Source organism: Eschscholzia californica, unplaced genomic scaffold (assembly GCF_041429995.1).
Source record: "Eschscholzia californica isolate CP2 unplaced genomic scaffold, dmEscCali1.0.p SCAF_5, whole genome shotgun sequence".
NCBI classification, from domain to species: Eukaryota; Viridiplantae; Streptophyta; class Magnoliopsida; order Ranunculales; family Papaveraceae; genus Eschscholzia; species Eschscholzia californica.
Window position 1 is genome coordinate 52,897,543 of NW_028238472.1, and position 64,329 is coordinate 52,961,871.

Sequence of the window (64,329 nt, forward strand, 5' to 3'; positions counted from 1 at the left end):
AACCAAAGGTTATATAATTAAGTTGGTGGTAAGTTCAGATCCCGACATACCGGATACTGAGGAGAGTCGCCCGTTTAGCTAGTTACAAGAGCCAATAATTTAATGGACACATTCCCAATCAAGACCAACCCACAAAGTTTAGTCCCTCAAACAACCTGATGGGACTGTATCCCACCTAGGCATGCTAAACTCATCTCAAAATCACATTGATCACAAGAATGGCTCCATCCTTAATCTCACAATCCAAAAACTCATCTCAAAATCATGAACTTCTGAGATGAGATTTATAATCAAACCCTAATTAAACAAAATCTGCAAACCTTGGTTGATCTGGGCGGTTAAGTCATAATCTTTACCCTAGATATTTTGATTCAACAATTAGATCTTTTAAATTGGAAGACATAAGAGATTATTTGTTTATCAAGAAACCTAAGGTTATGGTTTTTGATGAAGAAAGATATATTACCACAAATTACAAAGAGAAAGATAGAGGAAGTAACGGACGGGAGGAGAGAGCGTGTGTGTCAAGGAGAGAGACCGTGATTATGGTGTTTTTAAATGCAGGGGGTGGGTGGTGGTGGTGTTTATTGATGGTGATGGGTGGTGGTGGTGGAGCGATTGGTTTCTACGGCAATTTCGGGTGGTGCTTCATGAAGGTGGTGTGGTGGTAATGTGATTTCTATGGTGGTGTGATGGCGACGATTCTCCGGTGACGGAGGCGGTTTTCTGGCGGCAGCGGCAGTTTTCCGGTGTCGACAACGGTTTTCCGGTGACGGCGACGGTTTTCCGGCAAGAAGGCGGTGGTTCTTTTATAAGTTTTACTGTAATATTTTGTCGACCTTTAGGGTCTTTTCATTCACGATCTTTAGGATCTTTTGTCGGTCTTTAGGGTCTTTTGTTTGAGTCAGTGTCTAGTCCCATTTCTTTCTCTTCATGAGGCACTTTGCATTTAAAGGTATGTAACTCTCATGAAGTTTTCAGAGGAGAGAAATAAGAATGATGTATCATCCATGTAAACAATGTGATTTTATCACTTATTAATGGAAATGGTTCCCTTGGCTTCAAAAAAAAAAATGTTGTCTCTTCTTTAGGCACCCACGTTAAATCCCACAAAGTACGAGATATTGTTCTTAGTGAAAGCTTTGCAAACCTCCCAAAAGTCCTCCACAGTGACGAAAACGCATTGTTTGCCTACCCATAGAGCACTACACAACTACACCGTGGACCTCTCCACGAAATTAATAATATTTCAGTGCCTGAACTCGGTCGTCTTAAAACGACTTATCGTAACCAGTCAAGTTTTTCCCTTGGGTATGTTGGTAAAGGGGCTGCAATGAACCTTGTCGTCAACTTGCTAATCATTCCTTATTTTTCACACTAATAGGGATTTTGACCTCCCCATGCCTCAAGTTTTTCAGTATGTAGAATGTCAGAAATCAAGCAATTTAGATAATAAAAGTAAATCAATATTTGTTGCTCACTTAAACCCTACAACTCTCTCTCCACTACTAACCCCCGAGATCCAAAAATAAGATAGCGCCACATAAATCGAATAACCACCCACTCTTTACAGGAGTTTGGGCGAACATAAGTAAACATGCGGGCGAAAAATTCTGTAAACGGCTAAACTGTTTCTCGGACATTATGTTGGGCCATTTTCGAGGAACATGAGTGCTTACATTACATTAAAATTAACAAATAAGGAGTGAATAAAAAGAACACAAGGCCCAAATGACAATTAAAGAAAATCAGGGGCACAAATAACTGTACTCCACTAAAAATAAAGAAGAGTATATGGTGGCCGGTGGGACTCGGGAACTCTTGCACTCTTTCTTTCCTTTTTTTTTTTTTTTTTTTTTTTTTTTTGTTGAAAGAGAACCTTTGCACTCTAAAACAGTGTACAAACCATCATGGCCAGATGAGTTTTGATAAGCGTTACATATCTTTTATAACCGATAATGGCCTGTACTGCTGCCTGATAGACACAATTCCTAATTTCAGGGTGTGGTTCAACTGTCTATATAAAAGGGCTCATAATAGTTGAATCATAAAGTCTTGGGGTCTCTTAGCACCTCTTCTCTAGCTCTGTTGTCGGCCTATATATACATCTTAGACACTAACTCTGTATGGTGTTTAAATCTATAGTATTTTAAAACCGAATTTGTAAGTTTGACCCGACCAGAGCAAATAATTTAAATGGACACAAAAATTTGTTCCCCAAGAGCAACCCGCGAACTTTAGTGCCGCAAACAACCTGATGAGACCAATTCCAATCCCAAGCGGGCATGAAATTTAGTCCCGCAAACAACCTGATGGACCGATTCACATCCAACATAAGCATGAAAATTAGTCCCGCAAACAACCTAATGGGACGGATTCCCATCCCACATAAGCATGCTAAACACGAACTCCATTTTAAATGATGCTAACAAAGAAGTTTTGACCGAATTGTGGTGGTTAATTTAGTTTTATAATGCTTGTTAGTAGTTTGTAGTTATGTCTCAAACATAAAAATGGTTGACTCACGAAACTTTACTTTAGGGCTATAATGCGGAACATAAAAATGCAGAGAAACATGATATGTTCCACTGTGGGGTGCTATTTTTTTCAACACATTTTCATGTGATAAGAAAGCTTTAGACAATTCTCTCAAGGAGAGTTAGGCCTAGTGAGCTCTAACAACTTCCTAGAGGAAAGTTAGGCCCACCGGGCTTTAACATCTTCATGAGTGATGCAGGGGAAATAAAAATAGAACTATGAAATAACAACAAGGAGTTTTTGATGGACCTAAAATCTTGCCAGACCCTGTTGAGGTATGGAATCCAAATCTTAGATCCACAAAAAGCCCAATAATATGTTGAAGGCGCCCACTGGCAAAATATTCAATACTTTAAGAGGCCTGGGCCTAATCCAAATTTCCAAATGTGACACTAAAGGAACCTATCTATCTAGTGAAACTCTATCGAAGTTTATAACTACCAGTCTAATGGAATTATATTGGGTCAATGACGAAACTCGACAATATTTATTGTATATTAAAACGATAACTTTTAACATTAAAGTCCATTAACATTCAATCATCAACAAATTTGGCTATCTTAAGCCAATTATTCATGTTTGCCATTGAGGGGACTTTCATTCAAAACCTAATACTAATACTTCTCTTTTAAACAACCAGATTTATTTTTATTTTTCCTAAAATTAGAAGGGTCATTAAGATGAATTAACTTATATATATACTTTAAGTAATTAGTCATAATCAATATAACATCAAATTTGGAGGAGTTGACTGAAAATAACACAATCTTGGCCACTATTTGCTTAGACAAGTCAATGAAGGTCAATGAGTCAACCATAATCTATGGCCGAGATTTATGGTGGATATTACTAGTGGGTGAACAAAATATCAAACCTAAAAAGATGTGTTTGGCTTTTTGAGTGTTCTCTTGGGTTATTTCCTGATTGGGCCCTTAAGTGTGACTAGATTCCCGTTTGACCCCAAAGTATGAGAAATATCGAGATGAATTCCTTTTCTATCTTTCCGTCCACAAGTTGTTATGTCACATTTTCTCTTCCTAAATTACCTTTCCTTGTGCCAGGCGTCGTGTCAGGTCCCATTGTCAGGAAATTTGGGGGTAGTTCACTTATTATGAAAAACAACCGGCACTTGGGAAGGAATCACAATCTGTAGATGTAAAAAGTATCTAGGAATATTTGGTCGTCAAAATTGAGTGGAAATTGGTCGCCTTACAGTTAATGTTAAATAGAAATTTGGGTGATGGTTGTCTTCTTAACATGACAACTCAGTAATTTGTGTAGGTTTGACCCACATACTCTCTTAAATGTTTTTCCTTTCCAACACAACCCAATGCAAATATAATGAATATGATTCCTTTCCAAGCGCCGATTGATTTTTGATAAGAAAGTGAATTTAAGATTTATAGAGATTTTGTTCAAAAAAAACTTCTCTAATGGGACACTCTAATGCTCTATGATGATCTGGAGCATTTATTAATAAATAAACTGAAACTCTCGAAGAGTGTCTCTATATGGACACTTAAAGTGACAATTAGGAAAAAAAGATCTTCACTGACATTTGCCAACTAGAATTTTAGAGCGTTTGTTAGAGTGTCCCATTGGAGATGCTTTGAAACTGAGACTATCTCGACATTTATTATACTTAAGGGGGGCCAATCGGAAAATAACCCCTTTTCTCTTTGGTTGGCGAACTTACTTCTTCGCATTACCTCTTTTGCTCCGTTGTCAAAAGACTCGTGGAGATTCCCAAAATCCCTATAATTTCTGGGATTTTCTCTCTCTCTCTCTAACCCATTACAGTCGGAGAAAAAGAAGAAGAGATTGGTAAGAAGAATTATGACTTTCAAAAGAGATCCAAATCCTTAAGATTTTGTAATCCAAACAGGTATATTGATTATTGATTCTTTTTTCTCCTCTTCATTACTACTACTATATTAGAACTTCAAGGATTGAACTACCCATCTCTCATTTCACGGGTAATGTTCTTACCCTGACTTGTTTCAGCTTCAGATCTTCAGTTTAAAGTCTAGTGATTGATTTTTTTGGGTATTACTAGTTGAGTTGATTTTAATGGTATTTTGGATTATGGGTTTTGGTTGGTTTTGAATTTAATGATGATTATGTATAAGAATTTGAGTAGATCGTTGACATTGATTGAGTGAACAAAAAAGGTGAAATTTTGAATTTGGGTTTGAAGTAATTTTTGATTGTTGATGTTTTGATAAATAGAAAATCAATATAATAGAAGATTTGGGGTTGTGGGTAGGATGAAATTTTGTTTGATTTGTACAATGGAATTGAGTGGAGTAGTTTCTAGGGTTTAGATGGTAAAGATTCAGCTGAAAAATGAAGAATTTTGATCTGAGAAGAAGTGGTTTCTGTTGATTTATATTGGAAGTTAGTCGAAAAGGATAGGAGTATGGGTTTCTCTTTGTTCTAATCAAATGTTGATGTTTTTGACCTAATAGGCTAATTCGGATATCTTTGATAAGTAATTAGAGAACTAGGGTTTTTTTTGTTTGATCGTCTTCTTTTGGTATTGGATATCCTAAAATGGCTTCAATTAGGAGAACTTTGTCTCCAGTTCCTCGACCTGGGTCGATACCCCTGGGAGAGTCTCAGGCTGTTCCATCTCCATTGTCGAAGTCTTCTTATGGTCAGACCCAACCAGTACCGGGAGGGAAATTATCGACATTGTTCGGTTCGATTGATTCTCACCCACTTCTATATAAAGCTAAATCTTTTGTTCTAGATATTTTTTCACAAAGACCTTCTCGGCCTTTAGGCAGGTCAAAAGTGAAGTTACCTTCTTGGAGGAGGTTGTTCTTTCAGTTTCTCATTTGTTTTATGATTGGAACTATTGTGGGTTTCACAACACTTATCTGGATGAAGTTCTCCATGAATATCATGCCCGAGAACAAAAGATTTTCCTTCGAACTCTTTCCTCCGCGTGGAAATACAGAGCGTTATTCTCGTACTAAAATTGGGTACCCATTAATAGAGGATTCTTCATTGAATGTTAATGACAGTTCACAAGGGGAGGCGAAGAAGCGAGTTTTGAGAGATGGAATCTCTAACGAAACCCTAATAGTCCAGGGGCATGCTCAAGTTTCCGAGGTTGTGCATCGAAAGCTATTGATAATAGTCACTCCGACCTATGTTCGCCCATTTCAAGCGTATTATTTGAATCGTCTAGCTCACACATTAAAGCTAGTGGCACATCCCCTCCTTTGGGTAGTTGTGGAAATGTCTTCTCAGTCTACTGAAACAGCAGAAATATTGCGGAAAACTGGGATCATGTATAGACATCTTGTGTGTGATAAGAATGTAACAAACATAAGAGATAGAGGTATTCACCAAAGAAACGTGGCGTTATCTCATATTGAAATTCACCGTCTCGATGGAATTGTTTACTTTGCGGACGATGATAACATGTATTCGGGCGATCTTTTTGAGCAAATGAGGGAAATCAGGTACTTTTTATCAACATGAGATTTCTTGATATATGCAATTATTGTTTTATTTATTTCAACTGAATACGACAAATATCCTCGTTTGTTCGTAATTGGTCTTATTGACATGCCTTTACTTTGTTGACACATTTGTGGTTTGACGGTTGGCATAGTTTCGGTTCTGCTAGTTTGGTGGAGAATCAGGTTAACCAAATGATGTCCTGTTGAAACTGAAACCTGACATGGATTTGTATAAGAAAGCCATGATAGAAATAGAGTTTGATTATGTCATTTTGAAACAGAAATTCGACAGTCATGTGCAGAAAAGGGGATAGCCGAAAAAACAGGAACGACGGAGGCTGGTTTAGATAGGTTACTTTAATGGATAGACTGACCTAGGTTAATTACAGCTGCGCTAGGTTGCTACTGATTCTCCCCTTGCATGTAAATTCGAGAGAGTAGAATAACGCATAAGCAGATTTCAATTGACTCGCCTTTTTGATGCATGCTTACTACTCTAATGGCAAACCATTGGCTGGATTCATCAATAATTACTTACTTCCCATAAAAACCTTCTAGACTTTTCTTCGATACTAGTCTGTACCAATTGAAGACTATTCTGTACTTTAAGATTGTCAATGTGCTATTTCTAGCCAACTTATGCCCAGTACCTGAGGTAACTAGTTATGCTTTTTCTATGGAAAAGCAATCCCCTTTCCTGAAAATATTTCACAGGTGAATTACGGTTGATAGATGAGCTAATTGCAATAGGTATTAGGAACAGAAATGAATTTTAGACAACCTTACTTGCAACTCGTTGGTATTACTACATGATATCATAATTTCTTCTCTTCAATATATATATATATATGTATATATATTTGTATGGCATTGTCGTGGTTGTAATGCTTACTTGGTAGATACCTTAATCAGAAACAATAACTCGTAGCCTTTACTTATTAGTCACTGCTGCAATTTCTATGTCGCGCTTTCTTTTCTCTTGCATGCCCAAGAGGCAATCTTTGAAAAATGTACTAATTTATGATGGTTTTATTCCTATCTTACTGTCTCATTTTCCTAAGATAAGATGGTAATATAACTTCGACATGATATGCATTTACACTCTTTTTCGCCCCCATAAGTTATGTATCTCTTTAAATATTTGGCCAAGCGACTTAGGTTCGACTTGTTAACAATGGCTTAAACTCTCCCTGGAAAGCTCTCACTCTTATGGACCATTTTTTTCTCAGAATAAGCTTCAGTTTCTGAAGTCGTAAATCTTGAAAATCATCTAGGGAAATGATCTACTAGTGCTACGTGTGGCTAGACTGAATATTCTTCTCTATTACTAATCAGTTGAGGTAGCACAAAAGGCTATTGTCGGTTAAAGCAATGACAGTCTGTCTTGTCTTTATATTTCAGGCGTTTCGGGACATGGCCAGTAGCTATCCTGGAAGAGAGCAAGAACAAAGTAATGCTGGAAGGTCCGGTTTGTAATGGAAGCCAAGTTAGTGGATGGCATACAGATGAAAGAACAGGCAGAAATAGGAGATTCCATTCTCGTATCTCGGGATTTGCATTTAATAGTACTATGATCTGGGACCCTAAGAGATGGCACCTCCCCGCTGTCGAGCCTATCAGATTTCTCGACACTCTTAAGGAAGATTTTCAAGTTAGTCTCTGTACTTTCTTCAATAAGATAATCATATATAGACATAATTCATTTAACTAAAACGAATATAAGCATGTTGTTATTTAATTTATTTATCACGTAATTTTGTTGATATTTGTAGGAGAGTGCATTCGTTGAACAACTTGTCGAGGATGAAAGCCAAATGGAAGGTCTAACGGATTGCTCGAGAATCATGGTTTGGCATCTTCATTTAGAAGCTTCAAATCCCTTTTATCCTCATAGATGGTTGACTAATAAGAACCTCGATGTTGTTATACCGATCAAGTAACTCTACTCCAAACTAGGATGCCAAATATGGAAGAAGAAGAAAAGGTAAACACGATTTATTTCATTTACCTTTCTTTGAATGATAAACAAATATGGTTATTCACATGCTTTCTCATTTTATGTTACGGGTATCGAATATTATAAATGGCGAATTCGAGTTACTTTCTCATTTTATTGTACGGGTATCGGATATTATGTTATGTTATTAACATCTTGTTTGATTTTTTCCTATGTAGGAATATATTGATCAACAAATATGGTTCTTCACATGCTTTCTCACCTCTACTCAGACATCTGCTTGCTCCGAAAGCTTCTTCATTTATCATCTGCTAGCTGATTTCCGTGTATTTTTGTGCGGGGTGGAAAAGAATGGTTGCCGACTTGAAATTTCTCTATCAGATTCATTTATTCTTATCGTTCTCTTCCTTTTCGGAGGCTAAAAGTTATTGATGTATAGTCGCTGTTGAGTTGGTTATTGTCATCCTTGGTTGCTTTCTGCAAACCTCTGCTTAGTTTAGAAGAAGAACTTCATCATCCTTCCCTTACAGGAAGAGATGCATTATGTGAAACTTCAGTGCTCTGATTCTAATTAGAATTCGATGATTTTGGAGCATGAATTGAAATTTTATTAATCAACAGAGTTTTTTGTCGCCCCAACCATGAATCCGTTATGATAGTTTTTCCTACTTGTTCGATTCAAACCTTTTTCATTACTGTCTAATGCTCATTCATCTTGTTTTTGTATGAATAAATAGTTGAAACCTTTTTGTCCAAACTTTCATTTTCTTAGAACTCAGAGATGGGATGATGATTAAGAACATATCATTACAGTTTGCAGGTTTCACTTGGGAAATGGTGAATGTTTGGGCTGAGATTAGAAAGACACTTTTGGGTCATTCTTTGTCTCACTTTCTGTGATGTTTTTGCCCTACTTTTGTGCCGTCCTTTTGCCCAATTTCGCGACGTTTTTGCCCCGCTTTACACTCGTCTCCAGCCCAATGGGACCGACTCGCCTCACTTTTGCGACGATACTGTCAGACCCAGTTTTTGCCACGGTATCCCCCTCTTTTGTGCGACATCGCCCCACTTTCTTTTTTTGAAATTGTCAGCGTGCCTCGAACCCTTGACATGGAGGGTGGAAGACTAAACCTACTAAGGGTTGTCAGCGTGCATTGGCCCACTTTTGGCGGCAGTCTTCTGCAACACTTTTTGGGCAGTGGTCGCTCCACTTTCTGTGAGGGTCTTATTCGCATTTTCATGTCAGGTACCCCAGTTTTGTGACGGCCCTCTCATTATTGCGAGAGGCACTAACCAGGTTTCGCAACGGTTTCACCACCAACTTTTTATGATGGTCAGTTGGTCACCACTTCCACGTTGAGAAACTGGTCATTCCTTTTCTTTAGCACTCTTCCCCACATTTTAGGACGCTTCTCCATCTGACTTTTTGCAATGCTTTTTCTTTCCAGAGTTTAGGTGACGTTCTCCATCCCCCCTATTTGGGATGTTGTTCAATCCACTTTTCCCAATGTTTTCGACTCACTTATTGCGACACTTTATTTGCTTTCTGTGGACATTTTATCCTTCTATAAGTTCTTTCTTGATATATCATATACTATTCATATGTAATGCTTAAATATCTAGATCACCTTTTTTTTTTGTTAAGGAAGATCAACTTCTTCAAACATGTATCGTTATTACTACTACAGACACGTTCTGCTGAATCAAATGTTGCCATTTAACGGCACGGAGGTCCCAACTTAGTTACTTAACCTTCCATCTTCTTCACAATAGTACGAAGGCGAGAACTCAAATCTCTACTACCAGACTCTACTCGAATCATTCAGGCAGGTACTCTTGTTTGCACTTGTAACTGGATTTGGGGGCGATAGCTTGGACATTGGTTGCTTTTTACTCCCCATCCCTATGTTGTTGGGCTTGTTATAAAATGTACATATATGACCAAAATACCTTAAGCTCATTATTACTCACATTACTTACTTTTTCTCGAGTAATCTAAGATACAATATTAGCCTACACAAAAAGTTGGGAAAAGACACAAGGGCGAAAATATTAAACACATCATAAGCTCGATTGTGGTAGAGCAAGTTCACTACAAATTCTCAATAGTATTACTAATTTACGAAGCATTTGTCAAAACGTTCTGACGTTCAGTTGGAACACGGATTGTTAATTTCTTGCTTATCTTAAAAGAACCTTCTTTAGGAGTTAATCATTAACCTTAGTTAAGGTTTAATGATTAATGGGTATTAGGATAAGGCAAGACTTCAACTAAAGAGGACAAATATGGTAGGGTTTTACCATTTGAGAGTTTCTTTGAGTAATGATTTACACTTTCTTGGATGGTTAAAGTTGTAAACATATATGGAGACACTCTACCCTCTTTTTCTCTCTCTCTCTCTTTAGGTTTGGTACGTACAAATAGAGAAAGGGAAAACCAATCTTTTCAACGTATGTCCAAGGTAGGTTGGGTAGGGTTGGTGCACCAAGCCCGCTTAGGTGATTTTAATTAGCCTTTCATTTCTTTAAAAAGCCTATAGTTTTCATTTGAAATTCCCACCCTAAACTTCGCCACGATGTGCACAGAAATATAAAATTTATTAGTATGACAATTATATAACAAGATTCTTCCTGCAATCCTTTTTTTTACTAATTGTATCTATTTTTTCAGTAAAATTTAATATGTATTTCGTAAATATTGATTGAACACGTAGAATATCTAATATAGCTGATGCAAGTTTATTATATAAATAGAAACTACTTTTCTTGCTTTAGTGGAAACTTAACGACCTAAAGACTCGACCCTACACATGGTAAACTAAGTCAACTCTGTCAAGATAATCTAATTTGACTTCATTTGAAATCATTATGTTCTTAAAACCTTTTTAAGAAGACTTTGAGTTGTTAATTGTAATTACAATGACTAACACATGTAAATGGCCAAGACTCACAATCATGTGTTAGGAAATGGATTACAAAAGATATTTTATCTTATTTATTTTATTTTATTTTAAATTTTATCAGTTTTTAAACAAACTCAACTCTATCTTCTTCTTTCTCTTGTATTTTCGTTCACTTATTAATGAAATATTTCACATATGTGTCGTCTATTTTTCGTAATCTAGTAAGTGTTCTAATTTAATGAATTTAATCTTAAGCATCATAACTTGATTCCAAGTTTACCTGTCGTTGATTCTTATAGATATGATGATGAAGTGAATTACTCTTCAAGTAAAGAGCCTCCGATTATAAGATGGAGCTCAAACACCATCGTTTTAACATAATATCACCAAGAGTTTGTAAACGCGTCATGATGATGTAAGCATGAGGGTATAATTCAAATATTAATTTAACCTAGGGATTAGAATGGAAAAATGAAATTAAGAAGAGGACAAAGGAAAAGAAAGAAAAGGGGTAATAATTTTTATGGTGGGACAAAGGTGTTGATTTTTGTAAGTTTAAAACAAAAAAACAACACAGAGGGAGTTGTTAGGTGTCGGTATTCCATGACAAGAATGCTTTCTCAAAAGCTAAAGCTCCCATTATAATCAAACACAAAGGTTGCGCGTGGTAGGTCCCACCACCACCACCACCACCACCACCGCCTCCTGGCCACTCTACCACCACCACCTCCTGGCAGCTCTACCACCACCACCACCTCCACGGCACCACGTCCTTTGTTGCAGCAAAATGCTTAATAGTATATTATACGTCTTTTGATCTACCTTTACATAATTTTTTTCTTTTATGAAAATTTACTATGATAGTCATTACATGATATTAATACATTATGAAGGAATAATATAAATGTATGTAATGATTCATGAACTGAATAAGCACTATAATCTTCTGGTTAAATCCCTTGAAGGCCACCTAAAGACCCTAAAGTCCATCTTATATCTTAAAAGAGCGTAATGAAAGTTCAACTAAATAGCTTTATTTAAACTCCAAGTTCAGTAAATTTTGGATTTGCATTTCTATAAGATCGAACCTAGCTAAGACTTCTGTGTTGCAGAGCTGATGTCAAACCACTACATTTTTTGTAAGGCCGCGACTTTGGGGCATAAACAAAAATCTCCGGGGAATAAAGTCTTAGAGGCATATTCACTCTTTAGTCCTAACATTCACTTGATTATATTTTGATCTCTAATCTTCATCTTCTCGTCACTTTCACCACAACCATCATTTTCCAACGTCACCATTCCCACCATCGAAGACTAACTAGTAAATGACTATGGAAGGTTCCATTACCAAATCAAAAAGAAGACTTGAGATACACTAATAGGGTTTCCGATTTCATTAACTAAAGATGTTTGAAGATACCTCATTATCCATGGGAGAAATTCCTTAACACTGAGGGAGAATTGGAACCCACCTTGATTTGAGTATGAGTTCCACAAATATCCAATAAAATCCCTAATCATTTTTCTAGCTGCCATGGAGGGGGGGGGGGGGGGGGGGGGGGGGGGGGGGGGTTGTGAATCTTTTTCACGGGAGCCGAAAATTATGATGAACCAACTAAGAATCTTATCAATTACTTGGTCACCACCAACTCTGCTGTCTCATCAACTTATTTCCTATACTCATTAATTTCTTCTCCTCTCCCAGGCACCTAATCCTCTCTCTCTCTCTGTTTGTAGCTTTCCCTCTCTTACTGTCTACTCTCACGGTCTAGGGTTTAGGGCAGTCAGAGAAAATCTAAAACGAAAGACCTAGAGAAAGTAAAATCAGTGAGAGAAAGAGAGAGTGTGTGTAAAGTGGTCAGAAATGAGACTGCAAAGTGGTCCGAAATGTGGTGGTGGTTTGGCGGTGGAGGATTAGTGTGGATGAAGATGAAGATTAGGAGGCTAAACACGATCAAGTGAATTTTTGGACTAAAAGATAAATATGTTCTCTAAATCAATATTAATTGACTAAGTCTTTATTCCCTAGAGAGTTTTCTTTATGCCCCAAAGAACTCACCAAATATTGTAAAATATATTCTTTCAGTGCCAGTCACAACTTCACAATTAATGTGGGAATTAAAAGAGGCACTTTGGAATATTAAACCCGTTGTATAGATTTAGTTGTAATATGGTCCCGACAGAGGTCAAGTTTTACTTAAACTAATTTGATAAAAGATTCATATATTGGGCTATTCGACCTACAAATTTGTGGCAGAAAAAAAATGTTTAGCTATGTGGTTAAGCTTCAATTTAAATAATCAACAACATATAGAGACCATTATAATAAACCGAAATATTACACAAAATAGAAATATACACCACCAACATTTCAAGTACTAATTATGTAATCGTACGCCAACTATATTTCAGATCAATAAAAACAAGAAGTTGGGACCAAATTCATGTAGTTGGGTCTACGTCTTGATTCTACTTTCGTATCGAGTTTAAAATGAAAAAACAAACCGTCCAAAGTACTAAAAGATTGACTATTGATATATTGATAGTCATGGATTATTTAAGAAAGTTCTCGTGGGGGACGTTAGCCCTAGATATCGTCGGGACCATTTCACCTTCTTCATATAGTTGTTTAACGGGGACTATTTAGTTTTTAGTGTTTTGTTTCTTTGTTTTCTGTTACTAGAATATTTTAAATTGGTTTGTCAATTCAAGAAAAATATTGTGTACACATTTTAAGAAGAGTTTATTCTATTCTCTTAATGGTATAACTTGATCATTCTGTGAAGTTCAAATTGAGTCTTAAATTCTATAAGAAGTGGACGAGAATATGAATAATCGAATCAATCAATCAATTCATAGGAAATATATTTGATTGAAACAAATCAAAAAGAAAAGAAAACTAAATTAGACCAATTTCTTTTACATGTTATGTAACTATATTTGTGGGGTTATTTGATAGTCTTATATCATTTGGATGAGTCATGAGCACAAGTCCAAAGTGTAACCCTAAGTGCAATTCAAATTTAGCATATGTCGAGTTCTTTAATTAGGTGGATCAACAATGAATTTTTCAAGGATAAAACTCCATACATGTTGAACTAATACTTGAGTGGCAGATACAAATTCACTATCAATAACTAGGGGAGTTAACATCTTGGTCTATTTTGCTTATCATATTACTTAGAGCTACAACCTCATGAAAATTAGGGTTCTAGGTTCCTAACACTTTTAGTTCTTTTTCTACCATATAAGGATCCATAGCCAGGACTTCATTCTTTTGTAATTTAAACAGTATTTTCATCTCACACGACATAACGGCGTAGAGCTATTAAAAATCAAAGAGACATTTTCTTGAAAAAAATATGGCCTCAAGGGTCCTTATAGGACCTCTAAGACCCAAGATGTCTTAATGATGATGATTATAGTACCCATTAAGAGTGATTGAAAAGTTATAAAAATGACTTGGTAGTCAATAGATGGAAAAAAGAGAAGTTAAAAAGGGACATCTCAACATTTTGAGAAATTTAGGGGTACACAATGAAAACTAGTCAGGAAAGAGGGGTCGTATGAGAAATAACCAAAATAAAAGTAATAAATCTGAAAAATAGGGAATTGGCGTGCGCAGGATAAAGACAAGAGCCTCCGACAAAGATTTCTACAGTACGGATAATAACCCTAACTCCTATAAATATGATTTTTTTTTCTTCTTATTAATTAGCCCCAAAAGTTTAAAGTTTTTAAATTCTAGTACTATTAGTTTTTATATTTATATTTTTAACTTAACTAACCGATTAATCACAATGTAATGTTTATTTGCCGATTCATTGTGTAATTATTGGAATTCCTCTAGAAAATTATTGTTTACTTTGAATTCTCTATAAGCAAATGAATTTAAAATGAATTAACATATAAAATTATGATACGAAAAGAACAAACTCATTATCGAAAACTGAAGAGATGTCACAAAAACTTTATGCATTTGCTAGGTCGATTTGCCCATGGGCTACTACGATAATGCATCAAATACTTGTTGTGATAAGATACGTTCAATTGGTCATGTGTACAAATTTTATCTGATTGAAAAGAATGTGAGGTGATCAGGATTTGATTTCTATTTTACGTGATAGTCTCATATCATGTTGGGGGTACAACGGAGAGTGGACCATAACGACGTTTATGACGAGATCTTTGGGGAGGGTTCGCGAGTTGTTTGATTCATACATAGAACTTTACACAATCAGAGTTGTGTCTACGACAGAAAATATTGTGCATAAAGAGAAGTATTATTTTTCTGTGAAAATTAAAACAACTTTGACAACATTCATAACGCGCTGCCTACATCTAAGTACTTGATAACGAGTAGAAGCAGAACTAAACCGTTTGGACATCTAATTGTTTAAATAAAATTCAAATTTTAGAATATATGGTTGGTGAGAGGGATGTATTAGAAGTCATGAATTCATGAGGTACCCTTATAATACAATAATCCAAAACTCAAATCCTTTAAAATAATTATAAGATATCATTTTCAGTATATATTAGTATAAAGCTACTCAGATTCTGTTTAATTAATTGCATTATTGAACTTAAATGAAGGAAAAAAAGTACTCTAGATCTCTATATAAACCATATATAATTGACTCTAACCCTAATTAAGCATGACCCTAACTCAAATTGAGGGGTACTAATTAAACACATAAAGTAACTTTGTTTTTGCCTGAAAAATACTGCCATCACCTTTCTTGTTCCACTTTGTGATAAAGCAAAGGCAATGAGAAAGCAAAGAGAAAATTAAAAGTGAGTAAAACATAAAAAAAGTAAGGAAAAAAGAAAGAAGAAAAGAGAGAGAGAGAGAGAGAGAAAGACATTAAAAAAGAAGAAGAGAAAGGATGAGTAAAAAAAGAGAGAACAAAAGCAAAGCTTATCATTCCATGTATCAAATTCTTTAGGAAGAAGAAGAGAAGGAGTAGGCATCTTCAAATTCTTGAAGCTTCTTCATGAACAATAAGGAAACCCTAAGTGAGGTGTAAGAAAGATTAAGTGAGGTGGGTATCTTGAGAAAGAGAAGTTGATTAGGAGGAATGAATCGTGGGATATTGGAGAGTTTACCAGTGCAACAACTTATGACAGGAAACCCTAACTGGTGGAGCAATAATATTAGTACTATGCACCCACCAACTCACCACCACCAACAACAACAATCTCCTTTCTTGCTTTCTTCTTCTTCTACTACTACCCATCCTTCTCTCTTCCCTCCTCATCAGTTATATCCACAACTTCCTTCTTCTTCATCTCTTCCTATAAATTCTTGGAGTCTTGATACTACCCAAGAGCAACAACTTCCTGAGTCATGGAGCCAACTACTACTGTAAGTCTCTCTCTCTCTCTTTCTTCTTCGCCTTCTCTGGGTTATCTTGATGACTAATGCTATAGAACAAGAAAAACTAGGCAGATTCTGGGCAAAAATCATAGGTGACTTGCCTTGATTCGTAGCTGAGTGGATCAGAATCATCGGAAACACGAATCACAACAAGCCACATAAGATTCCTGCTCAGGGTCACTGCATAGTTTTTCTTGTTTTCTAGCATTTTTATAGCTTGATTATATCAGTATTTGGGTTGGTAGTAATTTTGTTGTTGCAGTGGGGGATCGGTTGGAGAAGAAGATGAAAGATCAGCTCAACTAAATCATTATCATCAACAAGTGAAGAAGTTAGAGAAATGGGAACAAGATCAAATTCTGTTTCCATCACCAAGCAATAATGTTTCAGCTGTTGATGTTAAACAAGAGGTATCTGAAGGTGCTTATATATATAGTAGTACTCTTGGTAGTAATGAAGAATTTCAACCAGCAAACCCTAATTGGTCTAATCATCATCACCAAGTCATGCCAGTTTCTTCTCCTAAGTCTTGTGTTACTAGTTTCAGCAGTAATAATATGTTGGATTTCTCAAACAAAAAGGCTGATGGGAGGCATCATCAACTAGATCTTTCATCTGAGGTGGGTCTAGCCGTCTAGAGAGAGATCGAACAATAGTGATAGGGAACAAGAAAAACTAAGCAGACTTCGTGCAGAATTCTTATGGGGTTTGCCGTGATTCGTTGTTTAGTGATCAGAATCATAAGAAACACGAATCACAACAAACCATATAAGATTTCTGTCAAGAGTCTGTCTAGTTTTTTTGTTCCCTAGCATTTTTCGAGATCGAAAAGAAAAGAGAGGATGAGGTGGTAATTGAATTGCTTTAGCTATATATGGATCTCAACATGAAACTAACATCCTTATGGTTCTTCCTTTTCTTGTGAGTTCACAGTGTAATAGCACAGCAACAGGTGGGGCATTTAAGAAAGCTAGGGTTCAACAATCTTCCACACAATCTACTTTCAAGGTACTTTCAACTATTTTTAGTGATCATGCATGAGTTATAAGTCTCTTTTCTCTTTCTTCTTTGATCTTGTTTTTATATCTCATTCTTATTTGCCTTCTTACATAGTATTTGCACCAAATGGAGTGAACAAAAAAAACCCTAAGTTGTCCTCTAAGTAGATATAGTTCTAAAAATTGATTACATGATTTTCCAAGCAGGTGAGGAAGGAGAAATTAGGGGACAGAATAACAACTCTTCATCAACTAGTTTCCCCCTTTGGAAAGGTAAATATTTTTAAGTTCATTTTTTTCTACTTTAGCAAGACTTTTAAGTAAGCAAAGGGCAATAGGAAGTATTTTATGAGGGTAGAGACTAATTCTTTTTTTTTTGAGTTCTTGAATTTTTTTTTCTTTTGTAATTGCAACCTTAGCAATTCATAAACACAATTATACCTTCTTCTGAAAAAATAATTGTCTATTTGCTATTCTCGTATATGCCTTTTCACTTTTGCATTTTTTTCGCTAAATACGTATTTTGTATTTACCAGCGTAGAACCATGTCTATGGTTATCTGGATTTATCATTTGTTTTGTGGCGTCTAAGTCTTAACCTTTATCTGTATTATCCCCGCTTTAGATACTCAGGTCCAAATTTAATCGGTACATAGTTTTGTTTGTGACGAAGACTCTATGATTTCACTCAAAAAATCTCAAACACTTATTAAGTTTGAGCTTACACTTATAACCCAGACTCAAGATTTGAACAATGTGAGACTATTAATGGTCTACATCTGAAACCATATTAAAATTGTGTACTTTCAATTTAAAATAAATTGACAATGCACTTTTGTAGTTAGTCATGAGACTTTTCTAGTTAATTGGGTTATGTGCACCTTACTTTTCTTTGAAACATGAAGTGAAAGATTTCTTTATTATCTCATTTGTTTAATATTAATTTTAGTTTTAGTTCATTGGTTTCTTGAGAGGTCTTAAAAGAGTATGGAAAGAGAAAAGGGATTATGGGTTTATGGTGGTGGTGGTGTTTCTTTTTGCAGACTGACACAGCCTCTGTCTTGTTAGAAGTAATTGGGTACATTAGATTCCTGCAGAGCCAAATTGAGGTAACAACTCCTTCTCTTCTCACTTTTCAATTTTGCAAACAACCATGATTCTCTTTTAAGTAAGAGCAAGCATGCACTTAAAGTTTCATCTCTCTCTAGTCTTTTACTTCTTTCTTAGTTCTTGAAGTTTGTATCTATCTCAAAAATATAAATTTCCTTTTCTCTCTCTCTCTCTTTAACTATATACCAACCTCTTGACTGCAGGCCCTAAGCTCCCCATACATGGGTAGCAGTAGACCAGGAAACATAAGGCAACAACAGTGTGTAAGTGAATTATAAACCCCCACTTTTTATACCCTGCTAAATGGCCCGACCTTTGAGGCCGACCACGGCCCAAAATGTGAAGTGGTCGGCCCCGATTAGTCTGGTTGTTTCTCACTCCTCACACCCAAATCAATCAGGGCCAGTCACCTTTCGGGACGTGGTCGGTCTCGAAAGTCGGGCTATTTAGCGTTTTTTCACTTTTTATTTCCACCTTCACTTCCCTTTTTGTTTGAGATGAGGGTGGAGTTTAGTCCCACATTGGTTGTGGAATGAGATGTTACTCTATTCCGTTTGAGCTCAAATGTAGATTGTGTTGATCTTTAAAATATTTCGTATTTGGGTTGTATAAAAAACCAATAATGCTACTTGGCTCCATAAAAAGTGGACTCAACGACCCTACAAAGCTAAATTTGCACATGACGTCAGCCATACATCATCATGACATCAACAATTTGGCCTTGTCTGGCCATTCAAACCATTTTTTGTTGGCCGAATAGCATTATCCTACAAAAATTTGAGGTGCGGCATGAGAGTCGCACTATTTTAATTTTAGCAATTTAGTTCAGAATCTAAAAGACCACTAAGTTTGGGGGTTTTCCTGTGATAGTTGATTTATTTAGTGGTGACTACTCCATTGCTAATTATACTTGATATTTCATCACTTCATTGTCATAGGTTCAAGGAGATCAAAATTCAATATTTCCTGAAGACCCAGGACAGGTATACTTTATTGGATCCAAAACCCTACTCCTATAAAGAGAGAAAGTATAGATGCTTGTAATTTCTAAAGCTTTACTACTAATTTAATATCTTCTTTACCTGCACCAAGAAAAAGAAAAAGTAAAAAAAAAAAAGAGGAGAAAATTCTCAGCTTTATGGACTTTAGGTTAAAATAAGATAAAACTACTAAAAAGTATGGAGTGTGATTAATACTTAAAAATAATTTTGAAATCATTAAGATATTTAATCTTCTTAATCATAATGTTAATTATTCTTTCATTATTGTTATTTTTATATAGCTCTTAAATGACACAAGCATCAAAAGAAGAGGAATTCGTGATGAGGTATATATTCCTGGTTAATTTCAATACTATTTGAACCATACCTAAAATACAGGAGCAATCCTAAACCATCTACAATTTGGGGCCGACCAGGGCCGAAAGGTGATGTGGTCGGCCCCAATTGGCCAGGTTGTTTTTCTCTCTTCATGGCCTAATCAACGGGGCCGGCGGCATCACCTTTTAGCCCGTGGTCGGTTCCAAACATCTGGTTGTTTAACGTTTTTGTATATACATATGTGCGTGTGTTTGTCTTTTTGTGTGTGCCCATTTGATTTTAGTATTAATGACAATGTTTAGGGTGGGGCAAATGAAGCGAAGACGGACTTGAGGAGTAGAGGATTGTGTCTTGTGCCGGTTTCGTGTACACTTCAAGTAGGAAGCGAGAACGGGGCGGATTACTGGGCTCCAACCCTCGGTGGAGGGTTTCGGTAGAAAGCTGATCAAGATTACGTGTAAACAATGTAACGAATGAATAGGTTCATGCGAATGATTGATATAACATCATGAGCAGTCACTCTGCTAAGAAATCTAAGGCTGATTGCTCATGATGCTATACATTCTAGGGTTTGAGACCTCATGATCAGTCTCTTGTACTAGTATTACTACTATCACTTGTAAAACCTAAGTTAAGATTTAGTTTTGTTGAGTTTCTTCCTAAATGATCCATCTCCTAGTACTATTGCTTGGTTGTATATGAAATTTTATGTTGTTGTTAGAATTAAACTTACCTAATATAACCTGGTTTAGTCTCTATCAGACAAGGAGGTAAGAGACGTAGAGAAGTTTATATCTTAGTGTAACTCTATATTTCTCTCTTTAAAGAAAATTAAACTAAGTAATTAGAGGAGAATGAATGACGAAGGGCAAAATGGAAACTGAAAATGGTTACGTAAAGTTGACCAATAAAACGATTAGCTTGGGGGGCCAAAGTAGGAGTTAGTAAAAATTTAAGGGCTACAATAAGAGTTGGTTAAAATATGGGAGGCAATAAGTAGTATATACTTGTCAATACTGCAATCTCATAAATTCAATCCCCAACTAGAGGAGGTTCACAATTATAGAGCAAAAGGTCAATGGGCTTGTATGTAGTTACCATGCACATATCTTCATTGGGATAAAATTGAGAGCCAACAACATTGGTGTATTAGATAAGGATAATTATAATTGACCCCCAATTTCTTGCCAACTGAAAATTTAGCTCTCATATTTGTCTAACATTGTAGAAGGACCCCTACTATTATCTTTCTATTTATTAATTTTAACTTAAATAGTATTTCTTTTTAATCCTTTCTTTCATGGGGAATTTGGCCAAAACTCCCTAAGAAATTATGATTTTGGTTAAAAAGGATTCATCAAAGTTTTTTAGGCTTCACCTCCCTGATGGCAATTATGTAATTTTCAATTTCAGTAAAAAGACCAACCTAACCCTAGTCTAAGAAAATACCTTGCAAACACTTTACACTGCCTTGCAAAGCCTTGCAAACACCTTGCAGAGCTTTGCAAATTTTGCAAGGCTTTGCAAACACCTTGCAGAGCCTTGCAAACACCTTGCATGGTTTTTGCAAACACCTTGGATAGCCTTGCAAACAAATTGCAGAGCCTTGCGAACACCTTGCAGAGCCTTGCAAAAACTTTGCAAGAGCCTTGCGAACACCTTGCATGACTTTTGCAAATACCTTGCACAACCTTGCGAACACCTTGCAAAGCCTTGCAAAGCTTTGCAAATACCTTGCAGAGCCTTGCAAAGCCTTGCAAACACCTTGCAAAGCCTTGCAAACACCTTGCAGAGCCTTGCAAACACCTTGCAATGCCATGCAAATGGTTTGCAAATTAGTTTTGAATTGATTTAACATGGAATTTGTTACAAATTATTATATTTTGTCTAATAGAATGTTGTATCGAAAAACTAGCTAAAACCCCTACAAATTCATAATAGTCATTTTATAAGCTCTAGCACCATCATTTTACTTTTTTTCGAAAAACTTCCAAAGCTTTCATGAAATTCTCAATTTGAACATAAATACCAATCATGATTGTCCAAGAAAAAAATATTTCTCACAAGCATTTCATCTAACAACTTTATAGCTATTTCAACCAACCTACGTCTTGTATAACCAACTAACGTTGCATTCCAAGCAACAACATCTCTTTCAAGCATTTTATCAAACACATTGCTTGCATCAACTATACTTTCACAACTTCCATATAAATCCAACAAATAAGTTTGAACATAAACATCAAAACTAACAAATTGTTATCCATCATTCATAACTCAATGAAAATAAAGCAATGAAGAAGTTGGATTATACCTTGAAACACTATCAAATTCTCCTTCCATTGAAAGTATATAAAACTTTCTCTCTCTAGATTTTAGAACTAAAAACTAAATCAAACCCCTTAAAAGCCTCTTCAAACAACAAGCAAATAGATTAAATCACCAAAACCTAAAAACATTAACCTATCTTATAGCCAAAATCGATTCAAACCCCAGAAATTTTAATCGGTGTCGACAATCCAACTCGGTTCGTTCATGAGAAAAACTCAAGTTCTTGATTTATTAGTTAGATTATTACTAGGTATTTCTAATTGAATGAAGGGTATTTTTGACTCTTAAAAAGTTGGTGCCTTTAAAAATGTCCTTCAAGCCTATTTTTATAACTTACTTGGGGCCTAGCTAGTTAAAAAGATGGGTTGTCTTTTTAACAAAAAAATACAAGAAATTGGGCCTCCTGCCCAATTTCCTATTCTTTCATAAGTATTTCTCTCTTGTGTTTCTCCCTCTATCTTCCTTGATGAAAACTAGTCGACGGTAGAAGAACGGTCAGTCGAAACGTTAATATGGACTCTGTTGAATTCACGATTGATAACAAATTAGGGAGATACATTACAGAATAACGGACAAAAAGAATTTCAATGGTTCAGTCGGAGCACCATGAACTTTTCATTTTCAAGAAAAACATGAAACCTATATATATTGTTATCCACTATTATGTGGTCCATCAATTACAACTTAACGAGCTTGATGAATGAATGCTCACTTGTAGTTATGAGTATTACTCTCCCATGTTTATCTCTAATAGTTAGAATTCATTTAAAGGTTGAGATTATTAGAAAGAACATCTTTTCAAAGATTCCATCTATCTTTGGGAAGACTTAAAAAGGTATCAATTCCATTTACATATGGATCCCTTAAACTTTAGCCTTTGATACGTGCCTATAGCTGCAATGTGGGGCGCGTATAGATCAACCACAATTATCTTAAAACGAATCTCACGTGACGCATTTGATAGAATTGTCTGTGCCTGGCAGGCACGGGTTATACCCTCGTAGAAATATGTCACATCTTCTTCCTCCTTTCCTCTACTACCACCACCATTCTCTCACTATTGTGACAAAATTTTATCCCCCCAATCCCACCACCATTTCTCTGCTTGACATTAGAACTGTTGGTGATCTGCGAGTGGTGGTAGGAGGAGAGAAGGTGGAAGAAGAATAGGGGAAAAGCTTTGATGGGTGGCCTGCAGATCAAGTCACCAATATAAGTGGTGGAAAAACGAACAGATTTTCCCACCCAAAACTATTTGTGCTCTTAATTTTTTTTCCTATCCCTAAGGGCATTGTGAGGGGTCGAATTCGCGGGTCAAGAAGTCAATAGGATCGGGTCGTTGACCGAAAATCGAACCTTCACCTGTTTAATATATTTGCAGGCACCGACGACGTCTTTGGGCTTAACTTGTGAAGAACACACGTGAACGTAAGGTCTCTGGAACACCGGGATGGTGCCGGCCTAAAGGGGCTCCGACGGTCAAGTCAGTAAGCTTGCAAGAGAAACAATATATACGTGAGTGAATTCCTTTGAATGTTACCGTTAAGGAGAATGGTCGGAGTTTATGCACGGCTCGCAGAGTGGATGAAGCTCGATCTCTACGAATAAACTGACTTGTAAGAAACTAAATCTCGAAACATTAAAAAAGAGATTATTACACATAAACTAAATGTTTTGATATTGTTGTCATACAAGATATACAATAATCTTGCAAACTCATATTATGTAGATTTTGAATATCTTAGAGATCTTGGTCCCAAATCTCAAAACAGAAACACTTAATATTTTCCTTTTCTCATTTTCTAAAATGGCCACCTTTAATTTACATAAATCTTCTAGTTGAAGACTACCTTTATTTCCCTTTTAAATATACCTAGCTTGAATACATTGAAATTGGTCAATATTTTGCCAAGTGACACAATTTCATTGGAATTATCACATAACTCTCTGACTCTCTCTGGGTATAAAATTGAAGTGAGAGAGTTACAAATAGAGAAATCTCAAGGAGAGACTGATTGATCCTCAAAAAAAAAATGAAGTTTATTTTGGGTTTTTTGGTGGCTTTGTTATTGGGTTTAACAAGTGATAGGGTTTATGGTGAAGAGTTGAGGACAACAATGAGTAAGATTGAGATGATCAATGGCAAGGGTATTTCATATTTGGGTCTTGTAGTTCCTAACCATTTTGAAATGAATCCTCTTCTTCAATCCCCAAGCTTTGTTCTTGATGAAAATCTCCCCCACTTAGACATTTCGGGTATTCAATCTTTCTTAACTTTTCTCTGTTTTTTATTACTAATTGCTAATAAAATTCCAGGTCAATAGTCATTAGCCCTAGTCAAACTAATAAGTCGTCTGTTTATAGCACAAAGTTCCAGTGCTTTTAGGCTTTGGCTACTCCCATATATATATATGTAAATAATGTGTGGGTTCACTGTTCACATCTTTCTTTTTATTTTATTTCTCCAAGGAAGAAGATTTCGTTTGGGGAAGGTGGGAAATGAAAGTGTGATTCTAGTCATGACAGGATTGAGCATGGTATGCTATTTCTTAAAATCCTTCTTTTTATTTTCCCTGTACAAAAAACTATTCCCCTGAACCACTTATGAGACAGACGCCTAGGCTATAGTCCTCTGATGTGAGAGAATTATATGTACAGATGGACTGCTAATGTGTACAGAAAAGTAGACAACATTTTTCACAGTGATAGTCCCACATTAGCAACCCATCTGTACATATGAGTTGTTATGTTGTCCTACATTGTGATAGTCCCACATTAGCAGCCCATCTGTACATAACCCTGTATACAGGCTTGGGCCTGAGGTGCTAAAGCGGGGAGAATATCCGTAACTGCTAAGGCTTGGGATGTCACAAATGGTATTAGAGCAACTGAGCTGGCTATTTATAGCATTAACAAGTGGTATCAGAGCCGATGACGGCTCTGAGCTAAGGGTGGGGGTTGTGATAGTCATACACTGCTAGCGAGAGTATCTGGAACCTGGGTTATAGGTGAATGCTCAAGCTTAGTAAGGGCGAGGCCTTTTAGGTGGGCTCATGGAGCCTTCGCTAAGACAAAACTCTGTACCTGTGGGTTTTGGCTTGCGGTGCCAAAAGCGGGAACAATGTCGTTAATTGTTAAGACTTGGAGCGTCACATACATCTTGTCAGATGATCAGTAATAGTTTGGCTTTATGAGGGGTTTTGTCTACTTTCTTCGTGACAATAGTGTTGCTAATCTTCTTTTCTTCATATTCGTGATTTCCATAGTTAAATGCTGGTGTAGCGACAGAGTTATTGTTAACCTTTTTTAAGGTGAAAGCAGTTCTACATTTTGGAATTGCAGGAAATGCAGACCCAGAACTCCAAATCGGAGATGTTGTAATTCCACAGTATTGGGCTCATACAGGACTTTGGAATTGGCAGGTAGTGCCTTACTTGTTCCAGTTTCTAACACTGTTCGACCTAACAGCTGATTTCGAAAACTATATTTGTTTTTCTTCGTTAACATGTAAAATTTGTGCAGAGATATGGAGATGGGCCTGAAAATGAACTAGCTTTAGAGTCCAATGGTGACTACACAAGGGAATTTGGTCACTTTAAGTTTGGAAATTACAATGATGCAAAATTCAAACACTCATCTTCGTCGAATAATCTTTTGAACAATGGGTGGTATACACAAGAGGACATCTTATGGACGAGCGACCCAGAACCTGAAGGGGAAAATCTTCTTGGCAATGTATGGTACCAGCCTGAGGAAATCTTTCCGATCGACGGTACGCCTGAAGTTCGACAACATGCCTTTTGGGTTCCAGTTGATAACCATCTCTACTCACTTGCCCAACAGCTTGAGGTAGTTTATCCTTTCTTGTTTTCGAGTCTTTTATACTACTTGGTACCCCAAATATAAAACACGGTTCAAGGAGTGTTTTCAATCGTAAAGCCCACTGGAGATACCCAGAGTTCAAATCTTAAGAAAAACTGTCTTATGCTTGTTTGTAAGGAATGATATAACTTTTTATGCTTTTCAGGGTATGAAGCTAGAAAAGTACTGCATCAACTCAACTTGTTTGCCGAGACCATCGAAGGTGTTTAGAGTAGAAAGGGGAAGTAGTGCGAATGTGTTTATCGACAATGAAGCTTATGGACAGTGGTTACATTCGAAATTCAACATTACAGCGATTGACATGGAGTCTGCAGCAGTGGGTCTCATATGTCTGCAACATAGGACTCCATTTATTGCATTTAGGGCTCTTTCGGATTTAGCAGGAGGAAAAAGCTCTTTTGAGTCCAATGAAGCTTCTAAATTTGCTTCTCTTGCATCTCAAAATGCAGTTAGTGTTGTCCTTCAATTCATAAAATTGTTGTCCTAAATGTAAAATCAAATATGCAAGTGTTAGGATGATCTCATCAGTTCATATAATACTTTTGCTCCAAAATAAACATATTTCTCCCGATGACCTTGATTTTTTTTAATCGTCAGCATACTTTAAGGGGTATGCTGACGAAAGGTTGTTGACCATTCCAACGAAAGGTTGTTGACCAACGACCTTGATTTTCATCTTCAATCTATGCAATCTCTTTGGCTGAGCCAAGAGTATTAAACTCTCAAGAAGTGACAATAAATTTAACAGAAGCATCATAAAAATATGAAGGTTCTAAACTCTGTTGAAGCTTCTGTTGAACATGTAAAGGGAAGTTTTATAAACGCTCCCGCATTATTACTATAGGCGTCTCCCTAGAGCAAAACTTTGTACGTGGTTCATTTGTAAACGAATTGCATTGATTAGATATTAAATCCTCATTTGGAAGAAAGATTGTGTTTAATAGGTTTTGAATTTTGAATAAAATTTTGGCGAACTTAAAATGACTTTCCGATCAAGTTCCATCACTTCAGCAAGAAATTGTGATTTTGAAGGCCAACTTTCATTCGTTAGATATTTAAAACTGCATTTTGAAAAAAAGTTCGTGTACTGTAGGATTTGAATCGCAACCCAGACCATAGATTTTCCAGGGACTTTTAACTCCTATGGCCGAATTCCATCGCTAAGACATTTAAAACTGCATTTTAAAGAAAATTTGTATGCTATGGCTTTGAATTTTGTACGAAATTTCCCCAATTTCAGAAGCGCCCAAAATTCGGAATGTTCATGTGAATTGACATTCCGATCAAGATCTGTAACTTCGCTGTCCGATCAAGATGTGTAAGTTCGCGTTGAGAAACTTCAACTTTTAAGACCAAATTCCGTTACTTAGACATTCGTAACGCATTGTCGGGATTCAAGTTTGGGCCTTTTTGCAAGATATGCAAACCATAGGGGCCAACATTAAAGACTTCCATAGTCAAAGACCCTTGATATATGCCGACAGATTTAAGTGCCATTTATGTGGTATGTGCAAATCACAAGGGCAAAAAGTTTCAGAACTAGCAACAGAATCTTAAGTTCGGTTCACCACCTGGCTCAAAACTAGTATTAGAATGAGTAAAATTTGAGCTCAAATCAATGGCTATATAACAAATCAGACCTTCTTTCATTTTCAATACATTACAAGAAATTAGTTGATCAAAAGGTGAAAAACTTCAATTTTGTTTTTGGGTTTTTGATTCTTGTATTGTTTTTAATTTCATTTGTTTTCCTTTTAATTCTTCATAACTTCATCAATTTAGATCAATTTTTGTTCAATTATGGATTAATTATGGCTATAGATCTTAAGGGTAATTTTGGATTTTTCTATTAAAGAGATCTAGAATTTCTAGGGTTTATCTCCCATTGTTGAATACTAGTGAATCTATTATTGGATTTCTTGATTATGCACTTGAACTTTCTAATTTTAAGATTAACCATATAATTATGTTATAAATTCTTTGAAATAGTTTTTCTCGCACTTATAAACTAACCACGCACGCATTCAACAATTATATCGATTTTTAACTTCGATAGACTATTGTACTCAGACTTGTTATTTTCTAGGCTTTGATATCTGTTATGGACTTGGGCTTTTTTCACGCCAAGCTCAATAGGTGAGGCTTTCCCTTACACTTATAATTGACCACCTTTGGGTATTTTTGTATCATGAAACTTTCTCAGCATTTGCAATATTCGTGAAAATATTAGCCCGTTTCGTACCTCTATTGACTAGTAAGTGTTTTTTGCTTATTTTCAGGTGATAATGAAGTAGTAGAAATCGAATTTTCAGATTAGTTGAATGGTATTTAGGGAACTTGGGAGCTAGTTCTTAGTTTTGTATGATATGGATTTCTTATATCACTTTCAAAAGCTATGTCAAGTCGAAACAAGGAGATCGCTTTTAGTAATGGGGATAGTACTAGCAATTGTTTTAGTATTTCAATCTTACACGCTTCCAAACGGAAATGCTGTGTTCTCTGTATTTCCATTCGGTAAGAGTTCGTTGCTTGCAAGAAGCAACTCTTCAATTGTGAAGTCTTTCTCGAATTCCACGATAATTGCTAACATGACTACCTTAGATGATTTAAGCTCATCGAATTCTTCATTGTCTTTAGAAAGAGTCAATGGTACTCGTGTCTCCGATTTGGTGAAAAAGGATGAACACATAAATGGAACTAACGGATCGGATAAACACCCAGAGTATGATTTTGAAACTCCAATTAGAAGTAGAAATCCAATAAACGACTCTTCTGTCGAACAAACTGGATTGTTGGCTAACAATTCCACTTCGAAGAATGTCAATGTTCTTGAGAATGGTTCAGCCCCAGTAGAGAGTAAAAGACGAGATGATAGTTCTTCATTGGGTAGTCCATCCGTAGATTCTGGCTCGACACTAGAGAACATTCAAGCCCCGGAATCAAGTCTTATAATATTATCTCCAGCAATCTCACCGGAATCCTCCCTGAATAACATGACTTCTGTTCTAACTTCAGAAGAACATTCAGGTGCTCCTGTCATATCTGCAGAGAAGCAACCAGCGAAAGTTCATTCCAAGGATGATACAATGAGTCATAAACGTGAAACCAAGAAAGGATGGGCACCACGGATATCTATGTCGAAGATGAACAGTTTATTGGCTCAAAGTCATGTTTCTTCTCATTCAATGGTACGGATTCGAACTTTGCAATAGTTTGACAGAGAATGAGATTAAGTTGATTTTCTCTGCAGAAACTGTTTAATATTGGTTTTGTTTGGACAGTAGAAATCGAAGTGGCCTTCAAAATGTGACGAAGAACTTCTCTATGCAAAATCACAAATCGAAAATGCTCCTATTATAACGAACAATCAAGATCTTTACCCACCCAATTATCGAAATGTTTCCATGTTTAAAAGGTGGAGTTACTATTGTCCTATAGTCTAAATAAGATTTAGATTTTAGAAATTGCATTTAAACTCGATTTATGAAAATGTTTTTGTCTAATTTGCAGAAGCTATGAGATGATGGAACAAATACTCAAAGTGTACATCTATGGAGAAGGCGAAAAGCCGATCTTCCATGAGCAAACATACCCTATACTGCAAGGAATTTATGCATCAGAAGGATGGTTTATGAAATTGATGGAGAACAACAAACAGTTTGTAGTGAAGGACCCAACAAAAGCTCACCTATTCTACATGCCATTTAGTTCGAGAATGCTACAACTTACTTTATATGTGCGTGATTCTCACAGGCGAGATAATCTAGCCGAGTTTCTGAAGAACTATGTAGATATGATTGCAGCAAAATATCCTTTCTGGAATAGAACTGGTGGCGCGGATCATTTTCTTGTTGCTTGCCATGACTGGGTAAGCGTTCCAAGCCTATTATCATTTTTTTGTTGCTTGCCATGACTGGGTAAGCGTTCCGAACCTATTACCTAAGCCCCAAAAAAGCTCCTACAACAAGCAGTTGGGGGCGGGACTCGGGATCTGACAGGGGCCGATCCCTGATCCCCACTGATCCAAGCCAAGTAACTTACTAACTCGGTCGAGTTTTCATAAGTTCTATATATACAAATGTATACAACAGATATACTTTTTACGTGTTACAACTAAATCTGGCCCACGAGTTACTCTGATCGGCCAATCCCAAGTACTTAGCTTCTAAATTCGACCGTGATATATTACTTATGCCCTCTAGAGTTCTTTCAAAGGAATTAGAATAATTTACTCGATCACTACTTTCAATTTTGAACTCAAAATGTTGATTACACCTTATTGTAGTTTGACTTGATCTCTCCAGGCTCCATTTGAAATACGACACCATATGGATAATTGCATCAAAGTCCTTTGCAATGCAAATGCTGCTAGGGACTTCATCATCGGTAAAGATATGACACTTCCAGAAGCACAAATCCGAAAGGTGGATGAGCCTCTTCGAAATCTTGGAGGTAAACCACCTACAGAAAGATCGATTCTTGCCTTTTTTGCAGGTGGAATGCATGGATATCTTCGACCGATTCTGCTTCAAAAGTGGAAGAATGATCCCGACGTGAAAATCTATAGTGAAATTCCTCGTGGGTATAAGGGAATGAACTATATCCAGCACATGAAGAGTAGCAAGTACTGCATTTGTGCTAGAGGATTCGAAGTTAATAGCCCAAGGGTAGTCGAAGCGATTTTCTATGAATGTGTTCCAGTCCTCATATCGGACAATTATGTTCCTCCTTTCTTTGAAGTTTTGGATTGGGAAGCATTTGCTGTCTTTGTTGCAGAGGAAGATATTCCTAAATTAAAAGATATACTTCTTTCGATATCAAAGAAGAAATACATTGAGATGCATCGGCGAGTGAAGAAGGTGCAAAAGCATTTTCTTTGGCACAATGAACCTTTGAGGTATGATATCTTTCATATGATTCTTCACTCGGTTTGGTTCAGTCGATTAAATCAGATATAACTCAAGACCACCAAAAGATAAAGGTATAGAAGAAAGAGGATTCAAGAAATGAAGATGAAGCCCGTGTTTAATTTGAAAGAGCGAAATCGAATGAAATTCCTATAACAATGAGTTGTTCAATTCATGGATGATAAAATTCAACCTGGGTAGATTCTCTTTTTGACATTCTTGCTTTTCTTATCTCCATTTTTGTCAATTGAAACTGATAATATGATTTCTTGCTTTTTTTACATTCGCGCTTTCTCGCTCGCGCTCTCTGATTGCACATATACAGGTTTCATGCATGTATAACATCAAGATGATAGCTGCTAATATAGACTATGGAAAATATGGATACACACTAACTTTATTGATTACTTGTAGCAACATAGTATTAGATGTCTTAAGTGGTAAACCACAATCATCAAGTTTGAATTTACAAAAATGGAGGTAAAAACAGCAAGAAAGAAAAACATAACTTTTTGCCCGTGTTAACCGAACAAATCTGTCAGTCAAGACATTCCAACTCCCACAATGGGTCGTTGGAATATCATTAGTTCTAGTCCCGGAATCAAATATGTGCTTCCCTCTTCTTTTTGTTCCTCTTTTTCACGTACCTTTCTCGCTTGGTAGTCTTCTGCCTATATCTGATTTAGTCGACTAAACCAAACCGAATGGAGAATCATATGAAAGATATCATACTTCAAAGGTTCATTGTGCCAAAGAAAATGCTTTTGTACTTGCTTCACTCGCCGATGCATCTCTATGTATTTCTTATTCGGGATCGAAAGAAGTATATCCTTCAATTTTGGAATATCTTTCTCTGCAACAAAGACTGCAAACGCTTCCCAATCTAAAACTTCAAAGAATGGAGGAACATAATTATCTGATATAAAAACGGGTACACATTCATAGAAGATCGCTTCGACAACCCTTGGGCTATTAACTTCGTATCCCCTAGCACATATGCAGTACTTGCTACTCTTCATGTACTGGGCATAGTTCATTCCTTTATTCTCACGGGGAATTTCCCCGTAGATTTTCATGTCAGGATCATCTTTCCATTGCTGAAGCAGAATTGGTCGAAGATATCCATGCATTTTACCTGCAAAGAAAGCAAGAATTGATCTTTTTGTAGGTGGTTTACCTCCAAGATTTCGAAGAGGATCATCCATATGTATAACTCGTTTTTGAGGAAGGGTCGTATCCTTCCCAATTATGAAGTCTCTAGCAGCATTTGCAGTACAAAGGACTTTGATGCAGTTATCCATATGGTGTCGTGTTTCAAACGGGGCCTGAAGAAATGCAGTTAGGACTTTGATGTAGTTTAACTTCAAACTTGAATATTGTAATCCGAGGAAGTGGTATAATTCTACTAATAAACTCCACGATGGTCTATTTTCAGCTTCAAATCTACAATCTGACTCGAAATTGAACTGACTTGGTTCCAATTTCAGAATGTTCATTGTTTTTTATCTAACTTATCTAATGGGCCGACTCGATGTAATTTTGGATCCATTTTTGTCGGGCACAAAACAAAGTCTCGATAAGAACCCGTTGTCTGAAATAACCTGAAATGACTATTCTGTCTCCTCACCAGAACAAGACACACACAAAAGACTCAAATTCAGACAAGTCGGCCATAAGCGAGTTAGATCCAAGCAAATTAGACTTACAGGAAATTGGGCCAACGACCCAATTTTATTTTATTTTAAGTTAAAAAGACAAATTATATTTTGTTTAGTTATAAAATCCAATATTTTTATTTTGTTAGGTTATTATGATAATACCTAAGGAGCTGAAGACTAGAAAAAATTGAGTGATCTTTTTTCACCAAAACTAAAAATTTATAGGGAATTTTGATAAAATTTCCCTTAGACTTACACAAGTCAGATTCAGACATTGAAAAACAAACACCACCCAAGAATAAAATATGATTGAAGTCCTTAAAAGCTTGAAAAACTTACCCAGTCGTGGCAAGCGACAAGAAAATGATCTGCACCACCAGTTCTATTCCAGAATGGATATTTGACTGCAATCGTATTCACATAGTTCTTCAAATATTCGGCTAGATTATCTCGCCTGTGAGAATCGCGTTTATACAAAGTAAGTTGAAGCATGCTCGAACTAAACGCCATATAAAAGAGGTGAGCTTTTGTTGGGTCCTTCACTACAAACTGTTTGTTGCTCTCCATCAATTTCATAAACCATCCCTCTGATGCATAAATTCCCTGCAGAATAGGGTATGTTTGCTCATGGAAGATGGGTTTTTCGCCTTCTTCATAGATGTATACTTTGAGTATCCGCTCCATCATCTCATAGCTTCTGCAAATTAGACGAGAAAATTTTCATAAATAAAATTTTATCGATAATTCCAACAACTAAAATCAAGAATACTTTTTGTTATTTTAATAGTAACTCACTTTTTAAACATGGAAACATTTCGATAATTGTGAGAGTAGAGATCCCGATCGTTCTTTATAATAGGAGCATTTCCAATTTCTAGTTTTGCATAGAGAAGTTCCTTGTCACACTTCGAAGGCCATCTTGGTTTCTACTGTCCAACAAAATCGAGATTAAACAATAGAGAAATCAACAACATCTCATTCCGTCAAATTCATTACAAAGTTCAAATCCATACCGTTGAATGAGAAGAAACGTGACTTTGAACCAATAAACTGTTCATCTTCGACATAGATACTCGTGGTTCCCATCCTTTCCGTTTACCATGTTTACGACTCATTGTACCATTACTTGCAGGAGTAGTAGGGACACCAGGCAGTTCCCCACGGTTTTCATCCTTGGAATGCATTTCCGGTGATTGTTTTTGTATAGAAGATATATCGGCCGAGACATATACACTAGAAGATTCATTTATCGGATTTGTAATTCTTATCGGTCTTTCGGTATCATTCTTCAGACCACTATCCTTTTCCTTAGTTCCATTTATGTATTCATCCTTTCTTTCTAAATTCCGAACTTCAGAATTGTTGACCATTTCTAGAGATAACAAAGAATTCGTAGAACTTAAATCATCTAAACTAGTCTTGTTAGCAATCATCGTGGAATTCGGGGGAGACTTCACAGTCGAAGAGTTGCTTCTTGCAAGTAATGAACTTCTACTAAATGGAAATACAGATAACAAGGCATTCCCGTTCATAAGCGGATAAGACTGAACTACCAAAACAAGTACTAGTACTAACCCCATTACAAAAACCGATCTCCTTATTTCGACTTTCCATAGCTTTCGAAAGTGATTTAAGAAATCCATATTATACGAAATCAAAACTAACTTATTATTTGCCTATCTATCACTGATTTCATCTTAAAGTTGAGTTCTACTACCACATTACCACCTAGAGATAGGGTTTTACCCCGTGAGCTTCGAACCGAATCCATCGCCTAGCCAGGCCGGATTCCCACCCCTATTCTCACCTGAAAAAGGTAATCAAATAGACCTACAAATCAAGCATTTTGAGTAGCAAATTAACTCAAGAAAAATCAGGCAAAAATCCTATGTGGATTTTTGGAAGTTCAAGTGTTGTTTAATGGGAAACCCAATATAATGCCCAAAACTCTTCAACACATTGTAGCTAAAAACCCTAAAAAAACTAAACCCTTGTAAGAGAAAAAACTAAACCCACAGAACATCAAATTACAACTAAAAGAACTAAAACTTGAGAATTAAGCATGATCAATATAACTCCTTAAGATGTATTGAAAATGAGAAAAACAATAAAAAGAATCAAATCCCAGATTCTAAAATTTATACCTTTTGATGAATAAGTTTCTTATTAGCAGTGAAAGAGAGAGGCTCTGAGTTTGTTATATCTCCATTGTTGGAGCTTCAACAACTTACTGATTGAAACCAGCTTCTTCTACAACTTCAAAATCTTTCTGCTTCGACATTGTCGGCATGTCAACAACATTTGACTATTGAAGACTTTGACTCTTCAATTTCTTTTTCCCCTTTCAATTATGAAGTAGATTTTTTTTTTGATGAAGGAATTATAAAGTAGATTATTAATCAGTGAAAGGGGGTGGGTAGGTAGGTAATCATGTCATATCGGAATATCCGAATATTCAACATCCGATCCGCATTCGAATTTTAAAAAATATTTGAAATTTCAGATATCGGATTCAGATATTCCTTATCGGATACGGATACACTAGTATTCAATCCGATAAATATCTGTATTTGATAACTAGTATAAAATAATAATACAAATTTAAATTTATTCATAATAATATATAAAATGTATGGTTGAGATTTATTATTTAGATCTAATGGTTAAAAAGATTAACAAAAAATTTTAAGTTTTGATAAAATTTCGAATATTATCTGATATCCGTCAATATTATCGGATTCGAATATTGATTTATAATATCCGTCAGATGATTATCGGATATCGGATAGCTTATCGGATTCGGATATGGATATACCTATATCCAATCCGATAAGCTACCGTTTACAGGCCTATAGGTAAGATTAGATGAGCAGGTTTTGGCCTGACCTTACAGGTGAACGCTCAAATTTAGTAAATTTCGAGGCCTCCGGTGGTGTAACAAAAGTTCACCCTATGGTATGTAGTGGCTAAGTGACGACAAAGTTCTCTGTCTTTGTTTTTTGGTTTGGGTGTATATCAAACTTTACTTATGAAAACCTGTACCCTTTTCTTGCTTTAGTTATCTACAAGTCTAGGAGGTATTCGTTCTCCGTCTTTGTTTTTTGATTTGGGTGGAAATCAATCTTACTTGTGAATGCAAAACAACAATACTACTACAATATAATGTTACTAGCTAGTATTAAAAGAAAAAAAAACATATATGTGGAGGTACCGGTGTCGCTGCATAATCTAATGTTCGAGCGAATCGTGTTTTTTCACCAATATGGAGACCTTTCAAGTGGGCTAGTAGAACCTTCCCTAAGAGCAAAAACTTGTACATGTGATCTTGGACATGAAGTGATTTAAAGCAGGAACAATATTGATAACTGGCTTGAGACATCACACTTCATTGAATCTCAACTAAAATGATATGTTAATTCCTTCTAGTCATAATTATATCTTAACTTCTTCCTCACAGTCATAGCTGATTCTCATCCAGATTAAAACTTCAAAGGAGATAGCTAGAGCTACTCAATAGCCAAGCAATAGTGTCATCAATGTAATATTTACAAATACCAAGGTCTTTCTTTCAAATGAATAAACAATACTTCCTTCATGATTCATTGTTAGTTAGAAATGGTGAAAAAATCTGAAACTCAACAAAGTGAAGCAACTCAAACCAGAAGAATTGAATTTCTCTTCACTCACTTGGAAACCCTAAAGGTATTTTCACTCTCTCTGTCTCTCTCTCTCTCTAATGGAATTTAGACTTCAATTTCAAAAGCTATGCCAGATTGAAACAAGAAAATTGTTCTTAGTAATGGGAATTATCATTTCACTTGTTTTCACTATCCAATTCCTTTTACCTCCCAATGAACATGAATTTCTTTCCATTTTTCCTACAAACAGTACTTCGATAATCGAAAAAAACACCCACATTGTCAAAACTTCTTCCCCGAAATCTAAGACGATTGGTACATTTCGATCTTCATATCGTTATGGAATGAAGAACAAAACGAAGAGTCGAACAGGAGGAAATGAGAGCTCAAGAACAGATAACATGTACTCTAAGATTTCATTAAGTCCAACGATTTCTCCGGTTGGTCCTAGCGTTTTTGAAGATGCAAATTTTAGTCCTTCTGTTGTATATGTCGAATCCCACCCAACTTCTACGGAGAAAGAAGCGACAACTTATACTCTTCCCAAGGAAGGAAGATCTAGAGTTTCACGAAGTTCTCGAGCTACTTCAAAGAAGAAATCTATTAGGTATAACGACCGTGTTACTAAGGCTAGGATGAAGAAGCCTCCGAAAATAGTAACGTCGATATCTGAGATGAGTCGTTTATTGCTCAACACTCGTGCTTCTTCACATTCGACGGTATGGTTTTTTCGGTCCTATAAGATCATTTTAATCTTAGATTGATTGATTTTTCAATGAAAAAAAGTTAATGGTACATGTTGTTTGGCTGCAGAAACCACATTGGATGTCGGAAAGAGATGAGGAAATTCTTGATGCGAAATTACATATTGAGAATGCTTCAATTGTAGGCAATGATCAAGAACTTTATGGTCCTGTTTTTCGCAACTTATCAGAATTTAAAAGGTAAGCCGTGTAAGGAATAGGCGAATAGCCTGACTACATTTCTTGCTTTCGTTTTTTTCGATTATGATAATATAGATTCCAGCCCCTTTTAGCATTACTATAAGACCAAAAATCCTAACCTAGTTTCTATGAGACTATGACCCTTCATTTAAGGGTTTTCTTTTCCCACATCAAAAGGTACAATAATGGCTTTTATTGAAGTTCATGTGCTCACATGTTCTTCTGCATCATCATCAATTAATAATATTTCATGATCTAACTAATATATATATTACTTGTTGGAGTGAAAGTAAGAATATAAGCATGTTTACGACTAAGTTATGTTTTCTGGTATTTTTTCGATCACAAACTTCGATATGGAGCTGTTGGTAAACATATCACATGTGCTAAGGTAGACATTTTGACAGATCTGAAATCTGAGTCGAATTAGATCTTGGAAGTATATTTGTGTCTCTCTCGTGATGTCTGACTTGTTTGAATGGCTATTTTGGTTCGGTTTTAGTCTCATTTGATTTAGGTGATTCAAATTCAAACGAGTCAGATTCAGACAATATGACAGTGTTTGTCCTTCGAATCAAATTTCATTTAGAAGAACTAAATATGCTTGTTACGTGTAGGAGCTACGAAACGATGGAAAAAATACTTAAAGTTTACGTATACAAAGAAGGAGAAAAGCCGGTCTTCCACTCGCCGATACTGGAAGGAATCTATGCGTCCGAAGGATGGTTTATGAAACAAATGAAAGAAAATGAACATTTTCTTGTTAAAGACCCAAGAAAAGCTCACCTTTTCTACTTACCATTTAGTTCACAAGTTCTTAAGAACTCTATGTATATACCTAATTCACATAGTAAGAAGAACCTAGTCAATTATTTGAAGGATTACTTGGATTTGATCATGGATGAATATCCTTTCTGGAACAGAACGAACGGAGCCGACCATTTTCTTACCGGTTGCCATGACTGGGTATGCTCTCATTCCTTCTTCAAGTTTTCGTACAAATCGTTTAATACTACTTTTTAGTTATCAATTACCGATGTTTTCTTAGGCCCCAGCAATAACGAAGCGGGATATGAGTCAATGTATCAGAGCTCTATGCAACTCAGATGTTCATGATGGATTTAGACTAGGCAAGGACAGCTCTCTTCCAGAGACATTTGTTCGTTCGAAAGATAATCCTCTTGAAGACTTAGGAGGGAAACCTTCCTCGGAGAGACGAACTCTGGCATTTTTCGCAGGAAATATGCACGGATATCTTCGCCCGATCATTCTAAATTACTGGGAAAACAAAGACTCAGACATGAAAATATACGGTAAAATGAATTCTACTCTCGAGAAAGAAATGAACTATATCGAACACATGAAGTCTAGTAAGTACTGCATTTGTGCTAAAGGCTATGAGGTGAATAGTCCAAGAGTTGTCGAAGCTATCTTTTACGAATGTGTGCCCGTGATTATATCTGATAATTTTGTTCCTCCGTTCTTCGAAGTTTTGGATTGGGAGGCGTTTGCAGTTTTTGTACCAGAAAAAGATATACCGAATTTGAAGAATATACTCGTTTCGATACCAGAGGAGAAGTACATAGAGATGCACAAAAGGGTTAAGAAGGTACAACAACATTTTCTTTGGCATTCCAAACCTGTTAAATATGATATATTTCATATGATTCTTCATTCAGTTTGGTATTACAGAGTTTTTCATATTGAAACCAAATGAAGAAAATAGTAGTGTAAACCATTTTGTTTTACCTTTTATTTGTATACGAATTGACTAGGAAAAGATTACAAATGTTATGATCTTTTTTTCACGACAGTTATTTTACATAGACTTGCTATGGTATGGAATAAATGAAAACGTGCATATTTAAAGTCACATTTGACAGGCGAGAGTATGAGTAGCAAGAGTAATAATCCCGTCATATAATTCATGACAATGGCATACCTATCTAAATTATATAGTTTGATCTTGAATGAGATTAGTAAAAAATTAAATTTTTTCTGTAGATTAATCAATTGACTATTCCATGAGAAAGAAAAACACAAACGATTTACTCCCCTAAGTTTGTGAGTCCCTCTTAAAAACAAAAAACATTTTCTTTGTCCGAGCAAGCCCAATGTGTGAGGGGCTGGGCTCCCAGATTCAAATTCAGAGAGCTCAGCCCCTAACACCTCATTCTAAGTTCTAACTAGTGAGTCTACTAGGGGTTGAGTTCCCGTCAGGAGCATATCGTTCCCCTCGGGGCTGGGAGCATATCATTTGGGAGCTCACATTAGAACTAAACAATTCAGGAGCTCCAAAAATTTCTCAGACTCTGGGACTTCAACCGCTTCACATTGGGTTCGCTCTAATGTGATTCGTGATACATTCCCACTCCGGAAAATATTTTTAAACCATTCCAAACATGGCCTAAGAGGATTCAATTCATACCAATACTCTATATGTCTGATATGATAGAATCCCTCAGTGTAGAAGCTGCCATGGCAAAAAAAAAATTGGAAGCTCCTTGAGCTTTGTTCTTAAACTCTAAAGGTAAAATTTAATTCACCAGAGCTATAAGGAGATGAATTTGTAATCTGGGTTTACTTCAAAATTCTATCTTGAATTCGAATTCTAGGGTTTCTGTTTCATAGTTTTGTTCTAATCCTGTTTTAATCTGCATACATTTCTCTGCAATTTGATATAAAGCTTGTTCCTTTCTCCATTTTTAGTCACTCTCTCACTCCATCATGACTAGGGCAATCCGACCTAACCCCATTTCACAGTCTCTTTTCTCTCAGTTACAAGATAAATTGTACCAACCATTGACTTTTAAGGTTTTCAACTTAGGGTTAGAGATTACAGAAGAAATTGATACTATTACTACTACTAGTACTACTGATATCTCTAGGTTTGATGATCACCTTACTAGTAAAAGTTCATGTCTTTTACCACAGTTCACTCAATTTGACAAATTGTCAAGATATAGACCATCTTTGAATTTTAGGGTTTTTAGTTCTAGGGGTTTTTCTATGTTTTCAAATGTAGATTCAGTCATGGAAAAGAAAGAACTTTGTTTTCATCATTCTAGGGCTTTCTCGGGGGGTTCGAGTAGAGATTCGGAGTCAGATGAAGAAAAAGAAGAGACTAATGATGATGGTAATGAGAATGAGAGTGTGAAATCTAGTGCTGACCCTATTGAGGTAGAGAGAGTATGCAAAGTGATCGATGAATTGTTCGAATCAGATCGAAATATGGAAGCTGTTTTAGATCAATGTGGTATTTCTCTATCTCATGATCTTGTTATTGATGTATTATCTCGGTTCTGTCATGCTCGGAAACCTGCATTTAGGTTTTTCTATTGGGCAGATCAAAAACCCGGGTTTGAGCATGATTCGAGAACGTATAATTCGATTATGACGATTCTCGGGAAAACTAAGCAGTTTGAGAGTATGGTAGTAATGCTCGAAGAGATTGGAAAAAAGAGTCTTCTCACAATTGAGACATTCTCGATTGCCATTAGAGCTTTTGCAGCAGCGAGAGAGAGAAAGAAAGCTGTCGGAGTTTTTGAATTGATGAAAAAATACAACTTCAAAGCAGATGTTGATACATTCAATTGCTTGTTTGATGCTCTTGGAAGAGCGAAACTCGGGGAAGAAGCTCAAACTTTGTTCGACAAGTTGAAGGATCGATTTACTCCAGATATGAGAACTTATACAGTTCTTTTAGCTGGTTGGTGCAAGATAAGGAAGCTAATCGAAGCAGGAAAAGTTTGGAACGAGATGATCGATACGGGTTTTAAACCAGACATTGTTGCTCACAATATAATGCTTGAAGGGTTGTTAAAATGTCGAAAGAATTCTGAAGCAATTAAGTTATTTGAACTCATGAAAGCTAAAGGACCTTTTCCGAATGTTCGAAGTTATACCATTTTGATCAGAGATTTATGCAAATCAGATAAGATGAAAGAATCTGTTCGATACTTCGAGGAGATGGTTGGTTCGGGTATTAAGCCAGACGCGGCGGTTTATACTTGTTTGATAGTTGGTTTCGGGAACCAAAAGAAGATGGATATGGTGTATGGATTACTGAAAGAGATGAAAGAGAAAGATTGTCCTCCTGATGGAAGAACCTATAATGCTCTTATCAAATTGATGACGAATCGAGAAATGCCAGATGATGCAGTAAGGATTTATAAGAGAATGATGAAGAGTGGTCATAAACCGACGATTCATACTTATAATATGATGATGAAATCTTACTTTTATTCGAAGAATTACGATATGGGTTTTGCAGTTTGGGAAGAAATGGGTAAGAGAGGGTTTTGTCCTGATGATAATTCTTATACAGTTTTCATTAGTGGGTTAATAAGAAATGGAAGATCGGAAGAAGCTTGTAGATATATCGAAGAAATGTTAGAGAAAGGAATGAAAGCTCCACAACTTGATTATAATAAATTTGCTGCAGATTTCTCTAGAGCTGGAAAACCCAACATACTCAATGAATTAGCTCAAAAGATGAAGTTCTGTGGCAAGTTTGAGGTCTCGAACGTGTTTTCGAGATGGGCGGAAATGATGAAGAAAAGAGTCAAGAAGAGATTCTAAACAATCGCCATTACCAAAGAACAAACACTCCTCTGGTACATTCATCGCTCATCGATCTTTCTTGCTTTTAGCCACTTAAAATTTTGATTATGAATTTCATTTAAAGTACATGGTTTCTCAAATCTATGACTTTCTTTCCTTGTGGTAAGAACATTTGATATATCATGATTTCAGTTAGTGTTTCTCAATGGACCGTGTCATGGCACGTCACCCACGCCATTGTTCAGGTCATGTTGTGGCGGGCTTTCCACCTCGCAGTTCAGGCCGTGTAGTGGTGGGTCAGCCACGACCAAGTTCAAGTCGTATCATGGGTCTTCCACTCCCCGGTTCAGGTCATGTCCTGGTTGGTCTCACTCCCCAGTTTAGGTTGTATCTGGGTGATTCTGTCATAATCCAGTTCTAGTCATTTCGTGGCAGGTCTCCTACCCCCAATTCAGATCATGATGTTTTCATCTACGCCCTTTTTTAGATATTGATTACGATAGTCATTACAAAGGCATTGATACATCAATAAGATGTGGTAAGAGCGGTAAGTGTCGAATTTCAATCTTACAGAAACTACTGTCCTAAAGCCCATCTAATTACTCTATGTACACCCAAGTTCAATAATCCAGGATTTGCACTTTCATAGGATCTACCTCCGCATTGCAGAGTTGATGCACTACCAATTGAGCTATCAGTTGTTGGCTACCTACGACTTTACTCTGCAACCCGACTACCCCGTTTAGCTATTAGTTTACCCCAGTTTAAAGGCGCTTCCTATTAGTGTTAAAAGGCACCTCCTTACAAAGTCACATTTAATAAACCGTTTTTTTATGCTTTCTTTAATTATTAGTTGAAAACGTTTTTTGATTAAGTAACAGTCCAATTAATGTCATATTTAATAAATAAAAAAAACAGTCACGAAAAAGTGAAACAATTCTTGGAAGCAACCTCCTCTCTTTGTTCTGTACCTAAAAAGAAACGGTTAAACCAAACTTGGATAATAAAACTCTGTTTCACGCAAAACTCATTTCTTCCTCTTCAAACAACTTCTAGAGAGAGAGAGAGACTCATAGATGATGGGTACAGAAATTGAAACAAATTTAGTGAAGATGAAATCAAATCAAGATGGGTCTTCTTCTTCTTCAAAGGGTAAATCAATTATGCCTAAATCAGAGGTACCCATGTCTGAATTTCTTCTAATTTTCTCTTTATTCCTCTTCATTATTTGTTAATTTGCAGAAATGGGTATCTTGATTGTTTGATTGTTCTTGCTTAATTGAGTAATTAAAGATTAGTCTCATATATACTTGATTGATTTAGGGTCCTAAGATGTGTTTTTTCCTTAGTTTGTTTGTCTGTTTTTCTCATTGTTTGAATCTGACTCGTCCCCAACTGGATCTTGTGAACCAAATCACCAATGGACCAAAAATTGAACCAAATAAGCCATCCATATAATTCAGGCATCACGAGTCAGACAACAATAAACATTCTGAATTCAAACTCGAGTTTTGTTATTGTGTTTTATGTGTATGGCATCAATTGACCCAAAAAGAATCTGAATAAGCCATTTACACAAGTCAGACATTAATAAATATTCTGAATTTTGACTCAAGTCTGGTTATGGTTTTTGTGTGTATGGAATGAAGACAAAAGAGAAAGCAACAACAAGTTCATCAAAAACCACATCCATTACAACAACGGTGAAAGTGAAACAGAAGAAAGTTTTCTCATTGCCTGGACAGAGATATGATCCACCAGAAGAGGTTTCTAATTAACAACCCCATTGTTTCTTTAATGAAATCAAATCTGTTTTGTAAGTAATTTTCCCTGATTTAGTTTTGTCTTTGATTTGCAGAGAGAACCTCTAAGGATATTTTACGAGTCTTTATCGAAACAAGTACCAACTAGTGATATGGCAGAGTTCTGGTATGGAATCCTTCCTATGATGTGCACAAATGTGGTGTTTAGAGTGGGCCGCTTAGGCCTAACTCTCCTTGAAAGCCAGCTTGCAAAGAGATGAGTGTCTGAGTGACTCCAACCCTGACATTAAGGGAGGTATCAACATTTTATAAGATCGTCTGGGCATTAGAATTTGTGCAAGTAGCCTTGGGACATTCTTTTCTTGCAAGCTGGTTTCCGTGGAGAGTTAAGCCCGATGAGCTCTATCATAGTGTCAGAGCTAGTGTCTCAAGGATGGTTAGGGACTTAGTAACCTTAGCTTTGTGTGGTGTAGGGTGCAAGTGACTCCATTTCTGGTGTCGAGAAGAGGTAATTAGCATTATCCCACATTGTCTAGGCATTAGATTTTGCCAAATAAACAATTCACGGTTCATCATTTCCTTGCAGGCCAGCGGCCGGCTTTCAAGGAGAGTTAGGCCCAATGGACTCTTAACACTTTTGTTTATCAATCTCAATTTGCCAATGTAGTGATCCCTTTTGTCATGCAATGGAATATCATCTCATGTGATGTCGTATCTCCTTACTGTTTTGCGTCCGAGACAGGTGTGTTAAGGGTCATATCCAAACTCAGCTATAGTTAACCACCTAAGATAGTATGAACCAATGAGTTCATCGAAATTGAGCTTCACATTGGGTTTTAAGAAACATTTGGTTCTCTCGTAAGAGAAATTACGTACTATCTAGCGCCCGATATTATATTTCATTATATTGGAAATAAAGAAGAGATCGGATTTTTCTTTATGCAGGATGATGGAACATGGATTATTATCGCCTGAAAGAGCAAAGAGAGCATATGAGAGAAAGCAAAAGAGACAGCAGAAACTAAGAACAGGAACTCCAATTCAAGCAGAAAGCTCACAAGCTCAGCAAGCGAATAACTTAAATTCGAAGAAAAGGATAAGGACTTAGTCATGAATCAGGAGGAAAGAAAGGGGATAGAATAGTAAAATCCCACTTTCTTCAACTTCAACAGGTTAGTGAATGTTGCTCGAAATTGATACAAGTTGTAGTTTTCGGTATTCTTTGTTTATTTTAATCAATGTTAAGTAAACAAGAAAAAGAAAAAAAATAAGTAGAGCGATCTTTTGGGTTGTTATCTATCTCAAACCGAAATAGATCTATACGAAGTTGTTCTTCATTTGTAGTGAAAATCATCTTTCTATTTTCGATGTACCACATGTTATATTGATCCAGCCACGTAGGTCATCGCTCGTGTGTTGATTAGTTTTGGTTTTTGTCTGCGTTTCCCATCCTACTCAGTTAACGCCTAAAGACTATGTGGATCCACAAATATGGCCCATTCATAGAACAACTTGTGCCCCTACTTAGCCTTGGGCTTGGGTTCAGGCTTGGGCTTACATGCATAGTATATCTCAATAGGCCATGAGGCCACATATAAGGGCTCGGGCCACAACCACCCCACAATATTGTTCAACACTTACCCACCAGCCCAGACAGCTTGGGCCTAGGGTGGGGTTTGCTCTTATGAGGCATTGGTTCTATATTATTCCTAGGGCATGATTGACCCACGCCATTAAGAAGGCATCACCTCATCTTTAGTATTTCAAAGAATGGGGTTGCCATTTTTAATAGCTTTGTAGGATCCCACCAGGGACACGACCCTTTAAAGATCATAATTCTACCAGAATATAAATTTTGAAAGTGACAAAAGAACAAAGTAATTGTTAAGGGTTTAATTTGGTGGGTGATTCGGGGAAACAAAAAAATTATTCGGGGTACAAAGTTTTTGGTGGAAACTAAAAGAAATTTGGAACATTTTGTTTCCTCCAAACACTTCAACCTCTCAACTTCTTCTTCCTCAACCAAAATTCCGGCGACTCCCACCATATTTCGGCGACATCCACCGTTAACGTCGGCCACCACCAAGTTTGTCTCCTATTCTTCTCTCTTTTCTTCCCTCTTCCTTTTCTCTTTTTTTTGTCTCTCTTTTATTATCTGAAATTGATATTTATAAATCTGAATCATGGGATCTTCCAGGATAGTTAATTTAAACCCTTTACTAATTTGTATGTCAATGTTGATTTTGGCCTTCTGTTTATGTGTCTTGATGATTTAGGATTTTTTTTAGGGCATTCGAGATTGAAGAGTAGAGATCTTGAGTGGTATTTCTTTAGTGCCCTAGATAAGAAATCTGGAAACGGATTGAGAACTAATAGAGTTACTGATCAAGGTTATTGGAAGGCAACTGGTAAGGATCGATCTACTCAACGAGGTAATCGTATTGTAGGTATGAAAAAAAATTTATCGGAAGAGCTCCTCGTAGGGAAAGAACAAGGGAAAGAGAGAGAGAAAGATGAGAGAGAGTTGTTAGCGGCCGTCGCCGGCCTGCGACTCTGCCGGTAACAAGGGAGGGTGTGTTTGGCTTAAAAAAATTATTTTTCACTCTTTAAAATTTTGCACCCCGGATAACTTTTTTTTATTTCCTCAAATCATCCACTTTTAATTTTCATGTACATTTTACCGGAAATAAATTTCTTCAACACAAGTAAATTTTTAATTTGTTCACCCAAAAAAAAGTAATTTTGAAAATTTAAATTTCTTCAATATAAGATGGTTATTTGACAATAAAAGTTGTTATAATAAAAATATGTCCACTTAACAGGCTACATGTCAAATCAAATAATGAGAAGAATAAAAATATTAGAGACAGTTTTATGTTAATGGTCATTTTTCAAACGGTAACTCAACTCTTATATCATCTAATATGACCTTAAATTCATTCACACTAACTTCACTTTTACATCATTTAATATATTATCTTATATCATTTTTATGGACATGTTTTAACTTCATTCACATTAACCTAATGTATATTTTTATAACATATGTTTCATAAGTTGAAAATAAAAGTGCTAAAGTTCGATATTAAGTTTCATTGTTACGATAGAAAATTTTCATTATAGTGATCTTTTTGCTAAATTTCATTGTTGAAAAACAAGAAAAAAATAAATTTAAATAGTAAAAAGTGAAAAAAAAAAGCGATTGTATATCAAACCCATACTTTATAAATATAAAATTATTCATCGACAAAAAAAGAATAATTATAACAAAAACACATCCACCTAACGGGCTACTTATCAAGTCAAATAATACATTAACACGCTACTTGTCAAATCAAATAATACAAAGGCAACCCAGAGTTTAACTTTTATTGAAAATCGACATTTTATTTTTGTAATGGTCAATTTTCAACCTATAATCTCCATTCACATTCGAAAGTTTCTTTATAACACATGTTTCTTGAGTTGAAAATAAAAGCGCCAAAGTCCGATATTAAATTTTAACAAGGACAAACCTAAATAATTATACATCTGAAGACAACTGAAAACTTCAAGAGTTTCAATATCATTTCATGACTAAACTCGATATCTAATCGAAATAAACATGTTTAAAATACAAAAAGAATTATTTGTAGATTATTGTCTTACTTGAATCGATTGCAGATTTACTCTTCGCACGTCATGAGTCCCATTAGATAACATACAATTGAACATGGGAAATGATATTATTTAAATCCAAGTGCAAATTTACTGTAGATTCATTTTTGGGGTTTACTAAATCATCTCAAACTTTTATTTCATAATTCATAATCCATGGGCTAAGATGATTTGAGACTTTGAGTAGTTCAATTACTAGTTGACTTTTTATGACTTTGTAAGATCTTCTTCCTAGGTTGAGACTGGGCCCTGGGGGGTCCTACAACTGCATGTTCATCACGTGTGCTGATTACCTATTCTTCAAGAAGAAGATTTATTATGTATGAGTATGGACCAATATCAATATAGTATCTATTTGTAAATACAACATGAGAAAGGGAGAATGCATATGATTCTCTCTCTTTCTAACTCTTTTTTCCTCTTTCTCTTCAATTTTTCATTTAATGAAGATTGAAGATTTAATGGAGGGAGCAAGGTTTCTATTTGGGTAAAAGTGATCACCTCTAAATGCTTACAATGGCAGATCTCATCATCATACGTTCCTTGTTTGTGCATATAAATTCCATGTGAATGATGATAACATAGAAAAATATTCAAGTACAACTTTTTTTTTTTTTTTGTTGAGAAGTATTCAAGTACAACTTGGGTATTCCACTTTGATTTATTACTTCCTTACAACTATAATATATTGTTATACAACTAGAAATAGTTGTGAATCAAATTAGGGATCTTGAACCATATCATACATTCATACTACAAGTAATTGATAGTTGAAATGTATTGTATTGATGTAAATTATGAATTGGATGGCATAATCACGGTTAAAAGTGTTTTGAATATGTGTTAATATCCATCGTGGTTCGGGAAATCGCTCTTTTGACATAGACTTTTTTGGCCCGATCAGTTTAATTATGTTTGCCCAATAAATCGAAGACTTATTTTCAGGATTGTCGAAACAGGAGACAATGGCATTTAACTTTCTCTGAGATTCGAACCTGGGACCTCCAAAGCCGTCTGGAGTTTATGTCAACACCTTGGAACCACTTGGACTACCAACTGTTGACTGCAAAGCAGGACTTCTGTTTATAATGGGTATCCGCGTATCTCTCAAAATTAGAATAGAGGTGGTGAGACTGCGAGATTAGGGTTCCTAGTAAGCTATATAAGCTAATCAACTACTAGAGATATATATCTCTGTAACTTATTATTCATTCACAGTGGAAATTATCGGCATCATTGTTCGCAGTGGAGCAAACTAAGCCACATAAACACCCTTTGTTCTGCGTTATATTTACTTTCTATAATCTTTTTCTTTGTCGTTTTTTCTTCATCGTAACAATTGCATATGTCAATTCAAACTTATTATAGATGGTGATTGGCGAGTCAAATCTGATAATTATGTCAATTCATTACCTTTCACAAAAAATCATGAACAGCAAATATTTAAGGGTTAAGTTTATTTACATTGATCCAATAAAGAATGACCTAAATCAACCATTGAAGATATCTTAATCAAACAGAGTTAGACAGTAGTACTAAAGTACTAGAACTATAATTCATTTGTAACACAATTTTAGAGGTACAGTTTCTACATTAATGGCTTTAGTACTCATTTTGGTTCCACATGGATTTCACCAATATTTTGTACTTAACTTATTATAATGTGCTTTGATTTATGATGTGCATATGTGTCGAGATCTAATTGGAATCATAATAATTCTCCAAAGTTTCCGATTTTTTTCCTGAGAAAATGAATTAATATGTTTTAAATACTTCTGCTATTTCTCATTCTTCACAAACTCCCTCACCAATTTGCTTTGAGGGACGCGCCGATTAGGCACACCTTTAAAACTGCCCTTTCATATTTCAACACAATATTACTTGAAAAGCCACTACCCGCAAGATTGAAGGTGTGTATATCAGACCAAGATCATCTGAAGACCTTAGGCTTACAAGACTTCGATTATATACTTTATTTATATGATGAAAGAAACATTAGTTTAAATTTCCCACGAATGCCCGTTGATATGAACATATTGGTGCGCATTCATAACCACATATTTTATTTTATTCTATTTTGTTTTACCATCAATTCCTATTGTAATAGATTAGTAGGAATATGTACTAGAGCATATTATAGTTAATAATGAGCAGAGTTATCCTACTGTAAATATGTGTATATAAAAATCCAAAGTTATGGGGACCAATTAACAGTAGGTTTGGGTACAATTACAGATTTATATATATGGCCAAAGTTATGGGACCTATTGATAGTCCAAGGTTTAGGGTACAAATCCACGTTTCCATAATAAATCAACCCTATGTGGTGTCTCATTCATGATAGCTTCATTAGCCAATTTCAAAGCTAGGGTTTAACATTGGTTCTCTCATGTGTGAATTGAAAATTGGACTCCCAGTGCACTCCTTAGTGTACAGCGCTAATAAGAGAAGGGGTAGTTTAGTCTTTCCACGATATTTCAGACTGTGAAAATATTAAAATACTCTTTATCTTATTAGCCACCTCAACGAGGAGGTATGTCATGGAGTATACTAGGAAGTTTCCCAATCACTTTTGATCATTTTTTTAACACGTACTTTCTTTATGATAATAGTGTCTGATGAAAAAGAAAAAGAGGGTTACTATTACATGTTTTGTACTGTTATTTTCCAATTCGTACTAACTATGCCGATCCCAACTAATATTATTAAAGAATAAAGATACGAAGTGGAGAGTCCCATATAAACGAGAAGTGCTTCACTCGTATGATCAATAGCGTGGGAGTAGATTTAGGGCCACGAAAATTAGTTCGGTTGTTCCTCTCTTTCAAAATTGTGTACTATATAACAAACGGTAGTGTTTGCAATGGCATGCATGCATTGAGTTGGACTTGATTATTAACTCCTAGCATATTGTGCGATTGAGAAGTGATTTGAATGGATTCTCGGAAAATAATTCAAAATACCCCGTATAATTTTAATGGACAAGGACATGTTCGGCTGATTCCTCTTCTCTTTTACATAGGTAGCATCTCATTTCAGACGATTCTTATATGTTGATTTTGAGTGTTGATCAAAATTGGTGAAAGAGTCTTGAATATGGGTCAATATGTAACCATGTTTGCACATGCCAAACTGCTTTCAAGCCCCTTTCTATTTGATATTCAGGGTTGATCTACAGGGTTGCCGAAGCAGAGCTAATCTTCAGGGATGCCAAAGCAGGGCTGGTTTCCAGGGTTGATCTTCGTTGCTTGCAAAGCAGGACTTCTATTTATAATGAGTATATATGTATTTTCGGAACTGAAAATGGAGACAGTGATGCAATGGAATTAGGGTTTTCCAATAAGTTATATATGTAAACTGAAACCCTGAAAATATTTTTGTAATTCGTTCTTCATTCATAGTGAAAATCATCGCGACAATATTTACCGTGGAGTGGGTCTAATCAATCGAACTACGTAAATCTCCTATGTTCCATGTGATCGGACTACTTTTCTTGATTATCTGTTCTTCATCATAACAAAAATCGTAACAAAGTGTTCAAAATTTAACTTAACTATGATTAGCTAGCTAATACTAATTTGGACTTGAACAGGAATATATCATTTCATATACAAAAGAATGAAAGGTTAGGTAAGTATAACCATGTGTATTAAGATATGGGACCTCAGATCAGTATAATGACTTGTAGGGCAAGTTCATTTAATTTATTTAATTCGCGGATATAATAGACAATATTATTATTAAGTATTAAGCGGGTCGGGTACCCCTCACTTAATTGTTCGTCGAATCACCTCCAAAATGTGGCTTATACAGATTTATTTTCGTGTCAAATCAAATCATGCATGAAAGATATAAGTTTTTTCGATCTATTTATTAGAATATGAGTACATTCAGGTCAATATTTAATAATTAATTTCTACAATGAAAATAGCAAAATATGAAAAGATCTTAAAAGTAGATCTTATTTTATTTGCTAACCAAATAAAAAAATCTATAGAAATTTTGGTTGTTTAGTGACAAAATATCAGACATAGATTTGATTATTTTATGTAAAGCATTAATTAACTTCATGTAAATGAATTAGTTGTTTAATTAATTAGTAATGTGGTGGATGGTGGACTAAAAGCCTCATGTGCCGAAACATGTCGATTATGTAAACCCTAATTTTATCATAAGATCATATTTGTTTTGGAAAAAAAAGTACTATTGTACGCCCGAAAACACGAATTCAAAGAATACGAAGCTCTAGATGAAAACAATCAACAATGGAAAAGAGAGAGCTAGAGAAATTAGCTATAAAAATGAAAATTTTCCAATTAATCACCAAATCGACAAGGACATATATAGAAATACAGGGCTGGCAGGAATTTGTGTTCCACTTAGAGTGCCCGGCCCAAACTTGAGGTGTTCATGGATGTCCAAACCCGGCCCTTTTGTCACCCCTACAAGTACCTTAGGCTTAGGGTGTGTGAGGCTTTTTAGAGTAGGCTTTTGAGTTTATTGTCTGAAAAAACACACGTTAACGTATTTGAACTTAATTAAAGACAATATCGTACAGATCGTTGAGCATAGGTCTTGTTGTTTTGTGGACGATGTCAAAGTCGATGACAACTCATTCCTAAAGGTTAATGATATGATATTAATTCTCACATCGCTTGGAAGAGCGTTTAGAGCATGTACTATTTATTGACACCATATAAATACTTTTAGTGGGTGGGCCTTCTCAGGTGGGCTTAAGTTTTTCGTCAAAAACAAAACCCTGAATAGTGGGTGGTGCAGGTCCACGAGGGCTGGCTCGATATATGTAGCCTTTCATTAATTAGAATTGAGAGAGATAGATCGATTTTATGAGTAGATGGTCTTTATTGGGAGAGGACCCCAGGGAAGGGTTGTAGTGGGTAGTGGAAAGGGTGAGTGCTGGTTATCTGTATCTGATAAAGAAGATGGAAAGAGAGAGGAAGAGGGAAAACATAAGTGAAAAACTGAAAATTTAAGGGTTAACTTCATTTTGCCCCCCTAAAGATCACCAACTTACCAAAATGACCAACTCCCATTTTGACCCCCTCTTGATCTTTTCCGTTACTCAACTTTAACTGTTGAGTTATCTTTTCTTTATATACCATTTCTTTAAAACTCTTCCCCTCCATCTCCTTTGACAATTACTTCTTGTCCGTCGTTGGAGGTCATTGGTCACGGCACGACGACCATCATATATTCATATACATATATATATATATATATAGTATAAGTTTTTTTATCCTTCTCTTTTCTCCCTCCTCCCATCACCACCATCTCTCCATTTTTTCTTCTTTCTCTCTTCTTATCATTTCCTATGGTATCTTTCTCATGGTTTCTCTCTTTTTTGGTTCTGTCTCTTCACTTATGTTTCTCTCTCTAAACTCTCGTATATACATTTATGTGAAATAAAACCATTGAACACCACAAGATTCAAGATAGCAATGAAGAAATAGTTAGCATGAGGATGATGAATATGATTCCACATCGAATTCATGAGAAAAATTCAAGTTATAACTATGACTTAAAAAAGAGGTCAATCATCAAAATTGAGATTAAGGAATAATTTTTTATATGAAGGATGAAGAAGTAAAAATTATGTTGACTGTTATAATTGACTAACAGAAAAAAAAAAAAAAAAAAAAAAAAAAAAAAAAGGAGCTAAAATAGAAGCTGGTCATCTTTAGAGGCTCATTTTTGGTGAATTGGTCATTTGTAGGGGGACAAAATGGAATTAACCTAAGATTTAACGAAGGTAGAGAGAGAGGGAGGTTCACAAATAGAAGATGAGGACCCCATTAATGTACCATGGGTGTTAGCAGGGTGGACCATTACCTTGACCCACAACCCCTTTCTCTCTCTCTCTAGATATCTCTTCTCTCTCTCTTTGTGAAATGTTTATTGGAGTAATTGTTTATGCCATATTGAGAAATAATAAGTCAGCCTCAAGGAGGTGTTCATTTCAAAAGGTTGAAGGTGCACATCCACCCTTTCCTTTCTCTACTAAAACCCTTCTTCCTTCTCATTCTCTCATTATTTTCTCTCTCTCTCTCTCTTTCTGTATATATATATATATATATATATATATATATATATATATATATATATATACACCTAGTTGATGTTCTCTTTGCAGTAGTTGTTAATTTGTAGTCTATTTCTTTCCTTTTACATCTTCAAACTTTCTAGTCTCTCTCTCTCTCTAACTCACTCACTCACTCTTTCTCTCTCTCTCTCTCTCTCTAAAGAAGAGGAGGAGGAAGAGGAATGAGTAATATTTCAGAAACAGATAGTAATAGCAATAACTCTATTTCATCATCAATTCAATATTCTTCTTCTTCATCATCATCATCTTCACTAGGGTTATCTACTACTAATCAATCTGAACATCATCATCATAAAATGATGGAAATTACAAATCAAGTCATTCTCAAGAAACAACAAGATCATCAAGAACCAGAACAAAAAAGAAACACCAACAACAACAACAAAAGAATGAAAGTAGATTGTGGTAAACATCCAACATATAGAGGAGTTCGAATGCGTAATTGGGGAAAATGGGTATCTGAAATTCGCGAACCTCGTAAAAAATCAAGGATCTGGCTTGGTACATTTCCAACACCTGAAATGGCAGCTAGGGCTCATGATGTTGCAGCTTTAAGTATCAAAGGTAACTCAGCTATACTCAATTTCCCTGAACTCACTGATTCATTACCTCGTCCGATTTCGTTATCGCCTAGAGATATTCAAGCTGCTGCTACTCAAGCTGCTTCAATGGAGAAATTTAATCCCTCCCCATCATCTTCAACATCATTTTCATCTTTGGGTTCTACTCAAAATTCAACAATTTCATCATCATCATCATCATCAGATAATAATAATAATAATGATCAAGCAGGAGATGATAATGAGTTGAGTGAAATCGTTGAGTTACCCAGACTGAGTTCTAGTACTACTAATAATGATGAATCGGTGGGTGAGTCAAATAATAATGATTTTATCTTTGTTGATCATGGGTGGATTTATGATCCACCTCCATGGTTACAAAGTGCTGATGATTGTGTTGGGTTTTTTTCTGATCAGTTTCAAATTCTTCCTGAAACTTCTTCAATTTCATTTGAGTCTTCTTTGTTGTGGGATTATTAGAAGAATACTAATTAATAATCTTATTTTGTGATTTGGAATTTGGGTTGTGTTTGTTTTGTTTTTGTGTTTTTTTCTTTTCTTCTCTTTTAGCCCTTTTTTAATTTTTCATTCAAGGGCTTAATAGTTCAAACAGTTCCAAACTCTCCCTCTAGGAGTCTTCTTCTTCTTGGTTCTCTCTTTCTCTCTCTCTCTCTAGAAATCTCTCTCTGTATGTGTGCTTATTCAATAATTGTACATTAATTATAATGGGAGAAAAAGAATTGTTATTACTTTTCATAAGTCATTAACCATCTTGGTTGGAGTAAACACATTAAAGCCTCTCTCTCTCTCTAAAAGATTTAAGTCTAGGGTTTGGACTCGGTACAAAATTTCTAGTAACGAAACCACATCAGTTGGATAACTTCTTTTATTAAAATCTTTTGTGATTTTAACACTTTCTTTCTAGTAATGCTCGTGAATAGATTGGAAAAGTTAGGGTTTATTGTGGGTATATGATTATAGTAGTTTATAAGAGGGATGCATAATGGGTATTTTCTTTTCAAGGAGTAATAATTTATTCATTTTTCATCTTTTCTAGCTTAATCAATGATGATAATTAATGTATAAAAAGAACTGTGTTCTGTTAATCTACTTCTGACACTCTTCTCATTAAAGATTGGAAGCTTCATCAAAGTTATAATGTTGTCTCTCTCTTAACTCTCTTTAGTTAGATACTCATTAATGTAGGAAGATAGCTAGGTTAGATAATAGAAAAGGAAGATGTTAGGAATAAGAAGAAAAATTACACACAAGTGGTGTGTGACTTTGTTTGATTCGTGTTTTCGATGATGGATTCTAATCAACTGAATCGTAAATCAGAACAAGCCACATATGATTTTTGTGTCGAGTTTGTCTAGTTTTTTTCTTCTTTATCATTACTAATTAGATAAATTATATATGATAGAGAATTTGCACAAATTATCAACATAACCCAAATTCACAATTCTAATAATCTTCCGAATATATTACATTTGTTGATTTTGACTTTCCACCTCCCCTTAAAAGCCCTAATTTGAGTGAATGAAAACCCTCCAAGCGAAGATTTTTGCATCAAATAATAATTAACAATTCTAAGAAACTCATTTTTGGTGTTCCCTAATTGACTTTCTTCTTGATAGTATATATTTGAGAGCCGAGGTAATTTATTATTCACCAAACACAGAAACCTGATAAGAACCTTCATGTCTTACTTAAGGCCAACCAAAGATAAATGCAATATCTTTCTCTATCAAAACCCTAGCTAGTTTTGATTACTAGTATAAACGAAATAATATTCGCCTTAGGTATTTTTATTACATGCCCTAGAAAATACGGAGCTTATGAAAATCGACTGAAAACTAAAATAAATCCTAGATGTTTGTCCTAATGCATATGAGATTTGTGTTTATCAAATTTGGGAATTACCTCTAAGAAATTCCCTAATTAGTAGTGTGGGTTCTAATCTAAGACTCATATAAACTGTCCTCATAACCAACTCATTGCTAATCAGTCAAAGTTAAAATTTAGGAATTTCTACTCTTGAATTCATCAAACCTAAGTTCTTTAACTTATCATAGTTATAGTTATATTTGGGGTGAGCATTTATGATTTGTCAACAAACTAACCCTATTCTTTAACAAAAAAAAAACAAACTAACCCTAAACTTATTATAGGGTCAACCCTAAACTAGTACATTGGAGTAATATTTTATTTTGGTGTTATAATATGGTTTTGATTTCATTTTTATTTCCTCATTGAGATTCCAATATCCTACATTTAATGGGAGTTAAGGTTTCAATTAGACTTCCATCTCCCTTAAGAACATAATAATATGAGTAGCATAAAATAATTATTGAAGTATTAGATTTGTTATAAGTATTAGTTTTTTTTTTTTCGGTGTCTACTAGTATTCTGATCAAACTCATCTCGCGTATCAATACATGACGATGAATAATGTACAAAAATCCAAGGACAATGAACATTGAATTTTGACATAAATACTACGAGTAGTTTATTATGTACTATATTTAAAATAGCCCACACTTCAAAATACAAGGTTAACGACTCCTTGTGAACTCCAACACAATTTCTTTTGTTAAAGAAAGAACAAAAAAAAAAAGATAGATTTCGTCAACCCGTGTCAACCATTCGATTGTGACAAAATGTTAAATTCACTTTCACGTAATGTTTATATCTACCAATCTACATCGAGATGACAATATATATATATATATATATTAATATATAGTATGCTTACGCTTCTTACACGAGAAGAGGCGACATCATGCGCTGGTTCCATAAATTGAGAAAGTTCGAGATTTTGGATCTAATTTTTTTTTATATAAGAATTTTACATAAAATGTCATTTTTATTGAAACTTAAGGTATCTTTTTTTTGTTTTTTGATGAAAGAAAACTTAAGGTATCTAGTAATTATTAGGGATATTTAGTAAATGCCCCCCACTTATTTAGCAATATTAGGACTTCACCCCTAAAAACATTATCGTTCAGGCGTTAACCCCCATTACCTCTTTTTCCGTCAAAATCTCGTTATGTAGTGGGCGTGCGAGTCACGTGCTTGTTATCGGACCAAAATACCCCTATCCTAATTTTTAGTATATGACCCCCATTTATTTAGCTATATTAGGACTACACCCCCGACCGAAATACCTTGTCCATTCGAATAGTTTATCCCGAGCTAATACCTTCCGATGGTAGGGTGTATCGTGTCTTTACCAGTCCGAGGTAGTTGTACCCTAAAATTACTTGTATGGGTCAAGTTCAAGTTATAACATCCACCAAACAGAACTCGAAAAAGAATGGAAAAACAACCAGTAGTAGTTGTACCCAAAAATGGTGTAATTGGTTTCAAAAGTCTCTGTTTTATAATTGTTTCTCACAAAAATCTGATATTGAATCTTCTAGTCCTGTTTTAAGGAGTTGTCCATTGCTTAGACATGGATTTCAAAGAAAAGATGAAATCTTAGAAGATTTTGCTAGAGAAGAATTGAAATCTAGAATAAATGTAGAAGAAATTGAAGAAGGAAAAGGAGAATCAATCAAAGAAAAAAATTAAGGAAGAAATTCATCCATGTTAAATCGATTTTCAGATTGTCCTTCAACAACTAACCAAACTATTTTGGTTGGGGGTGTAGTCCTAATATAGCTAAATAAATGGGGGTGATATACTAAAACTTAGAACGGGGGTATTTTGGCCCGATGACAAGCACGTGACTCGCACACACACTACATAACGAGATTTTGACGGAAAAAGGGGCAATGGGGGTTAACGCCTGAACGATAATGTTTTTAGGGGTGAAGTCCCAATATTGCTAAATAAGTGGGGGGCGTTTACTAAATATCCCTAATTATTATATATAAAACTTTACCATGGCTCAAAAGTCAAAACCCTAGTGAACAACTAATAGGTGTACATCTTGCAACAAAGAAAAACTAATAGTGGTAAGTTATATATATATATATATATATATATATATATATAAATATATAAAGATTCTTCATCCAAACTAGCCCACCATATTTTGGGTTTCAGTTCATTCAATTCCAACCTCATTCAATCTTTTTAGGCTAAAATTATTGAGTAAGGTTGGATTTGATGAGTTCCAAACTTAGACTTTCTTATAATGCTTTTTATTTTATTTTTTTGTCTCATATCTAGGTTGGATCCAAATCATTTTCATCATCTTGTTTATTATCATCTTCTCTACTCAAAATTTTGGAACCAACCTAAAACCTTTAAACATTTTTTTTAATAATTATTTGGCATTTCGGTCAAGGAAAAGTTCAGGGATTAACATCTGAGTCAAGACTTAGTCCGTTATTGAGTCTGAATCTAGAATAGAATTTGGGTATGGGTCAAGGGTTTCTCTCGCATTAACGCCCATAATCCAAACTCAATAACAGATAAACCCTTAACCCAAACACAAACACTAATGAGCATATTTTTCCTTCATCTAACACTAATTAACCGCTTATAATATATATTAGTGACATTTTTTTTTCATTTAACTCTAAAATTTGAATGAACTTTTAATTTGCATGATTTATTTGGCTTTACTTTGTATTATTTATTAATTTAGTAAAAGTTTAACCTTATTCGAGAATAAAACTGATTTAAGATATGATTTTATTTTCTTTTTCGCAGTATTGGATCTTAAAATAAAAATATATCACATGACTCGACCAATATTAAGATCCTAATGATCGGATTAAGTACAAGTTTGTGGCAAATCAACAACAATAAAATACAACGCTGACCTTAATAATAGAAGGATCTCAAAGTACTCCGAGCTCAATTAACATACAAAGGTCTTCTTTGACACAAATGAGCTACATGAAGTATAAAATTAGTTACTTAATTAACACTAAGTATTGATTAATTAAAGGAGATAGTACTGTCTGCGAGTACGTCAAGTCACCCTTTTTCCAACATATATAGACAATTAACAATTTAATAAGATTGATTACTTTAGTTAATTGCATTTTAGCACTTATTAGTGGGACCATACGACAAATATTGGAATATATAGAAGTACTTATATTAGTTTAAATATTTCATTGAACCTTTTATTAATATCACAAAAGTTGAAGATCTTAATAATTTTATAATTAATTTTTCATGGGGTCCTAAGTCCTTGTGAATTGATGAATTAATCATTCTCTTAGAACTACTCGTTAACTTCTTTCAACTAATTGTTTTAATTAATCTATGAATTGATGAGATTCTAGGGCACATGATTGCAGCGTATAATTCGATCGATCAGTGCGGGTAACTCGCATGACAACTTGACATTAAATTAATCATAAAAGATAAGAAATTAAGAAATAACAATTACTGTTAATTATGTATTAATATTTATTATATAATATAGATAGATGGTCTTAAAATATTTATTAATTGAATCTTAATTGACCAAGAACAAAAATGAGAAAATGGTTGATTAGTTGATTCCACTCTTACCAATCAATAACTAAGTATTCACTAATCAATAACTAAGTATTCAGGGCAAGTTTTTTTTTCAATTATTAAAGGGTTTTAAGTAATTTCAAAAAATAAATTACCCGCACCAATAGAATTATTTTATGTTGTGAAAAATAAATTTTCAGCGGAGTCATACTTTCAATTCAATTTTAAGATATTTAAGTTAGACGGACAAATTGCAATCTTTTTCAGTTTTTCACAACCTTTTTACACACAGTTGCAATACTTTTGCAAACCTGTTACATCTCTTCGAAAAACAATTGTAACTTTCTCCCAATCAGTTGCAATCAATTGCAAAATGAGTAATAACAATAACAATGGTAACAATAGTTTGAAAATGAGTAACACCAATATATAACAAGGGTAGCAATAGTTTTAGATCAAAAGTTAGAGGGAATATATAAATGAACACAAAAGTATATAGACAATATAGTGTATCATGTGTCTGGAATATGTCTGCCACTGGTAAAGTGGATAACAACAACAATAGCAGTACTAGTTTTCCATGTAATTTAGTACTGGTATATTTAAAAGTTATCTCTCTATACATATGTTTTGATTTGAAGGTTTGTTGGCAACACAAAATGCCAGGTTATCATTACTTCATCAGGTTGAATTTTACCAATAACTAGCATTTCTTGAAAAACTTAAAATAAGATATTATATGGTCTTATATTTAAGTAGCATTTGTTGGAAAACTTCTTACTACTATTTTTTTTCTTTTTCAATTTCAATAAGAAGTTTTACAACAAATGCTTCAATTTCAAAAAAAAAAAAATTCCTATCGAAAACGACTGATTTTTGTGTCAGTAGCAACATATATAGGGGACAAATTAACATCAAATTAAGTGATTTTATGTTATTATTTTTATAAATTATTCTATCACTATCGATCTTGTAAATTTCTATCCATCTAAATCAATGTTGAAGGCCTAACGAACTATCAATGTTTACAAACATTTAGTCCTTAAACAGTTGAAGATTAACCTAGTTGAATCGAATGATTTGATGTGTTGATCAACCTGAAATGATACAATTATTGTATCACTTTCGTAAACTTTGATGAAAATATTAAGTTTTTGTTAGTCTTAAGTTAAAAACACGATTTTTAACTTTTTGTGTAAGTTTGTACAAACGGTTTAAAATACCCTTTACAAACCCATAAATTTTTTGCCTTAGACAATTTTAACTAAATTTTCCATATAATATATTTTCTTATAACAGTAATACCTACAGGTTTTGATCAGCAGGCCAACACTGATAAGTCAGTCGGTAGTGCATGTACTCTAAAATCTTGAAGGTCTCAGACTAAATTCTTAATGGAGGTGAAATCGATGGTTTATATGAGCTTGGATTATTAAGCGTATCAATAAAATAGACTTTAAGTCAACAGTTGGTAGCCCAAGTGGTTCCAAGGTGTTGACATAAACTCCAAAAATCCCTGGAGGTCCCATGTTCGAATCCCAGAGAAAGTGGAATCTTTGGTTATTTGAATTATCGAGCTTATCACATCTATGATGTATCAAGTGCCAAATGTAACGACATACGTAGATCGTAATTGACTTCAAAAAAAAAATAGACTTTAAGACCGTTTCTATGACGTTTATCTTTGACGATTATCATCCTCGTCTCATTTTATTGATACATCATTGCCTTCCTAATCACTCTCCTACTCACTTTCCCAAAAAAAAAAAAAAGCGAAAAACCAAATGGTTGAGTAGGCCAATCTTTAGTTCCACAGCAATAAGAAATGCCAACAAAGAAATAATTAATTATAGCCACGGTTTTTAATTGTGTAAGAATTAAAACCACGAGTTATTTGTAACAGAATAGTAACCGTTGCCCTAACTTCTTAAAGGCACAAACTTCGAAATAGATTAAACGGACAGCACTGAAGGAACCCCTGAAGAATTTGAAATGACAATTTAACCCCTGAGAGTGACTGTCGGCAAAAGCTTTGAACGACACGTGTCCATATCATTACAAGTGGATCTTGTTTTATTAAGACATAAAACCCTACCTCCAACTTTGGTAGGCCTATATATGTATGGTTCCTTATTCGCTACAGCAGCAGTGATCTATGGTCATTATTCAGGGAGATTGTCTATCAAGAGAGAGAAATAAATTATTAGGACCTTCGATCAAACTTTTTTGGGTGTAGGTTTTTATTCGACCAAATAGAATAATCACACCAATAAACGAAATTCTTAAAAGGATTCTTTATGAACATAGTGGGTGACAAATAATAGCGATATCAATTTAAGATAGGATATAAGGAGAAAAAGTTAGTACTTGGCAAATATTGTCCGTCGATCAAATACAATATGTAACTTTTTTTATGCATGTGTAGTCCCATTACTATGTATGTAATTTTGATCAAGATGTAACTCTTAGTAGACTAAGTTTATATCCTCTGCAACCATCCCTTTTTATTCGAGTAACTTTCGTTTTACAATAAATTTTTGAAAATTTTTATTCAACTTGTCATTGTGATTGCAAATAAATTTTTTTAATCGCAAAAGATTTGTGGTGAAACCTTAGGTAATGATTCGTCTATGTGACTATGCCAATACTCTATAAAAAGAACTCTCTAAAGGACTTGTTAAAAATCATTACCAAATTTACAAACTTCATTCACTACTTTTTTTTTTTGTTGAAGTAACTCCATTCACTACTTGTTGTTGAAAGTACTCCATTCACTACTAACATCTAGTGAGAAACTTTTGAAACAAGACATACACAAAAATCCTTAGACATTTTAATATCATTGGGTCATTTGCTAAAAAAAATATATTTATAAACTTTATTATAACCAAATGTCACTTGCAAGTTTAGTGAGCCGTACTTGGTTTTATGTATTATGACACTTCTTACTAAATTCGATCAATTCTTTTCATGTGGTAGACCTAAATGTGTGTATATATATATATATTAGTTATGATTAAATACGTAAATGCTTACGTATAACGCACCAATAAGACATATATACCACTTTATGTTCTCATGCTCATATTGACAATCATATCTGATTTTGTTGCGTAAAATATCACATATACAATAAATTATGGGTCCATAATTATTTTAATCAAATTTTATATATTAAGTACTAATTATCCTTTAGTTCAACAAAAAAATAAGTACTAATTATCCTTTAATTAAGAGATTAAAAGTATCATCTTCTTGATATGTATAATCATGCCCTTGATATGCTGAATTAATATATCAAAACACATTATCCAAATTCAATATATCAATTCTTAAAGCATTTTAATTTATTTAGTGCTTTTTGTGATCTTAATTAATATGAGTTAAAGAAGAGATTAGGGGAATAATTATTAAATCCAATTTTTCAATGTCAAAAAATATGGATTATAAACATTTACACTTTTGTATTATTAAAATCTCATACCTACCAAAGTGGTCAAGTTTCCTCTTATAGAACCAAATCGAGTTGAAAGCTAATAATACTTTTTCTTATTCTACTTGGTGCTCAGTTTCCATCACTCCTAAAGCCTTCTAACTTTTGTGACTCTTCGGCGTAATTGGGTAGTTTTTATAAAACAAATATACGTTTTAAGGGTTTTTTTTTGTTGAAAGCAATATACGATTTAAAGTGGAATTCATAAATTAGAGGTTTGGGTATGTTTAAAAGATTTACTCAGAACCGAGGCACATAAATTATAGGTGTTTTTAGTCTAAAAAGTTGTTCCAAGATTAAATTAGATTTGCGTACGATGTGATTTTTATTAAGGATTCAAAGTGTATAAGGCCCAAAATAATGTTCAAAAAAGGTTTAGGGTCCAATCTTCTCAAGAAATGGGTTTTTAGTCCTTTTGCACTTGGGACATAATAACCCTTAGTATATTAAACAAAATTCCGTCCCTGTCCCAATCAGATTTCTCGCGATTTTTTAATGTGGGGTCGGACAGAATTTGTTTGTACCGTGATTTTGGATATTAGAAAAGGAATAACGGATATATTGTAAATCAGATTTTCTCTCTCATCGATTTTAATTTGGAAATCAAATCAAAACAACCTGTTACCGAATCAGATCAAGGATCGAATTTTTCTGGGATCAATTTAGCGTGATTTGGGGGTTAATATACAAAACGTATATATCACTTTTTCTCACTTAACTTTCAGATTTGGAAAGAGTATATTTTCTGGGATCAATTTAGCGAGATTTTGAGGTTAATATACAAAACGTATATATCACTTTCTCTCACTTAACTTTCAGATTTGGAAAGAGTATATTTTTCTGCGATCAATTTAGCGTGATTTGGGAGTTAATATATATAACGTATATATCACTTTCTCTCATTTAATTTTCGTTTTTATTTATACATAACTAAACATCCCTTACAAATTGTTAAACATGTTCATAAATTATGTACAATTTACGAACATTACAACAACATTTGTTTTCGTTTCTACTCATACATAACCACACATCAAATACAAATTATGAAACAAGTTTGTAAATTATGTGTTATTTATAACTAGGAACCCAACATTTGTCATGTATACAACGTAATTTATCGAATGATTCACATTATTTATACCATAACTTAATATTTTTGCACAGGTACACTGCAGTATCTTCTCAACTATCTGAGTCATTCAACAAACAACAGTTACACGCTTTAAATCATTCTTGACAAACTTGAAATCATGTCATGTGTTTGTACTATACTTTTGAAGGGTGAATCGAAATGCTTTAGTTTTATCTTCTTTCCCTACGTTGGATGATTCTGTAGGAATTTCCATCAGTAACAACTAAACTACAAAACAAAAATGTAAATAATTGTCAACAATACGTATCATTTATGAAAGACTATATATGTATTGTTTAATAAATTTCATCGTACTGTTTAATAAAGTATATGTATTGTTTACCTTCTGTTACAATAAAATTGTACGGAATCTTCACTAGTTCAAATATGTAAAGCGCAATAAAGTGCATATAATTGTTTGAACAATACACATTGTTTACGTTCTGTTACAATAACATTATACGAAATCTTCTCTGGTTCAAATGTGTCATGTTCAATAAATTACATAATCTTTTAAATTACGCATACTTTCATGTAAATTACACTTCGTTTACATTCTGTTACAAAAAAAAAAAA

At 34.9% G+C, this 64,329-nt stretch overlaps 7 protein-coding genes, 1 long non-coding RNA gene and 5 pseudogenes across 12 annotated transcripts; 9 read left to right on the forward strand and 4 right to left on the reverse strand.

Moving 5' to 3' along the window:
* The first annotated feature begins 4,098 nt into the window (after window positions 1–4,098).
* On the forward strand, window positions 4,099–8,607 carry LOC147540563 (putative beta-1,4-xylosyltransferase IRX9H). The gene is made up of 4 exons (XM_086641527.1): window positions 4,099–6,011; window positions 7,413–7,662; window positions 7,784–7,995; window positions 8,187–8,607. Exons 1-3 carry the CDS (start codon window positions 5,092–5,094, stop codon window positions 7,949–7,951), a joined length of 1,338 nt encoding a protein of 445 aa, XP_086497653.1. The 5' UTR covers window positions 4,099–5,091; the 3' UTR covers window positions 7,952–7,995; window positions 8,187–8,607.
* Window positions 8,608–15,525: 6,918 nt separating this feature from the next.
* On the forward strand, window positions 15,526–20,341 carry LOC147540564 (basic helix-loop-helix (bHLH) DNA-binding superfamily protein). The gene is made up of 9 exons (XM_086638696.1): window positions 15,526–16,239; window positions 16,514–16,871; window positions 17,185–17,259; window positions 17,457–17,522; window positions 18,292–18,357; window positions 18,562–18,621; window positions 19,297–19,341; window positions 19,641–19,685; window positions 19,980–20,341. The coding sequence occupies exons 1-9, from the start codon at window positions 15,953–15,955 to the stop codon at window positions 20,112–20,114; spliced, it is 1,137 nt and encodes a 378-aa protein (XP_086494822.1). The 5' UTR covers window positions 15,526–15,952; the 3' UTR covers window positions 20,115–20,341.
* Window positions 15,578–19,475, reverse strand: LOC147540565 (uncharacterized). Its single transcript, XR_015224812.1, has 2 exons — window positions 19,098–19,475; window positions 15,578–19,017 (listed from the first exon to the last, which is right to left on the reverse strand). It is a non-coding gene; the product is annotated as an uncharacterized LOC147540565 (long non-coding RNA).
* Window positions 20,342–23,817: 3,476 nt separating the features above from the next.
* LOC147540566 (Phosphorylase superfamily protein) lies at window positions 23,818–26,461 on the forward strand. Its single transcript, XM_086641262.1, has 5 exons — window positions 23,818–24,264; window positions 24,478–24,545; window positions 25,275–25,430; window positions 25,531–25,857; window positions 26,036–26,461. Exons 1-5 carry the CDS (start codon window positions 24,042–24,044, stop codon window positions 26,375–26,377), a joined length of 1,116 nt encoding a protein of 371 aa, XP_086497388.1. The 5' UTR covers window positions 23,818–24,041; the 3' UTR covers window positions 26,378–26,461.
* Window positions 26,462–27,496: 1,035 nt separating this feature from the next.
* On the forward strand, window positions 27,497–29,305 carry LOC147540567 (uncharacterized). 2 transcript variants are annotated; one of them, XM_086638702.1, is made up of 4 exons: window positions 27,497–27,575; window positions 27,977–28,026; window positions 28,170–29,078; window positions 29,172–29,305. In XM_086638702.1, exons 3-4 carry the CDS (start codon window positions 28,257–28,259, stop codon window positions 29,172–29,174), a joined length of 825 nt encoding a protein of 274 aa, XP_086494828.1. In that variant the 5' UTR covers window positions 27,497–27,575; window positions 27,977–28,026; window positions 28,170–28,256; the 3' UTR covers window positions 29,175–29,305. The 2 variants fall into 2 exon arrangements, with proteins under 2 accessions (XP_086494828.1, XP_086494827.1); XM_086638701.1 differs by lacking the exon at window positions 27,977–28,026 and having other exon boundaries at window positions 29,172–29,301.
* Window positions 29,306–29,413: 108 nt separating this feature from the next.
* LOC147540568 (putative glycosyltransferase At5g03795 pseudogene) lies at window positions 29,414–30,486 on the forward strand (annotated as a pseudogene).
* An 88-nt stretch (window positions 30,487–30,574) lies between these two features.
* Window positions 30,575–30,809, reverse strand: LOC147540569 (uncharacterized; annotated as a pseudogene).
* A 369-nt stretch (window positions 30,810–31,178) lies between these two features.
* Window positions 31,179–34,816, reverse strand: LOC147540570 (putative glycosyltransferase At5g03795). The gene is made up of 5 exons (XM_086638700.1): window positions 34,600–34,816; window positions 33,469–34,262; window positions 33,251–33,381; window positions 32,795–33,152; window positions 31,179–31,932 (listed from the first exon to the last, which is right to left on the reverse strand). Exons 2-5 carry the CDS (start codon window positions 34,096–34,098, stop codon window positions 31,870–31,872), a joined length of 1,182 nt encoding a protein of 393 aa, XP_086494826.1. The 5' UTR covers window positions 34,099–34,262; window positions 34,600–34,816; the 3' UTR covers window positions 31,179–31,869.
* On the forward strand, window positions 31,502–31,742 carry LOC147540571 (uncharacterized; annotated as a pseudogene).
* A 1,276-nt stretch (window positions 34,817–36,092) lies between the features above and the next one.
* LOC147540572 (uncharacterized) lies at window positions 36,093–37,041 on the forward strand. The gene is made up of 2 exons (XM_086638703.1): window positions 36,093–36,812; window positions 36,907–37,041. The coding sequence occupies exons 1-2, from the start codon at window positions 36,192–36,194 to the stop codon at window positions 37,039–37,041; spliced, it is 756 nt and encodes a 251-aa protein (XP_086494829.1). The 5' UTR covers window positions 36,093–36,191.
* A 1,375-nt stretch (window positions 37,042–38,416) lies between these two features.
* On the reverse strand, window positions 38,417–38,712 carry LOC147540573 (uncharacterized; annotated as a pseudogene).
* Window positions 38,713–39,144: 432 nt separating this feature from the next.
* LOC147540574 (uncharacterized) lies at window positions 39,145–44,713 on the forward strand. Of its 3 annotated transcripts, none has more exons than XM_086638699.1 (5): window positions 39,316–39,567; window positions 40,063–41,653; window positions 43,250–43,366; window positions 43,459–43,529; window positions 44,309–44,713. In XM_086638699.1, the coding sequence occupies exon 2, from the start codon at window positions 40,071–40,073 to the stop codon at window positions 41,616–41,618; it is 1,548 nt and encodes a 515-aa protein (XP_086494825.1). In that variant the 5' UTR covers window positions 39,316–39,567; window positions 40,063–40,070; the 3' UTR covers window positions 41,619–41,653; window positions 43,250–43,366; window positions 43,459–43,529; window positions 44,309–44,713. The 3 variants fall into 3 exon arrangements, with proteins under 3 accessions (XP_086494823.1, XP_086494825.1, XP_086494824.1); XM_086638698.1 differs by lacking the exon at window positions 39,316–39,567 and having other exon boundaries at window positions 39,631–40,293; window positions 40,384–41,653; XM_086638697.1 differs by having other exon boundaries at window positions 39,145–41,653.
* An 8,441-nt stretch (window positions 44,714–53,154) lies between these two features.
* LOC147540575 (ethylene-responsive transcription factor TINY pseudogene) lies at window positions 53,155–54,457 on the forward strand (annotated as a pseudogene). Its single transcript, XR_015224813.1, has one exon. The product of XR_015224813.1 is annotated as an ethylene-responsive transcription factor TINY pseudogene (transcript).
* The last annotated feature ends 9,872 nt before the right edge of the window (window positions 54,458–64,329 follow it).

Bases quoted from the DNA above. Each gene is read 5' to 3' on its own strand.
- LOC147540563 (XM_086641527.1), top strand. From the start codon at position 5,092: ATGGCTTCAATTAGGAGAACTTTGTCTCCAGTTCCTCGACCTGGGTCG. The intron at 6,012-7,412 runs GTACTTTTTATC...TTTATATTTCAG, and splicing joins GAGCAAATGAGGGAAATCAG to GCGTTTCGGGACATGGCCAG. The intron at 7,663-7,783 runs GTTAGTCTCTGT...TGATATTTGTAG, and splicing joins CTCTTAAGGAAGATTTTCAA to GAGAGTGCATTCGTTGAACA.
- LOC147540564 (XM_086638696.1), top strand. From the start codon at position 15,953: ATGAATCGTGGGATATTGGAGAGTTTACCAGTGCAACAACTTATGACA. The intron at 18,358-18,561 runs GTAACAACTCCT...TCTTGACTGCAG, and splicing joins TCCTGCAGAGCCAAATTGAG to GCCCTAAGCTCCCCATACAT. The intron at 19,686-19,979 runs GTATATATTCCT...GACAATGTTTAG, and splicing joins GAAGAGGAATTCGTGATGAG to GGTGGGGCAAATGAAGCGAA.
- LOC147540566 (XM_086641262.1), top strand. From the start codon at position 24,042: ATGAAGTTTATTTTGGGTTTTTTGGTGGCTTTGTTATTGGGTTTAACA. The intron at 25,431-25,530 runs GTAGTGCCTTAC...AAATTTGTGCAG, and splicing joins CAGGACTTTGGAATTGGCAG to AGATATGGAGATGGGCCTGA. The intron at 25,858-26,035 runs GTAGTTTATCCT...TATGCTTTTCAG, and splicing joins CACTTGCCCAACAGCTTGAG to GGTATGAAGCTAGAAAAGTA.
- LOC147540567 (XM_086638702.1), top strand. From the start codon at position 28,257: ATGGATTTCTTATATCACTTTCAAAAGCTATGTCAAGTCGAAACAAGG.
- LOC147540570 (XM_086638700.1), bottom strand. From the start codon at position 34,098: ATGGATTTCTTAAATCACTTTCGAAAGCTATGGAAAGTCGAAATAAGG. The intron at 33,382-33,468 runs GTATGGATTTGA...GTTGGACAGTAG, and splicing joins ACGTTTCTTCTCATTCAACG to AAACCAAGATGGCCTTCGAA. The intron at 31,933-32,794 runs GTAAGTTTTTCA...CTTTCTTTGCAG, and splicing joins TTGTCGCTTGCCACGACTGG to GTAAAATGCATGGATATCTT.
- LOC147540572 (XM_086638703.1), top strand. From the start codon at position 36,192: ATGGAATTTAGACTTCAATTTCAAAAGCTATGCCAGATTGAAACAAGA. The intron at 36,813-36,906 runs GTATGGTTTTTT...GTTTGGCTGCAG, and splicing joins GTGCTTCTTCACATTCGACG to AAACCACATTGGATGTCGGA.
- LOC147540574 (XM_086638697.1), top strand. From the start codon at position 39,765: ATGACTAGGGCAATCCGACCTAACCCCATTTCACAGTCTCTTTTCTCT.